The 72,089-nt window shown below is 39.0% G+C and overlaps 2 protein-coding genes across 3 annotated transcripts; one reads left to right on the plus strand and one right to left on the minus strand.

Annotated features, from left to right (window-relative positions):
- The first annotated feature begins 11,665 nt into the window (after window positions 1–11,665).
- Window positions 11,666–44,819, plus strand: LOC131225235 (cullin-1). 2 transcript variants are annotated; one of them, XM_058220717.1, is made up of 20 exons: window positions 11,666–11,812; window positions 12,107–12,272; window positions 12,930–13,029; window positions 25,625–25,810; window positions 26,000–26,047; window positions 26,129–26,332; window positions 26,423–26,500; window positions 26,721–26,810; window positions 26,929–27,009; window positions 27,124–27,186; window positions 37,218–37,253; window positions 37,334–37,420; window positions 37,518–37,667; window positions 37,782–37,837; window positions 37,977–38,097; window positions 38,283–38,444; window positions 38,535–38,678; window positions 38,776–38,994; window positions 39,103–39,270; window positions 44,246–44,819. In XM_058220717.1, the coding sequence occupies exons 2-20, from the start codon at window positions 12,130–12,132 to the stop codon at window positions 44,345–44,347; spliced, it is 2,238 nt and encodes a 745-aa protein (XP_058076700.1). In that variant the 5' UTR covers window positions 11,666–11,812; window positions 12,107–12,129; the 3' UTR covers window positions 44,348–44,819. The 2 variants fall into 2 exon arrangements, with proteins under 2 accessions (XP_058076700.1, XP_058076701.1); XM_058220718.1 differs by lacking the exons at window positions 37,218–37,253; window positions 37,334–37,420; window positions 37,518–37,667; ... (5 more) ...; window positions 39,103–39,270; window positions 44,246–44,819 and adding an exon at window positions 37,094–37,144.
- A 9,499-nt stretch (window positions 44,820–54,318) lies between these two features.
- LOC131225610 (protein SRG1) lies at window positions 54,319–56,146 on the minus strand. Its single transcript, XM_058221163.1, has 4 exons — window positions 55,683–56,146; window positions 55,335–55,582; window positions 54,922–55,246; window positions 54,319–54,811 (listed from the first exon to the last, which is right to left on the minus strand). Exons 1-4 carry the CDS (start codon window positions 55,938–55,940, stop codon window positions 54,551–54,553), a joined length of 1,092 nt encoding a protein of 363 aa, XP_058077146.1. The 5' UTR covers window positions 55,941–56,146; the 3' UTR covers window positions 54,319–54,550.
- Between the last annotated feature and the right edge of the window lie 15,943 nt (window positions 56,147–72,089).

Genomic DNA, 72,089 nt, shown 5'->3' on the forward strand with positions numbered 1-72,089 from the left:
TGATGCATGACTGGATTGTATGACTCATGCATCTCGCATTATGATTACTGTACACCCTAGCGACATCAGGGTCGTAGCCTCCACAGGCATATCGTGGATGGCCAAATGGAACACCGAAAATGTTTGGTTCTAGCATACGGGCGTCATAGATGTCCCTGGGTGAAAATTCCTAAACCTCCGTGGCCAGGAGACTCCCAATGTCGAGACCGAGTGGATACATGAGCGCCCGAGTGCTGAATACCAGGGGGCCGCGTCTCCCACTGTGTCGTGGTCGGTTGGGAGAGGGTGTGGCCTTACCCGCCCGAGGGTAGGGGGCAATACTAGGCTGAGTTTGACTAGCTCGTGAATGGGTCCACTATCGACGTGCCGGATAGGTATTGGCAGACTATTGGCCAGGCGGATAGTGAACGCTCACTTGGACTGTGCGGCTAGGAGAGCAGCAGTGTCATTTAAAGTGTACTAAACCCTAGTGATGATCCCAGAAATGAATTATACTGATATGTGGATTTAGTGAGTAGGAGTTGCATACTCATTCATACATTTATTCATTCATTATCCACTCGGGTTGGTTGTGCGCACCTATTTGTTACGTGTGCCTTCGCAATGGCCAGGATTTCGGTTGGGGCACGTGACTAACTTGAGATCAGGAGTTTACCACATTAAGTCTAACTATCCAAATTTAGGTATGGGACTAGTTTGGATAGAAGTCCCTTGTGATGAACCCCATAGCCTGCGATACTACGTGCTATCATCCCGACTTCACACTCCAGTATGGTCATTCCATTCGCACCACATATTGCATGACATTCGCGGCATATGGCATTTTAGGTTACTGCATTTCTGTATTTATATGGTCTAAATACGGCTGACGCTATTCGTGAACTCATCAGGAATTGTATATTGCATTGCATCCTCGGCATCTGATTTTTTTAGCTTTTTGTGACTCTTTATTTACATAGTTGTTCTATATTGCTTACTCTATTATCTTATGATTTACGATCTTGTTAGTATTTCTGCTTACTTTGATAATTCATGATCTTGTCAGTCTTTCTGCTTATTCCGATAATGTATGATTTATGGATTACCAGTATTTTCGGTATTTATGATGATGACATTGTATTGAATGCTTGGCACTTACCTTGCACACGCACTTACACCACCCTCTAAGCTTTCTATAAGCTTATCTACGATAGATGCGTGCAGATGATGATAGGTTGCAGCAGTGTTGAGCTTGGAGCGTGCGACGGCCTCCTGGAGCTTGATTTTCGATTTATATATTTTCCTTTCACGCATTGTACCCAAAAGTTTTTTATCATAGTGGATTTTGTGATGGTGTTTTGTGGTTATTGTTCATGGGTTTTGCTTGTAGTTATACTCGCTATGAATTAAATTGATATTAGAAATCCTCCTTGTAAGATCTCAGGATCAGAACCTGGTAAATGGGTGCCGGGAGCCGAGAATGGGGTTCTACGGAGGCTGTCGGCGCCGGATTCAGCGATCGAGAATTTTGTGAGCCCGGTTTCCGAGTTTGGGGCGTGACATTAGGGCCACCAAGGAGAACATTCAACCTCAACTGGGTCCCAAAAGATAGCCCGCCACTACTCGAATATGAAACAAGACCCAAGGCCTAAGGCAATCCATGACCTAGTGGGCTATACACCAAGCCCAACATATAGGCAATATGGTGGGCCCTCAAGCAAGGTTTGGGCCCAACCATAAAGGTCACAAATTCACATATTGTAGTGGGCCTAGTGGGCAACCCGGTAATCCAACCATGTGGGCAATTTCTATGCTTTATCCAAGTGAGTTGGGCCTCACAACTTGGCCTAAGTACAAGGCTATTTTGGTGGGCAGCCAAGGGCCCAATTATTTGCACATTACGGCCTACAAACCCATCACAGTAAGTAGTGAGATACAGGCCCAAAGGTCAAGGAACCCAACTAAAAGATTCCAAGATAAATGGGCCTACCAAGGCCAATCAAAACAATGAACATAGATCTAAAATAAATTCCAATGGAGGTGGGCCTCCAAGCATACATAAATGAAGCCCAAAAGACACCTCAAAAAATTGACAATCTTATGTACATAATTCACCCTTAATCTGGTGGGCCATGCTGCCCCATAATAGGCTACTAGGGGCAGTCATTTTGGGCTCATTGCTGAATTTCCAGCCCGCCTATATTTTGGGCCTACTAGGGCCCAGCAATAATTAATATAAATTAGGTATATGTTCCCTGGTGGCCCACACATATCTCTGCGGGTCCCACCAGATGGGAGAACTGGATTACACACGTAAAACAGGTGGACCATGCTGCTAGACTGGAAGTCCAGTAACAGTCCAATGGGCCTGGGCGTCCTAAGGTGAAGGGTCTTATGGGGCTAGGCAATTGGCCCAAAAATACATTAAATTAGGTCCCAAAAATGAAAAATTTTAGGGAGGTGGGCCACGTCCCACGTGGACCACAGATGGATGGACGGCGGGGTAACAAATACATCAAAATGGGCCCAAAGGGGGGGGGGGGGGTGGGGGGGGACGGCCCAGCCATGGCTGGACGTCCCAGCTTGGTGGGTCGGTCCAGCCCTGGCCACTAAATGCACAGGGGTCCATTGGCCCCAAAACTTGGTAGGTGGGTCCTACCATGGGTGGGCCACCTTTTTATAAAATTTAAATTTTTTTAGAATAGCAGAAGTATTTTAATTAATTTAAAGAATACAGATTATCCAAAAAAATTATTTAACATGGGCGTCCCAGCCTAGTGGGCCGGTCTACCCCTTGCCACGGTGTGCATAGAGGTTTGTTGGCCCCAAAAATTGGTAAGTGGGTCCTACCATGGGTGGGGCACCTTTTTGTGAAAATTTATGATTTTTGGATTAGCATAAGTATTTTAATTAATTTAAAGAATTCAAACCATTTAGAAAATCTGCTAATTGCAGAATTTTGATAGACCCTAATCTGAGCCTCCAATGGGGTGAATCAATGACCTCAAAAAAATTGGGAAAAATAAGTTTTAGGTCCCCTTATATATATACTACAAGGTGGGGTCCACAGATGTAGCCCACTAGTGAAAACTTATTTTATATTTATGGAATTCCGCACTGATATGTTGCTGGAAACAGTCCAGAAATCTAGACTGTCCACCTCACTTGGGCCACGCATTTGGGGCCTTAATCGGGGTCGAATAGGGCTGGAATTTGGGGGACATCTACTTGGGGTCCCCAACTTCAAGAGGCATATATCAAATGGGACCAAACACCCCGCCAATCATCCCAAAAACTGAGCTCAAGATAGCCCAAAAATCTGGACAACAACATAATACTGAAATAAAATAATTATAATCATTATAAAAAGAGGAAATCAGTCCATGAAAATTATGGTATGGACCACCCTAGTGGGCCCCACAAACATCCAGACCATTTTCATCAATAAATACCATTTGCATATACCCTTTTTTAGCTACATTTAGGGTCCCAACGTCTAAGAGTGGACTGTCAAGGACGTCCTCCCTCTTTAGACGGTCTAGATGGTTCTAGGCTGTAAGGTGGGCCACACACATCTTGATTTCAGAGATATAAAAAATGAAAATAAAAGAATCTGGCCACAAGGGAATGAGCTCTGTCACATTGAGGCCCTTCCCTTCATCACACAATCACAATCATCCACTATATCATGATTTACATGGTTCCACATGAGCATAACTCGTCCTACTCAAGATCTATGGTAGAGATGTCATCTCCACCAAGGATCAAGGGTCTAGATGACCCAAGGATCCTTGATCAAAGAAAAAAATCATGTGGGGGTCCATGGAGAATGACCCCTTGCATAGATCATGCATACACAAAGGATAGGCTATAAGCCACATTCATGAAGACATGGGGGCCACCACCATCATTTGATAGGCCCTACAAGCTTCAAAATGAAAGAAATAGAAAGAACATCTATGGAATCAAAAAAATCAAAAATTTCTATCTAAGGAACACCCACCTTAAGATCTATCTTCAATCCTACACCATGATCCTCTAGCTCCAAGGAAAAGCTTTATATGGTGGATATGAGTTGAGAATGGTTAGATTGGAGGAGATTAGAGAGAAGGAGGGCTGGAGAAAGGGAGAGGGTGGGGACGGTTTGGGCTCTAGTAAGGAGAAGAGAAGGAGAAAATGAGAGGGAAGTGGGATTGCTAGGGAGATGTAATTAAGAGAAATGATTAGTTTCTCTAAAAAAGGCTAGCAATGATGGTCTATAGAAGATAAAAAGTAATCATAGTCATGGGATAAGCAATTTATGCCTAGTCTAGGGAGGTTATAGGGTAGGCTATAGAGTAGCCTTTTTAGAAAGCTATGCATAGGATGATGTCATCAATCATGGAAAAATGTGCAATGCTAGGACGAGTCCCACCAAATCACACATCAACGGCCTACAATGAGTGCGGCCCACAACTCATGATCTACAACTCGGATTGCCGCACAAGATGCGGCGATGGAACCGCGACGACAATATGGTCGCTATGGCATTAAATTTGGGTCGATTCGGGTTGGATCTACGTGACTGGACTTGAGGATGACTGCAAACACTAATCGAAAGTCACGGGTCGCCGGAATTCCACCGGTTGGACCACGGGAACCAAAGAAACGAGATGCATACCTACACCTACACATGCACACACATGAACTTAGGTCTGGTCTTACATTTGGATAGGCCCAAAGTTCATAGTTCACCATAGATCGTTGATATTTACTAGGGGCCATCGATCTAACGAAGACGAACATAACTCCCTCGTTACATGACCGATTTGGGTGATCATGTAACATCCCGAATTTTCACATCCAGAGTATGTACTTGTGCCCGAGGAAACTGGATGTTAATATTGTAAAGTGAGAATGTTCCAAGGACTTACCCTGAGATTTTCTCCTATCGACGTCACATTCAATTACACTTTAGATGGAAACCAGCCATAAGAATGATATTAACTGTCTTCCTTATTCCAAAAGAAAATAATTAAATTGTCAAAGGCTCTCATAATGAGAGCATAACATAAATTCCTTGAATAGCAGAAACGTAAGTAAAACTAAATTCATATTCTCTACTTTATTCGTCGTGTTCTTCCTCGAGTTGGTGATACTTAGGTTCTTCCATCTGTTCGTCACCTGCATCATCTATACAGTTGGGAGAGAGTCAATGCCCTACTCATAGTGATAGTCATCTTTTAAGATTAACAATAATTCAAGAGATTCATAAAAAGTAACGTAATGATACATCTCGTACTCCACTAATACATGAGATATCAGTATGCACAATCCACCTACATGAGATGCATGCCTAGCATGGTGTGTGCGGCTTATCATACATAGTGATCGTCACAATGTGAAATATAATTCATAGGAAACCTGGCTCGACTCGCATCCCATAACTACGGATATTCGCCGGCATGGCCAACACTAACGTGGATTTATGCGAACATCTCAAGGCAACACAACACGCAGTTGGGGGATTTACGTAACACGATGTGTTCATAGAGCAACTATTTGCGACATCCAATCCTGAAAAGTTGATGTAACACGTATACCGATTTACATACATCGATTGTGCACCACGCCAGCTAACCCACGGAGTTACATGTCGACTAAGAGGGCCGCTACCCGTAATGCATTACGTCCATGATAAGATAATCGAATCACTAGTCGTGATATCTCCTAACACATCACTTGCACATTATAGAGAATATAGCTGAATCATCAAGAATAGAACTGAATCATGGAGGTTCTGGAATAACAGGACACATGCCCGTGCTTTTAAAGATAGACAACACAAGGACAATATAATAAAAGAAGAGTGACAATGGTCAACTCAACAAAAGAAGAGTGGCAGAGCCAACTCAACTAAAGAGATGAGTGACATGGCCAACTCAAATATAAAGAGGAGTGGCAGAGCCAACTCAAATATAGAGACGAGTGGCAGGGCCAACTCAATAATTGATGAGGTAGGGGCAAGGCTTACATCCATGGCCTCACATAAATTCAGAGAAATTCTCTTATATTTGACATCATGTCATAATCCCAAAGGGGCCAATAAATCATTTGATAGGATAATTCCTAGAGAACATATAAACATGACATTACAGGATAATTCATATCGTAAAAGGCACGAAAAAGGCCGATAATTGATGTGAAAACATATAATAGCATGGAAGATTCAAAGTGATATGTAAAGTCTATATGAGATACATGTAAAGACGAATTCAAATTCATGAAGACAGGAAAAGACAGAATTCAATTATCAACTTAAATTAGAGTATGCCTAAAGGATAGAACCCTCACTTTTGGTTATCTGTCTGCCTACTACCAAAGTTAGATGTTCAGAAGCGCACCTTAGGGTTAAATCTTGTCCTTACAGGCCCAAACGATTAAGATTAAGGCTTGATTCATAATACTATTGAATTCACTTTAGTTTGGTAAATTAAAATTTCAGCTTTATATCCTTCAATTTAAAAAATATATATATATATATATAGATACATTTTAGTTATACCAGTGTTATTCTACCTCTGTTGTTGGAACGAAAGGAAAATAAACAAAATCAGCAACTCACCTAGCCTTGCGTCAAACTCAGTGAGTCGACTCGACTTAACTCGGATCTCTCCCTTTCTTTCTCTTTTCTTTCTTTCCTTTCTTTCTTTCTTCTTCTCTTCTTTCTTCCCTGTTGGACGGCAGCAGCCTGGGTGGTTGGAGCTGCTGCTCGGCTGACGGATCTCTCTCTCTTTCTTTCTTTATTTCTTTCCGTATCTTCTTCGGCTACTGATATCCACGCTTATTTATAGGGTGGGTTGCATGTGCCAGATCCTTCCAACAAGACCTTTCGCAGGTCGGATTCGCCCCGCACTCTGTTTCTGCGCAGCGCACCATCTTGCGCTCGTCCCGCGTTTGGCGCGGATGGCCTGCCAATCCGACCGATCTGACTCCACAGGGACCGTAGAAACTCCCTTTCCCAACGTCTGGTCGGTCTGGATCATCACATTGGTTCCGGGTCTGATCCCATTTCTCGCCGGTTGATTCGGGTTACTCGGACGCACGTTCTAGTGCGCAAGAAGTGTTGCAGTGAGGCCCGTGGGGCCCACCACCTCCGGTTTTATCATAAATCCACTCCAGTCATCAGATTTCCCTTGGAATATTAGCCCAAGAGGTGCGGTAGGGATCGAATCTGCATTGGCCAACAGGATCTTTCTCTGGTGTCATCTATCTTACGCTCAAATTTGTGAGGCTGTCCTCGCTGCTGCCTTGTAATTTCTACCTCCAAGATTTGATCATACAGCCAGTTGGAGGCCAATGGACGGTCCGGATCGAGATCTTGGATCGGATTGGTGGCCCATCAACATCGTCCGCAAGTCCCTATTTCGCAACGGGACGTCCGCTGGGGAGAGGATTCTCTCTCTCTTCGTGAAACATCCGGGTCAGCCTTGCGCTGACCGACTTACAGTCTCAATACCTATCTGTGAACATGCACCAAGTGCGTGGGGTTCATGGTGAAGGTTCTGATAGATCTACACCGTCCATTAGCTTACTCATCTAATTTAAGGGGGTGAGCCCACATTCGAAGCATGTCTTGAGATCAGGAGGCCCTAGATTTTATTATTAAAGGTTGATCTGTCCATTGGGTCAATTTTACGATGAATCAAGGGCTATAATTTTATGTGTGCGGTTACATTATGGTATAAAGGCATGGTATAAATTTTCGTATCCAACTGATTGTGGGAACCATGTGATTCAAAATCACGGGTTTATTTTAACAGTGTTATTGTATTTATTGCTAGTTTAAGAGTTTTATGAATGGGAGTCACTTTCAATGGTTAGATTCACATCATGGTGTGGGTGTAAGGTAAGAATGGTGAGATTTGTATTGTACACATGCACAGATCATGCTACTCTTCTTAGTAACGCTCGAGGACTTTTCGATGCTCGAGCATCGAAAAGTTTGGGGCTTTACAGATCATGTGATTGTTGAAAAATGTATTTTGATAAAATTTTAAATGAATTTATAATCATCTCATTTAAACAACATTTTATTTTCAAAAAGTGCGCCTAAAGTTCATTAATCATTGTGGATCGTTGATATTCACTATAGGCCATCGATCTGACGAAAATGACCATAACTCTTTCATTGCATGTTCGATTTGGGTGATCTTGTGCTCGTTTAAAAGATAATTTGATGAGATTTTAAATGGATTTGGAATAATCACATTTGGACACCATTTTACTATTCAAAAGTGGGCTCAAAGATCATTCCTCACCGTGGATCGCTTTTATATTCACGTTGGGCCATCAATTTGACGAAAATGGCCATAACTGCTTTGTTACATGCTTGATTTAGGTTGCTTGTGCTTCTCAGAAAGGCTACTTGATGAAATTTCTAGTGGCTTTTGAATCATTTCAATTAGACACCATTTGATTGTCCAAAAGTGAAACCAAATTCTATCATTCACCATAGATCAAAAATGAACTTTGGGCCCGCATTTAAGAAGTTAAATGGTGTCAAAATGAGATGATTCTAAATCCATTTGAAAATTCATCAAATTAATTTTCTAACTAGCAAAAGATCACCCAAATCAGACATATAACGAGGGAGTTATGGCCATTCTCGTTGGATTAGTGGCCCACGGTGAATATTAGCGATACACAGTGAATAATAAATTCTAGATTCAATTTTGGGTAATCAAATAGTGTCCAAATGAGATAATTCTAAATTTATTTGAAATTTTATTAAGTTAGTTTTTCAATGAATATAAGATCACCCAAATTGGACATATAACGAGGGAGTTGCGGCCGTTTTCGTAAGATCGATGGCCCATGGTGAATATCAACGATCTGTGGTGAATAGTGAACTTTGGGCTTACTTTTATGAAATCAATGTTGTCTAAGTGAGATTGCTTTAAAGCAATTTGAAACTTCATTAACTTACCTTTTCAATGAGCATAAAATCGCCCAAGTCGGACTATAACGAGGGAGTTGCGACTATTTTCGTCAGATCGATGGCCAATAGTGAATATCAATAATTTACAACGAATGATGAAATTTGGGACTACTTTTGGACAATCAAACGATGTTCAAATTAGATGATCTTAAATTCATTTAAATATTCAGCAAATTTTCCTTTTAATGAGCACACGATCACCCAAATCGGACATATAATAAATGAGTTATGGTCATTTTCATCAAATTGATGCCTCACAGTGAATATTAGTGATCTACAGTGAATGATAATTTTTTTATTTCCATTTATAAGAAATTAAACGGTGTCCAAATGATATGATTTTAAATCCATTTAAAAGTTCATCAAATTACCTTTTTCAACGAGCACAGTATCACCCAAATTGAACATGTAACGAGAGTTATGGTCGTTTTTGTGGGATAGATGATCTATAGTAAATATCTGCAATCCACAATGGAAATATTAGTGGTCCACATTTAATATTAGTTGTCCACTCTTAATATTAATGATCCAAAATGAATATCATTGGTCCACTCTTAATATCAAAGATCCACAATGAATATTGACGCTTTGCACCTAATATCGGCGATCTATAGTGAAAATATCGATGATCCACAGTAAATAATGGTGATCCACCATACAACATTCATCCATTAAAACATGCTTTTATCTTAAAATTTTTCCATTAAAAAATTCATCAATTACAACTGTCATCAATTATAGTATTTATCCATTCCAATGTTCACCACATTCATCCATTACAAAATTTTGCATTACAACATTCTTTAATTACAAAATTCATCCATTACATCATTATTTCATTATAAAAATTCATCTATTACACTATTCTTCCATACCCTATTCCCTTTTACAAATTTCTACCAATCATAACAAAAAAATAAAATCCTAAAAAACAACTATGAAGAAATCAAGGAAGGAAGAATGAAAGGAGCTAAAAACACTATCCTCCCCTCATGTAAAAAAAAATAATCCATGAATGAACAATGAAACAGCCAAATGGCTCGGTGCAAAAGGACCCCGCATTTCGAACACATTCACATCTAATGTGGGGTCCATTGGGTTATCTTGAAGTAAATCTACCCCATTCACATGCAGGGAATTTTAATTTAATATTATTGTCCAAGTTAAAGGCCAAAACTCATTACAGATGGATCATATAGGAGAAAATAATTCAAAAATAACGCACAACATTAGTGTAATTATGGACCACATAGTGCTTCAAACATGGAATTGGAAAAAAATCATTCCGTTGATTCAAGATTGTCCGATTAAAATGAACGGATTAGATCACTCCATATGTGGGCCAAAATTCAATTTTAAATAGGGCCCATGCTCTTTTTAAATGAATATTTCACTTTCCGAGACAAGAACAACCGTATAAGCGCAACTATGATAGATGAACATTTTCATCTTAAAAAAAATAAAAAAATAGATTCAAGGTTACAAATTTTTAAATATAATTAGTATAGACTCCCACGACAACTATATAGTATGTGGTCATGTAAACTGAAAACTCCATAAATGCCAGTCCAAATTGGGGGGATTGTGTGGCTCATAAGAAAACAAGAATCATATGTACACATGTAAAAGCCCTATGGGCCTACGATGATGGGGTGCGGATTAGGTATTACCCCTACCTGTTCCTAGCTCAGGGACAGGCAGAGGCTCTGAGGGCCACCGAGGGGCCACCGTGATTTATGAGTTTTATCCACACCGTCCATTCATGTTTCCATATCATCTTAGATGGATAAAAAAATAAATAAGGCAGATGTAAGGCTCAAGTGAACCACACCACAGGATGCAGCGATACTAAGGATGCCCACCATTAAAACCTACTTAGGGTCCACTGTGTCAAATATTTTCCATCCAACTCTTCGATATAGCCATATACAATTGGATGAAGCCAAAAAACAAATACTATCTTGATCCAAAACTTTTGTGGTCTTTGAGAAATTTTCAACGGTAGGAATTTAATTCCTACTGTGTGGTCCATTTGGGCATTGGACATTCATTATTTTTGGCTTCGTAATCTAAAATGATATGTAAAAATGGATGAACGGTGTGGATAAATTTCATACATCACAGTGGCCCCTCAGTGGCCCTCAGAGCCTCTGCTTGTTCTAAGCTCGAAACGGGTGGGGTAGTACCTAATCCACGCCCATCTTATGTATGTGTTTTATCCACCCCGTCCATCTAAATTTTCAAATTATTTTAGAGCATCCATCCAAAAATGAGACAAATTCAAACCTCAAATGAACCACAACACAGGAATCTTTAGGCATTAAACGCCTATCATTTAAAAACTTAATAGGAGCGGAGAGAACTTTTAGATCATTTAGATCAAGCGGATACATGTATTTTCCCTCGTCCACTTCCATGTGACACAGTAAACTGGTTGAATGGAAACAAACGTCACGATGAACCTTTGGGATTCAACAGTAGGCGTCATTATCTTCCTGTAGCGTGTTCTACTCGAGCTTTTTATCTGACCCATTTTTTTGTATCATGCCCCAAAATGATCTGAAAAAATGGATGGATGGTGTGGATAAAAGACATACATCATGGTGGGACCACATAGCCTTTCCCCCTATTCACACTACCGAAGTCAGTGCTGTGTTCTACACGACGCACTCCGAGTCCGTCTAAAAGGAAGAGAGGGAAGTGGAACTGCCTCTCTCTCTCTCATCAATGCCCTTTATCGGGTCATTTCTTTTCTCCGTTCCGTATCTTTCTATCAAATCTCGTCCCTCTTCTCTCTACAAACTACTCCACCCTTTTCTAGGGTTTCGTTAATCGGGTTAGTGTTTCGATCAGGTAGTTTCCACTTCCCAATTTATTTCTGCATTATAGATGATTCTTTTCATCGATCCAATCCTCAATTCCGTGATTTCAACCCATCAAATCCATGATTTTCCATCTTTCTTCCGCAATTAGGGTTTAACACTCTCTGGTGATAGTCTCAGATTAGGGTTTCATTTTGATGGAGATAATTTCTGTACGGGCGTTGTTTGGACGAGAATATTGAATTTTAGGGTTTGGGAAAGGACAATAGATGTTCTGATGGTTGAATAGTACTTCTTGGATACTGATTGTTTGATCTTCCTTTAGGATTTTGATCCGGGCGTGGGAAGATGACGACTATGAACGAACGTAAGACGATTGATTTGGAGCAAGGATGGGAATTCATGCAGAAGGGTATTACAAAACTGAAGAACATTCTAGAAGGCCTCCCCGAGCCGCAATTCTGCTCTAATGATCATATTTCGCTGTATACGTATCCTTCTTGTTTTGACCTTGACATTGGAGTCTTTATTCATGTCGATTTAGGTTAAACTTGTTCTAAATTTTTTTTCTTTTTCTATCTTTTGGGTTATGTTTCGTTTTCTTGGAGCTCGGAATTGTGTTTAGATGAGTTGTTTTTGATTGAAGAGTTTCTTTGGTTTCAATGGGAAATGAGTTGTGTTTTTGATGGGTTTTGTTTCTTTTGTCTTCGGAAACTGAACTATCTATAAATTGTTGATTTTGATGGAAACATATATTGGTTTGATGGAAAAACGTGATGTGATTTTTTATGGGTTCTGTTCTCTTCACTTTAAGAACAGAACTGTTCGTGTTGCAATTGAAAAGTGCATTGGTTTTGATGGAGAAGTGTACAGAATTTTTGTATGCTTTTGTCCTTCGCATTAAGAAGAAAATTGGGTATGCAAGAAAAGAAATTTCAAAAAAGGGTAGAAAAGTTTTGGAATTGGCCTCAAAATTAATAACATTTGATTAAGAAATGTATTTGTTTAGATGAAATGATGCATTGCATTTTATGGGTTTTGCGGTCCTATCTTTAAGAAGGCAAGTAATGGTTCTGGAAAATATGCATTGGTGTAGATGAAAAAGGGGCAGCATTTTTGTGGTTTTGTTTCCTTTACTTCATGAACAGAACTATCTACAATATGTGTACTCAGAAACCCCCTCACGACTATTCGCAGCAGCTGTACGACAAATATCGGGAATCTTTTGAAGAGTACATTATTTCGACGGTGAGGGAGATGTGTTGCTATTTATGTAGAGAACTGATCACCTACAACAAGCTTTACACTCCCAGTCCACCTTTTTATGAACATTCTGAAGTTTTGTCTTCTCTTTTGTCCGTGATATCAAATATTTTGAGGAGCAAAATGCCTGGAAAAATAGGCCATATGTTAAATTACCCACAGCTGGTTGTAGGTGATCAGTTCTAATTTATATGTGTATATGCTTATTCTCCAAGTACATCGTAGCTGGTTGGTTCTGTAATACTATGGTTGCCTCCCCCTTTTGTGGGCATTCTTACCCACGTTGTTGATGGTGCAATAAATTCTTGCATGGTGATCAGTTGGTTATGTGGGCCAATTCTTTTGCTAACTCATTGTTTTTCGTATTTTGCATATAATTAATCATAACTCAGAATAGTCTTTTCAGTGCTACTCAGACTCTTCACTGGTTTCAATTATTTTCTGTGTTATGATTTTGTTCATTATCCTCTCATCCCAAATCAACATTGAACATATCTTCTAAAATTTCACATTAGCATGCTATGAAGGAACACCACCTGGTGGTATGTTGGGAATCAGTTTTGGAGATGTTAAATAATCATGGTGTTTGCAGGAGACCTTTGGCTGGTGCTTCGAGTATGAAAATGTTGTGATAAGCTACATGGGTTGTCAAAATAATGTAGACAAAGACAGAAGAGAGGGTTGTAGTAGAATAGGAAGTTTGAAGCGGAGAACATAAAGGGTAATGACGCAGGACAACTAACTGCTTGCTCTAAAAGCTCGAACCGATAGAGTGTGGCAAATCAATCCCTTTATCTCATAGCATAGGTCAGGCCCTTAGCCAAACCCCCCTCATGGTCCCCACCTTACATGGGCTCCGCCTCACATGAGCCATCCACCTTACACGGGCCGCTCACCCTTGAGTGTGCCCCCGCTCCACATAGGCTACGCCACTTGAGCCCGATGTGAAAGTGCCCTTGCATTAATCACCCTTGGTGAGGAGTCTCGAACATGAGACCCGCTCTGATACCACTTTTGACGCAGGACAACGAACCACTTGCTCTAAAAGCTTGAACCGATGGAGTGCAGCAAATCAATCCCTTTATCTCATAGCCTAGGTTAGGCCCTCGGCCGAACCTCCCTCTTGGGCCCCACTTTACATGGGTCCCACCTCACACGAGTCACCCGCCTCACACGGGTCACCCACCCCCAGTGTGTCTCGCTTCACATAGGCCACCCCACTCGAGCCCAATGTGAAGGATAATGTCTATTTTATTGCAAGGCTGCTTGACAAATAATACAAAAGAGATTACATCCCAAATGGTAACCCAAAATACAGCCCGAACATGGATGGAACATCAAAGACATTGTCATGCCTAACCCCAAATACCCATTCTTTGATGTCCTTCATAGATTTCCATGCTACTTCCTATGGACCCCGTTTGTTAAGGAAACATCGCCCATTGCAAGGGTGAGCGGTTACTTTACCTAGGAGTTACCACCTAGGCCCCGACAGTGTAAGGCATCTTGCGTGAGCTCAGCCCCACCCCCTACCTAGCCGGAGTCGCCACCTTACATTGTGTTCCACCCAAATATTCCAAAGCACCGCAACTATGACTAGTCTCTAAGTTGCTAACTTATCCTTAGCAAGTAAAACACTCAACTCGCGAACTTATCATTAGCAAGTAAAACACCATGCCACATCCATAACAATTTGACAACTGATTGTGGCATCAACCAGTTGACCCAAAAGGTCCTTAGGAAAGTGACCCACAATCGTCGCCCAAAGGAACAATGTATGAATTGATGATCTATTGTTTCTGCGTCGCTCATGCATACAAGACAAACATTGGAGAGAATTATAGACATTTTCTAAAGATTGTCGTTGTTTAGGATGCGCTTTGCCTAACCAACCAAACAAAAGATGCCACTTTAGGTTGAGCACCATAGGACCAAAAGGTGTGGAAAAAATCATGTCTTCTTGAACACCTTAGTGGCCAAGAGTTCGAGCGGAATCCTCCATAGTCGGTACGATGCTTCCACGTCTCCAACAAATGACTTCTCCCACCCGCGAACCTTCATTACTGGCTCATTGCTGAACAAGGTCATTGTGGCAATGATTTGATCTATGTTGGCATTTGTCTTGATGGATCCCCACAACTCTATCTCTCCCAGAGGTTTGTCGTCCTCCTGTAGCCAACAACAAGCTTTGAATCTGGACTTCCTTCAGAGAACTTGGATTCTTGCGAGGACAAACAAAGATGCCTCAATTGAGGTCGGGTCCTCTTCAAAACTCCTCGATTCCTCTTCTGTCCGGGCCCATACCCCCCGATCAACTCTACCCTATTAAACCCCGTAGCTTTGACCGCCATATCGGCACCGTCCTTTAAATTGCTGCCCGTGGATCTTGTCTATCCCTTGCTTCAGCTCCTCCATTTACATGAGCACAAAGTCAAAACTCCAAAAGGCTTGTCTTCTTGTCTTGAGGAATCACAACATTCATGACTCTCTCATAGCATCCACAGACATTGAAAAAGTGATCCTCAACCCAGTTGGATAGGAATTTCTCGACATTAGAGTGTCAGATAATCCCGCAATCAAGGGCCTTGATGCTCCTTTTTGGTCCTCTTCTTCACAAAAAACGTCCATCCGTCATCGTTCTACACTCCCGAGGAGCAAGGCTTCGGCGACTCCAATCCTCCCTTTGCCATTCTCTTCTTAACCCAACCTTCTCCCCTCTCTGTTCTTTGCCTTTGTTTCCTTCTCGGAACCTCGAGAATCCATCGTCCACCCACGGGAAGAAAATCTTCTCCCAAACTTGAAGATTCCTTCTAGGCATTCTTACCTTAAAAAAATGTTTCTAGAACAAGGCAATTGGAACAAATATATAGGATAATATAGAAATTGGCTACAAAGCTAAACAACATCCAGAGTAGACAATGATGAAAAAAATATGAAAAGGTGAAGAGCCCACCTAAAGAACTTAACAAACCCAAACTTCTTATTATATAACACTCATAACCAAACTTAAATTTGAACTCATATCTTTTAACCTATTGCAACCCTTAATGGAGTTTAAAATTGAAGTAGAACATTTCCACAAATAAGTTACTTCTAGATCTTTCTCAAGGCTAACTAGTCCTGATAAGAAAAATAAAACTATCTTTGATCAAGAAAACTTACTAATCGAGGACCCTAATGTAACTTGCTAACCAAGCTAACATAGTAATTAACCTTGGATAAATTACCCAACTTGAACTAATCTTGGGATTTTCTTGAGTAGAAACTTCTACATGTGATTACTCCCAACTATTTAGTACCATCAATTTCACAATCATAGCAGCAATTGTTATTATTAGACCCTTTATTCAGATAACTAGAAAGTTTACTCTGGAAAGAACTTCTTTTTGAAAGGTGATGATATTTAAGTAAAGCAATGAAAAAGGTGCGAAAAACACTAATTCCCAAATTACAGCACATCAGACTAGACATTTAGGGAATCTCAAGAACTATTAGCAATGAGCATGATCAATGACATCCAAGCCACAACAACTGATTTTCCCTCTTGAATGCCTCATCTGGAAGCATGTGCATGTTGTTAAATCACCTCTCATTCTGTTCTGACCAAATAAGACACATGCCTGCTAGAAGGGAAAGATTCTGCAGCTTCCTCCCTTTGCGACCCACTCCATTCCTATGCCATGCAAGGGGAAATGTTGGTCAACATGGGCATCACCCGACTACACTGGAAGAGGTCAAAGACGCTCTCTTACACTGCTCTCGTGAAAATGCAAGGCAAGAATAGATGATCCACTGAGTCATTGACTATCATCCCGTAGGCATAACATACACCCATTAAGGATTATCACGTGCCTTTTCTGTAAATTATCTACTGTTAGGATCTTATTGCTACTAGCCAGCTAAGGAAAAGCAATCACCTTGGGGGCCTCCTTATGATCAAATAAATGTTTTCTGTCTTGCTTGCCCTTGCCTTTGAGCATCAAATGACTGTATAAAGGACCAAATAAAAAACCTACCTTGTCCCACTTTCATATGCAGGAGGCCCTGTTCATGTTGACAGGATCCAAGTCTGAAGAAGGTTCAATAGATATACCATATCCGACTCTTCCTCATCCGATAAGTTACTCTGACATGGAGGAATCCAAACTGTTTGACCCCCCAAATTCTCATAGCAACAAAAAACAGTGATATCTGGACTCAAGGAGAGGCATGCTAGGAAATACGGAGCAAAAAGGACCATCTCCACACTGAACATTCTCGCAAAAATGAATTTGTGAACTATCACCCAAGGGAAATTGATACCTTCCTTGAAGCTACTCTCCACCCTCGTGAAGTCGTGATGGTTCCAATTGCCGAAGCACGATACAACGCATAATCTTTATTAAACCACCCACAACCCACCTTTCTCCACTCCATACTTTCTAACAATCACATGTTACCATAGACTTCCCTCTTACCTCAAGCCTCCATAGCCATTTACCTAAAAGAGCCAAGTTCGTAGATTTTAGCTCTCTGATGTTGGCACCACCTTCATTGACTAGTTTACACTCTTTGTCCCATTGCATGAGGTGAACTATAAGCATTCCTTCTGCTCCTTCCCTTGGAAATCATGCTTATTTTTTTTCCAGCCTATTTAATAGTGAGGATGGGCTGTGAAACAAGGACATAAGGTATACAGATATATTTTTCGATAAGATTAGATGGGGAAATCATGCTTAATAAGAGTAGAGAACTATCATTTTTCGATCTCAAAAAAAGTTTTCAACATTAAAATATACGGAATAATAATAATTGTTACCATTACTCTCACCAACTAAAAAAGTTTCATTGTAGATGAAACTCCAAATGTCCCGGAGACCTAAAAACTATAACTGAAACTATAGATCTTAATTATGAATGTTTTTATACGTAGGGCCTGTTTGGATTTTTTGAAATTGAAAAATGGAAATTGATTTTTTGGGAAAATAAAATTTCTGCTTTTTTCAAAATTTCCATGGAAAATCATTTTGTTTTCTTCCAAATTTCTAGTAACATTGCCCTTCCTAATTTCTATTGTAAGACCTTAGAAATTCAATTACATCTCTTGAGAGAAAAATAATGATTTCCCTTCTTCCCCATCTCAACCTTGCTTTCCTCCTTCACCCTTTAGATGATCTTAAGGATGTGTTCCGTCCTTAAGTCAATCCTAATCACTTGTATTTTCACATGGGGCCTATGGTGTGACGATCTTAACCATGTTGGGCCCATCGTTACTCGATCCTATCCATGTGTATCTCCATGTTGTGTACATTGTTATGTCATCTTAACCATGTGGGCCTATCGTTAGTCGGTCGTAACCGTGCATCCATGTCGGGCCATCATTAGATGATCTTAACCATGTGGAGCCCATGTTTAGTCAATCCTGTGTGTAGGGCATATCGTTAAAGGATCTTAACCATGTGGGCCGTTCATTAGTCGACCCTAAGCATGCCACATGGGGTCCCTGATAGATGATCTGAACCATGTGGGGCCCATTGCCAGTGAATGTGTCATTTCCACGTGGGGCTCCTCGTTTGGTGATCTTAACCATGTGGGAGACATTGTTAGTCGATCTTAACCATACCTATTCCGTGTAGGGCCTATCATTATTTGATTCCACCCATGTCCATTTCCACAAGGGGGCGCAATGTTAGGTGATCCCAACTATGTGATCAACAGTTAGTCTTTCCTAACCAAGTAAGCACATTTACAATGTCAGGAAGAGAGCCATTGGTTGCGGATATTTATATTGATATGAGGTGGCCTGCCAAACTGAAAAAGGAATTGAAAATAGACCAATTTTCCCTTGGAACATATGGGAGAAAACAAACAATGGAAATCTTGTTTCATTTCCACCAAAATTTCTAGAAATATCATTTTTTGAGGAAATCAAAATTTTCATCTTTCTAATTTCAATGAATCCAAACAGGTCTGCACCAAACTCCAATCCATTATCAATTATGGAGACCCTTCCTAGTATTGGTTTGACATTGTTACCATTACCATCCCTAACTTAAAAAAAATTCATCATAGATTTCCAAATGTCTCTGACACCTAAAAAATGATCAACATTATTGTTTGCACTTCAACTGCAGCTATCGCTTTAAGTATAAATGTTTTTATTTGTATCAAACTTCAATCATAATCCATTATGGAATCCTTCCAACCAAATGGCTAGCTCGAATTGGGCTAACATATTTACGTGTGGGCCCACTGGCTAATGCATTGCCCTTGAGTGAATTGTGTTTCTTTTTAGGCCCTATGGCTAAAGAAGCTTTATCATGTGGCCAACTTGGGCTACAGGAGCAGGTGATAACTAGGGTACCAGGCCTATGGTGAAGTACATATGACAAAAGATATAAAAGGAAAAATTTCAGACATTCACCTATGTTTATATTATAATTACCCTAATTCATTTGTTAATAATGTAATTAACAATATACACAATTTAAACATAATACTTTTATACACTTAGTCAAAGAGTCAACCAAATATAAAGTTTGACTAAAATACCCTTATATTAAGAAACAAATTTATCTTTTATTTCTAAACTTTTCTCTCAACCTCACCCCACTTTCCTTTCACACACTGTATGTGTGAAGGTATAGCACTAGCTGGTTTTGATAGAATTTGGGGCCCAAAAATGACAGCTAGCATGCTGGGCTGGTTTCCACCATGTGGTATAGCACAATCTATTAGAGTTCCAGGCCATTCATAAGGTAGGGTACACTCTGAACATGCTGCAGACCAAAAATAATGTTTGGTCAGGTGATCAGGCAAACCACACTTCTATGAGAAATGGGCAATTATGAAAGAAGTCCAACAGTTCCTATTCAAATGTACTTCTGTGGTTCACTAGATGCTTACAACCGTTTACTTTTGCTACATGGCATGTTCAGTGTGCACTGCACTGCCTAATGAATGGTGATGATCTCTAGTGTGTGTGCCAACTGATGTGGGCACCATGCCCCGAGTTTCATGTTCACATCCTTCTGTTAAGCATCCTATAACTCTTTGCATTCAGTTGTGGACCGATATTTTCTGGCGGGAATTAGATATGGCACACATCTTTCTCATGGTTACATTTTAGATTATACTGTGGGGTCTAAAGGCTTGGTAATCTTGACCACTGATCCATTTCTTCTACCATGTGTGGACTGTCTCAAAAATCTTCTTGATGGGTAGATTTGAGCCTTTCTATTTGTAGCCTAAAGATAGACGGTTAAGAAGAAGAATATAACAATGGTGGACATTCGACTGAAGAAAGGTCATTTGGTGTCTCGGATCCTCAGTTTGAGAGATTTTTGGGACATACACCATCTACGGTGAGATTCAACAAATGAAGTCTGGATTAATGAATCGTTTGCCCCACTTGTTAGAATTCAGAACAACTGTATACTGTGTAAATAAGTGGACCATATAAGGTCTATCTTTTCTAGTTGCCAAAGGCCCAAAACATCAATGCAAGTTAGTTTAGTTAACATAGTGTGTAATTTAATCATAAACAAAATATGTTTGGTTTGGTACTCTTTGAATAGGCACACAGAAGCATGTTGAAATTTTTGGTGTATATCTTTAATAAGAAGATTATCGTTTGGAATGAAGGAAGAATAAAATTTGAATAAGGTCAAAGTGTTATCTGGTTTGTATATCTTTGATAAGAAATGTGATACTATGAATATTCTGTGTTTTATCCTTTTGGAGGCCATTGAGGTTGTAGATTCACTGGTTAATGACAGGATCAAGATTGATTCTCTTAGACTTGTCATTCCATACCACTCTTGTAGCTGTCTAGTGCATTGGTCATGCCATACCACTCTTGTAGTTGTCTAGTACATTGGTCATTCTATACCACTCTGGTTAATGATGGGATTGGATTGATTCTCTTAGATTGATTTTTGAAGCCTGCTCATTCAGGATCCTTGAGCCATTTGGCTTTACTGGTTTTTCTTTCTTCCTTTTTTGGTGGTCTGGAGTTTGGGCCTTACTGACTTTTCATGACAATGAAGGTAAGGTGGTGAAGTTATATTTGTGCATTGGTGAAAAGGATCGTAAGTGAACCAATGCCTGATCATTTCTCATGGGATTGAAGTTTTTAGCGCTTTCATGTCAGGGGCCTTTCATTCTAGAACAGAATCTTTGAAATGTGTGGAGTCGCTGGCTTTGTCAAATTTATTCATAACCATGAAGGTAAGGTGGTGAAGGTTTATTTGGGGCACACGGGTGAAAAATGATTCCTAGTGAAGCACTGGGATTCAATGTTTTGCATCTTCATGTGATGGACCTTTGGTTGTGGAAGGGAGTTTGTAAATGTGCTTCGTTAGGATAGTAGGATGGATTACTTTCCCAAGGAGGTTGGCAGATGTAGTAGAGGAAATGTATAAATTACTTTGGAATCTCGTTATTTCTTTCAACGATATTAATTTAGAAGAAAATGGGATGCAAATACTTCAGTAGAAGGGATTTCTTGGGATTCTTTGGTAATTGGGAACTCATAGTTGTAGGCTTTTTGTTGGCTCTTTGATGGAGCCAGTACTATAATTTCTCTCTAAGTAAGCTTTCTATTGCAAGCCATTGTGAGATTTTCAAAATCTTGGTAGTATTTAATTTTTTGCAACTTTATCTCGCGAGTATCACAATTTTAACATAATAAATATTTAAAAATTTTAAACTAAGTAATTTCTACCAATAATTTAAGTTTTTAAAACTATTTATTAATTTCATAATAAATATTTTTAAATACTTTGTTTTTAGGGAGTTTTCCTGGTAATATCTTGACGAAAATGTGAAATCTTAAAATCTCTTGAGAAAAACCTATTCCAAGAAATTGTGGAGAACAAGATTTGTCATTATGACACACAAATTAAAAAGAAAGCAAGACACAGTGTTGATGAACCATTGACCTACTATTTTTATTTATTATTATTATTTTTTTAATCCTCCGCTAAAAAGATCCTTTGAGGACCTCAATTTTTTTGGCCCTATTTTAGAGAAGTAAAATGCTGCATCCTTTCATGTTTTAATGTTTTCTCATGATGAAAATAACTTAAACCTGTTCCGAGAAATTGCGGAGAATGAGATTTGTCACTATGATACACATAAATTCAAAAGAAAGCAAGACACAATGTTGATAAACCCATTGACCTAATATCTCCCTGCTATTTTTTTTTTTTTTTTGATCCTCTATTGAAAAGATCCTTTGAGGACCTCAATTTTTTTCAGCCCTGTTTTGGAGAAGTAAAATGCTCCATCCTTTCATGTTTTAATGTTTTCTCATGATGAAAATAACTTAAAAACGTATTCCGAGAAATTGCGGAGAACGAGATTTGTCGCTATGATACATGAGTTAAAAATAAAGCAAGACACAATGTTGATGAACCCATTGACCTAATATCTCTCTGCTATTTTTATTTATTTATTTATTTGATCCTCCGCTGAAAAGATCCTTTGAGGACCTCAATCTTTTCAGCCTTGTTTTAGAGAAGTAAAATGCTTCATCCTTTCATGTTTTAATGTTTTCTCAAGAATTTCCAAGAAAGATAAGATTTGTGAAGCAATTGTCCAATATTATTCTGGTCTTCTTTCGGGAGATAATTGGAATCAGCCAAGATTGCAAGATATTGATTTTGCTCAGCTTTCGGCGGATGATGTTTCTGCTTTAGAAGCGCCTTTTTTGGAGGAAAGAGGTTCACGTGACTTTGGGGTCTATGTGTGGAGATAAAGCGCTGGGCCCATATGGTTTCCCTTTCTTATTTTATAAGAAGTTTTGGCATATATGATGTTATGGATTTTTTGTCGGAGTTCTTCCGTCGTAGCCATTTGTCTACAGGCCTTGGGGCCGCATTTATTGTTTTGATTCCTAAAGTTGAAGGAGCAGCTCAACTTAAAGACTTTAGACCGATCAGTCTCGTAAGTGGTCCTTACAAACTTTTAGCTAAAGTTCTTGCTCTTCGTTTCAAAAATGTTCTTGCTAAAGTGATTTCAGACTCTTAGGGTGCTTTTGTAGTTAGTAGACAAATTTTGGATAGTGCGCTTTTTTAGCTTATGAATGTATCGACTCTAGATACAACAAGAAGGTTGGCGGGTTAGCTTACAAGTTGGATGTGGAAAAGGCTTACAACCATGTAGACTGGGGTTTCCTAGACTATATGCTCGGGAGATTGGGTTGTGGTTCCAAGTGGAGAAGCTGGATGAAGGCTTGTGTTCAGATTGCTTCTTTCTTTGTGATAGTTAACGGCTTGCCGAAATGTTTTTTCAAGGCTTCTTCGAGAGGTCTTAGGCAATGGACCCCTTTCTCCTTATTTATTTGTGGTGATTGGGGAGGCTTTTAACAACATGCTTTTCAGAGGTCTTAGGCAAGGGGACCCCCCTTTTCCAATATGCCAGTTTATTTTATGTTCTTGTTCAAATGTCCTGAGGTTTTGGAGAGGTTGGATAGGATGAGGAGGAATTTTCTTTGGAATGGGGCGTCAGATGGTACGGAGTTTCATCTTCTCAAATGGTCCGAAGTGTGTAAGCCGATAAGAGGAGGGGCAAGGATTAGAGGGTTGGGTGACATGAATCTGGCTCTTCTTGGCAAATGGGTTTGGTGGTTCGCAACTGAGGGGGGAAGATTATGGAGGGAAACTATCGCTTCTAAGGGCTTGTTTGATTTTCCAGTGCACTGGTAAATACCAGGTAAAAGAGTAATAATTATTTCCTCATGCATTTACAACATTTTCGTCCGTACCTAATATGACTACTTACTTTTTTGACACGAAAACCGAGAACATTAACAAATATCTGTGGGTCCCACTATGATGCATTTCGCTTATCCACACCGTTCATCCATTATGCCAGTTGAATTTATAGCATGAGCAAAAAAATAAGGCATATCCAAAACTCAAGTGGACCACGCCATACGAAAAAGGGAATCGAATACTTACTGTTAAAAACTTTGCGAGGCCACTGTTTCTTTTGGTGTGGGCCACTTGAGTGTTGGATCTGCTTCATTTTTTGTCTCATACTTCTAAATATTGTAGTAAAACAGATGGATGGAAAGGATATATCATATACATTACCGTACGGTTCAAAAATTAAAATTATCTCTTTTGAACCGGTTTCAAAAGCACAGATTCCTATGAATTTTCAAACACGGTGAAACGTAATAATTACCTATTTACAGTGTAAATACACTGGCTTTGAAAAAACAAACAGGCCCTAAATATGGGGTTCAAAAGGGCGGTTGGTTGGTGAAGGGGTCTTCACTTTATAAGGCTTCTTACGTTTGGAAAGTGGTTGCTGCGACAGAGCATCTCATGTTTCAAAGGATTGCTTTCTCTTTGGGTGATGGTTGTCGCATTCGTTTCTGGGTTGATAGATGGCATGGAGATTGTGCTCTTCAAGATTTATTTCCTAGATTTGTAAGACTAGCTCTTACGCATGTAAAGTGTGGGCTCATTTTTTCTGTTTTCTTTAGGTGGATTGGGTTATGCCAAGGTCGGTGGAAGACTTCATGTGGGGGAGTGGGAAAATCAGTGAAAGCTAAGTGCCTGTTGATTTCGATGTGGGTTTTTTGGGCTATTTGGGGGCCTAGGAATGGCCGTTGTTTTCAAAAAGAGAAGGTGGGGGTTGATGCTCTCATTTGTAGGATTGTAGGGCTAGTGTCCAGTTGGGCGGCTTCAGTTTAGGCTGGTGGTCCGGTGTGTTTTGTAGTGTGGCGTGGCTTTTCTTTCTTTGTATTCTTTTCCCGCTTTGCGGGGCTGTTTATAGCAATTTATATTATCTATCAAAAAAAAAAGTAGTCTAATGTGGTGTAAAATATCATGACATTTCAAGATATTTGGTGCAACCATGCTCACCCGAAAGAAACGCTCAGAAACCAAGAAACAAAAAAGGAAAATGCACGAAAGAAAAAGTCCGGATTATATGACATCATCCGAACACTATGATCAACAGATTACCCTCTGGAGCAAGCAAGTCCTGGGTCTCGCTCACTTGGGAAAGGTTCCAAATGGGCTGCTAATCTTTGTGATGTATTTCTCATTGATTAGTTGACCTCCATCCATGTGTACAATATCATTGGCCATATTAGGATGATTGCTTATGAGTGCTTGGAGTCTAATTTTGGTAGATATACATTTCTATCACCAGCTGGATGCAAAATTTCCAAATATGAGTGATTATGCTTGTATGCTTTCTGTATAGCATCCTTTCTTGTTAACCCTTATGTCTTTCGCTGTTCTGTCTTATAGCATGCCACGTTTTGGAAGGTATTATGAATTTAATGTTGATCTCTCATGTGAGATTGTAATTGCTCAGGTTTTATGGAAACATAAACTGAAAACTATGCTCTCAATCTGTTTGGTGATTCTTTTACATAACTCTTGATCTTTATTTTGGACTACTTGCCTGCTGTAGAGGTTCATTTGTAATTTTCAGTTTTCGTTACTAAAAGTGTGCAATCTGTTCATATCTTCTTCTCACTAACATAAAAAATTGTATGTGTTTCACATTAACATTGATAGCTTAGTGATCCTTAAAAAAAAAATAAAAAAAATTGATAGCTTTGTTTCCTACTCAGGTATTGCCATCTTTAAGGGAGAAGCACGATGAATTTATGCTAAGAGAACTTGTGAAAAGGTGGGCGAATCATAAAGTTATGGTCAGATGGCTTTCACGCTTCTTTTTTTATCTTGACCGTTACTTCATTGCTCGGAGGTCACTTCCTGCACTGAATGAAGTTGGTCTCACATGCTTCCGGGATCTGGTATTTAAACATTTTATGCTCCTACATTTCATTTTAAAAAATAAAATTTGGCCCTTTATTTTAGAGTGTTTGCCTTTTGAGTTGAGTGTTTCCATATTGATTATGGTATTACCTATCTGACCCGCCTCTTTTCCTGCCTAGCTTTATTGATGCTATCAAATGAATTGATTTTTTGTTTTCTAACTTCAGGTCTACAAGGAGATTAACGTAAAAGTTAGAGATGCTGTTATCTCTTTGGTACATTGACCCAATTGTTTGGTTATATAAATTAAGTACATTTCCTGTTCAAGGTAAATTAGCTGAATGTTTGTGCACCAGATTGATCAAGAACGTGAGGGGGAGCAAATTGATCGGGCCTTGTTAAAAAATGTCCTAGATATTTTTGTTGAAATTGGGATGGGTAGTATGCAGTACTATGAAAATGACTTTGAAGCAACCATGCTTAAAGATACCGCTGCTTATTATTCTCGGAAGGCTTCATACTGGATTTTGGAGGATTCCTGTCCAGATTACATGTTAAAGGTAATTCTTGCTGAAGGTTTTATGCTGTTCGTTAAATTGCGTGTGTTACCAGTCAGGATGATATTCAATGGGTTTCGTGGCAACTCTCAGGCCGAGGAATGCTTAAAACGGGAGAAGGATAGGGTTTCTCATTACTTGCATTCCAGTAGTGAGCAGAAGTTATTGGAGGTTTGTTGCTGTTTATTTGAGTCCATTTGGCATGTTTGTGTCTCGATTCTTGTTAGCTAGGCTTGGGAAAGGAATATCATTAAATAAAAGGAAGATAGGGGGCACATGTTAACTCATTTAGTTTATTTTATTTTTATTTTTTTTTGCTATAATGAGCTCATCTTCGAGGAAGGAATCTAACTTTTTCCAATTCTTTTGTTATTCATTTCTCTTTTGGTAGAAAGTGCAACATGAGTTACTGTTTGTATATGCAAGCCAACTGCTTGAAAAAGAACATTCTGGATGTCATGCCTTGCTTAGAGATGACAAGGTATGACTTGAGATGCATATTGTTTTGTTCACTGCTGGTCACATTGCTTCGGTAGCTTGAGGCTTGAGCATTGCTTTGGAATCTAGTTAACAATGATATTCTTCATTTTCTGTGCTAGGTGGATGACCTCTCAAGGATGTATAGGCTCTTTTGCAGAATACCTCGAGGTCTAGATCCCGTTTCTCAAATATTTAAACGGGTGAGTGTTTTTACTTGAACCGATGGTATAGTTTTATGACTCCAAAGTATCTGCTAGGTTATGCATCCTGCATTTTATGGTTTCTGAGTTTTTTTTTTTTTATTATTCATGCAGCACGTTACTGCCGAAGGTACAGCCCTGGTCAAACAAGCAGAAGATGCAGCAAGCAACAAGAAGGTGAGTCATTTTAATTGCTTCTCTGAACTCATCCATAAATTATTTGAATCCATCTCTTGTCAAGCGCATTCCTGTTTGGCACTTTGATATGATTTTGTGGTTTTTTCAATCAAAAAGTGCTTTAGTCCCCTGGTGCTAAAACATTTTGATAGGTTACTGGTCTAAGATTAAGTGTATCTGTTGATACTTAATAGTACTCGGTATGATAGTCAATCTTAATGCACCTGGGACAATTAAATTTTCGTTACTTTTTGGAAATGCAGTGGAGCTGAGATGTGCATTATCTGACATGTGTGGGACATATGAGATTTGTGTTCAGTGGGTTGCACCTGATTACCTGGCCTGCAATCATTCTTGTCCAATTGTCAGGCAAGCCACATCAACAACTTATTTTGGACCACTGGCAAAATTTAAATCATCCATTGTTATTGCAATTTAACTTTGACTTGAAGTAATGAGCCAGGTGCCAAAATCTAGTTAAAGGGAGCGTTTTAGTCAGGCAGGCAGTTGGTCATAGAACCTCCAAGCACTTACACGAATTCCTTGCTGACCCGAAATAGTTGGGACAATGATATGATGATGAGGACAACAGTGATGACAATGGGTTACCATGTTTGAAAACAATATATCGCCATTATCGTAGCTGTTGTCCTTCTCACATCTGAGTCTATCCCCATGATGGGTAGTGCCTGTTAGAAAAGCAATGATGTCTTGGTGCTTTAACATGATTGGAGATCAGATAGCTCATAGCTGCTGTCATGGGCATTCCAAAGGAACATCCATGGCTTCTGCATGTGTGCAAGGAGATTAGACAACATGGAGGTGTGGATTGAGCTCGACTTGGAAGAGGAAGTAGAAAGGATGTTGGGGGGGAGACTATGATGACCCAATAAAATGCTTGGATTGTCAATCAGGAATGCTGGAACAAAATGGGGTCTAGATGAAGCTGTATGGGGTTGCCTCTCGATGTTTGGATTGAAGATGCTCTTCACACAATTCCCTCGTGATAAGGGCTAGTGGGATGAAATTGACAAGAGAACTCCGAACTGAGAAATGGTCCTTTTCGTGAGAATGAAGATTTGTAGGAGCAACAGAACCCCACCGAAATTATGCTGTGGGTTGAGGACTCACGCACGAATATTAGGATGGTTTGGGAGGAGGAAATGAGTGGGGCAAGTGTCATAGGATGAACATTAATGGGGGACAACATGGAGATCATGAATGACATTGAGTATGGAGCATCGTGTTTGATGATCCATGGATCACTGGTCCCTGTTGATAGCGACAGATGGGAGCGCATGCAAGGAGGAGAGTGATAAAAGGGTATGGACGTTAGATCCTAGCAGGAAATTTACAGTCAGGTTAGACAGAAGGCATCCAAGAGCAGCATATCGTTGGTGGTTTTGGCTTCTTCAGCGGATTGGGCTGGAAGACTCCCAATGAAAGTAAACGTCTTGCATTGGGAAGCATGCAGACAGCATTCTACCCATTGATAAACTGTGGAGAAGAGGGATTCAAATGCTTAATAGATGTCCAGTGTGCCGAGAAGCAGAGGAGAGCTGCTCACATGTTACTCTGCCAATATTCAGAAACTATGGGGTGAATTGAGCCAATACAATGACAGTTGGGGAGCTCTTTTCAGGGTTGAAAGGAATCAAGTGGAAGCCAGTGGGAAGGATGATTGGTTGTATGCGCTTCAAGCGACAGTATGGTTCCTATGGAAGGAGAAGTGATCATATTTTCAAAGGGAAAAAGAGTGTTCTTCAGTGACAGTGTCGAACGGAATTTTCAGGCTGATTGTGGATTGGACCACATTAGATAGTCAGTCAAGGGGAATCCAGCAGAACCAGTTTTACATGAGCTGGGATGTGATATTGTGGGAAAGCGAAGGGAATTGGCACGGGAAAGGATTGCAAGGCTAAGTTGGGATAGCATGAATTTTTGTACCATGCTAACGCCATTTGCCAATTTTTTGGCTTCTCCTTTTGTCATGCCTCTGTGCTGTCCATTGTATACTTTTCTTGGTTTTGTTAATGTTTATTGTCTTGTTTGATTAATAAAATCACCCATTCATTAAAAAAAAGGAAAGAAAAACAAAAAACAAAAGGGGGGTGGAATCTCCATTGATCAGGCTTGGCTTTTTCAAATTAAAATGTCTGCGTCAGCACGTGAAATATATAGCTTTCCAGCAGATGGATTGACAATGCGAATGGGAAATGAACTTAACCTTTGGGGAAATGATATCGAGAAGGGAAATTCCATAATTTCACATGATAGAGGGGTTTCCGGAAACCTCCCAAGTCCCATATAGAAGCATCAGATCTGATATGCAGAATAAGTTTAGTTTATTCCTGCAGGAAATATCATAAACTATATTTGCACGAAGTGTGAAGCAAAGCAGCATCAGATTTGGGTGCAGGAGCCGAGAAGTGTCTCTTTCAAAATGTCAACAAGTATAAATAATTAGGAAGCGGGAGTGGGAGCGGGAGCGAGAGACTGAAATGGGGATTTGAAGCAGGAGCAGTACCTAGTTAGAAGGGTGATCAGAGATTTTGAGAAGCAATGTGAAATTTTATGCAGACTTGGTGACAAAAGCAGGTTAGGCCAAAGCTTGATAATCTTTTAACCAAACCTCCAAGTAGTAGGTGGACTGGTTGGAGCTCTCAAATGGGGAGGACGAGGTAAAGGTGGTAGTGTCAGAGTAGGGAAGATAAAGTGCCTTGCCCAGATGGTTTCCATGTTTTTTAGTGTTTTGGTATGAGGTAAATGATGGAATCATGAGTTTTGTTTCCAACTTTACTAGAAGGAAAAGTTATCTGTGGGCATCTTATTTGTTGCCTTGATCTCTAAGAAAGAAGGTTGAAAGAATTTTTCCTCAAAAAAATCTTGGTGATAAGAAGATCCCTCCCCTTCTTCTACGATGTTAGAGGAACCCATCTTCAACTCCTCTCAGCAGTCTCTCAAAGCAGATGGAGAAGATGTTTCGGTTGGCACCCTTTCTATTGATCAAGTCAAGTTCGAGAAAAACACAGCAGAACTGGCCAATTCCGCAGTCATCATCATGAAGGAGGGAGCATCTATTCCCATCGTCAGGGACTGGATCAAAGAAAAAACAGGCTTTCAATGCGGGAATTCCGATCTTAAACCCATCGACTCTAATGCTCTTTGGGTTAAAGTTTGTCTAGGCCTTACCCCGATTTTCTTTCGACAGTGGGGAATATTCACAAATCTGGTCCGATTGCTAATATCATGCCGTGGGAGGAATTCTCCATTTTTGGTAAAGAAAATATATGGGTTCTCATATGGGATGTTCCGTTGGAATTTTGGTACGACGAATTCCTTATATCAGCAGCATCCACTCTAGGTTTTATTCTGGAAATGGATTCAAAAACTCAACTAGGGGTAGAGCTCAGTGTAATTAGAGCTCGAGTCCGAAGGAAGAAAGGAACCCCCCTTCCCGACCACATTCGTGTTAAGGCGGATAATCGGATAGTTTTACTTCCGGTTCAAAAGGAAGATCCTCATTCTAATCATCTCAGGTGGGGTGATGTTAGAAGTGCCAGAGACATTGGCTGTTTCTCACCGGAGCAATTCCAGGATCTCAACAGAGAAGATGGAGCACTATCTCCATGCATCGGCGGAGTACCGAAGCATGGTGCTTTCAAATCGCCTGCTACCGCAGTCTGTCACGATAGATTGATGTCGTCCTCCTAGCCACGTGGCAGCTCCCCGAGACCTCCCTCTTTTCGTATTGCTGACGCTTCTCCTTCCGTGAGAGAGAAGTTTCGGCGCCTTCCGGAGTTAGCGACACGTGGATCGAAATCTACGACCCTCCTGCGTTTGGAGGATCCTGCGAAGGAGAGGCAGCCACACAACTTGCCGCCATTCCACTTCCCGAAAAGCATTCATGATGACAACTCTTCGATCTCCTCCGGGCATCACGTGTCCTCTGCTATTTCTGAAGATTGCATCAGATCCGTACACGTGGATGCCCACATAGCTTCTCCGAGGCTCACCTCCCTAAACGAAATCGGGTCAGTGGCTCCAGGTCTGTTTTCGACCCGAATCCATCTTCCTCACAGCAAATGGCCCACTCTCACAGTAGCCGAATTAGTTCCTCGCAACCCGAGTCCTTCGCCTATCGTATCCCAATCCTCGATACCACCTCATACCCTCACTAAAAACCCATCTCGATACTTACCCCTTTCTTCTCATCATATCCATCCGACGCCTATGGAAGACAGTCAATCCCGTGGGGATTTTTCGGAGAATCTTATTTCAGAATCTCAAGGCGCTTCGTCCTGCCCTTCCTCTCCCTCCACTTCAGCATCCAAGAGACAGGATTGGGCAGACATGGGACCTCTGACTCTGTTGCAAGAGGAGTGTCCTAGTGAGCTCATTATCGCTGAACCACTCCAGATGAGAACAGAACCCTCCCATCAACAGACTGACAACACGGTGTCCATGAAGGGCAAAAGCCGTGAGGAAATTTTTGATAAAATGCAAAACAAGAGGTGGATCAGGGATGTTGTCGGCCATGTCGGTCGATCTCTGGGCTTATCTTTTGGCGACAGGACAAAAGATTATTTCGGCCTGTTCCAATACATTAAAGACAGAGGAAGACCTCTTGCTCCGACCAAGAATCCGATAAAACAACAGAATCGTTCCTTCTCCAATAGGGAGCTCTTCAATTTGCAATCTCAGTAAGTGACATCTCCCGCGCCTACCTCTAGACGTGGAAGAAAGGGTGCTCGGGGCAGAGTGGTTTCTCAATGAAAATCTTCTCCTTCGTGGGGTGGACTCCAAGCAGAAGCGGGGGCCTCATCAAGGAATCCATCAGGCGTAAGAACCCGGACATCTTATGCCTTTAGGAAACTAAAGTCCCTATTTTCTCTGATAGACTCCTGGCTACTTTATGGCATGCCAACGACGCCAAATTCGTCACTCGGGACGCTGATGGCTCTTCAGGAGGCATTCTTGTTGCCTGGAAATCATCTCAGTGGGACTTGCAACATTTGGTCACGGGCGTTTATTCGGCAACAATCATCCTCCAAGATAAGTCATCCAATTTCTGTTGTCTTATCATTGTTGTTTATGGTCCTAATGATGATTCTGCGAGGCAGAACTTTTGGGATGAGTTGACAGCTACCAAACAATCATTTTCAGGTCCCTGCTGTTTTGTGGGAGACTTCAATGTGATCCGATTATCGAAGGAACATTCCCGAAAGAGGAGAGCGAACCCGGCCATGCTTGCCTTCTCGGATTAGATCCAACAACAGCAGCTGGTCGACCTCCCTCTCTCTGGCGCCAAATTCACATGGACTGATGGGCGTTGAACTTCGATTCAATCCAGGCTTGATAGGTTCCTCCTATCCACGGAATGGATCGATGTGTTTCCATCTATTTGCCAGATTGCTCTCCCCAGATTGACTTCTGACCACTGTCCGATTCTTCTTTCGTGGGACGGCGATAATTGGGGCCTGAAACTGTTTAAATTCAATTCTGCCTGGCTTGCGATCGATGGCTTTAAACAGAGAATTGAGGAGTGGTGGTCGTCCTTTCAAGTTGCCGGTTTTGCTGGTCACAGTCTGCTGTGCAAGCTTAGACTTTTGAAGATAAAAATAAAACTCTGGAAGGAAGATGAGCTTCGAAAGAGAGATCAAGAAAGCGATGCTCTCTTTTCGGAATTGCAGCTAATAGACTCTAATATCGACGGCACCGAAATTCCTCTTCATATCCTATCCAGGCGCATCCAAATTATCCAGGACATCCTCCAGGGTTCTTGAAGACGAAATTTCTTAGAAACTGAAAGCGAGGGCGACAGAAACACAAGGTATTTTCACAGCATTGCTAGTATGAAAGCTCTGGCTAAAGCCATCTACAGTATTTCAGTTGATGGAAGACAAATCGATGATAAGGATGAAATCGCCACTTGCGCAGTAGCTCACTTCAGATCCATCTATACTGCGGAGGGTTGGAATAGACCTCAACTTGATGGTATTCCTTTCCACTCCCTTCAAGTTGCTGAAGCGGATCTGTTGGAAATTCCTTTCTCCGAGGAAGAAACCTTAGCGGCTATCAGTGCGATGGGTGGAGACAAATCAATCCCCAGGCCCCGATGGATACCCCATGAGCTTCTTCCAAACCTTTTAGGACACAATTCGTTGCGATGTTATGAATTTTTTACATGAATTCTACTCCAGGAGCAAGTTGTCTAAAGGTTTAGGTGCTTCCTTTATTGCCCTCCTGCCCAAAGTGACCGACGCTTCCTTGTTTACCGATTTTAGGCCCATCAGCCTCATTGGCAGCCCCTATAAAATCTTGGCTAAAATCCTATCCTCTAGACTATCGTCAGTCATGGACAAACTCATTTCCAAATATCAGAATGCATTTATCAAGGGAAGACAAATCATCGACGACGCTCTCATTGCTAACGAAGTCCTTCATTCTTGGCACAGGTCGGGGAACAAATATATTTCCCTCAAATTGGATATTGAAAAGGCGTATGATCATTTTGATTGGGACTTTTTATACTATATGCTTGATCAGATGGGTTTCAGTGATAAGTGGAAACGGTGGATCAAAGCATGCGTCGAATCGGCCCATTTTTTGATCCTTCTTAACGGCACTCCCAAAGGTTTTTTCCGAAGCTCTAGAGGGCTTCGCCAAGGCGATCCCCTCTATCCGCTTTTATTCCTCATGATTGGAGAAGCCTTGTCCTAGATGCTCATTAAAGGTGAATGTACCGGTCTCTTCAAAGGTGTATCGATTCTAGGCGTAAATTCGTCAATCTCGCACATACAATTCGCTGACGATACCCTGATCATGATGGAGGCAGACTCAGTTTCTTTGGAAAATCTGCAGACCACCTTAAGGTGCTTCGAGGTGGTCTCGGGTTTAAGAATCAATATGGCCAAATCCAGAGTCTTCGACGTCAATTGCTTTGATGACGACCTATCCTCTTATGCAAACATCTTCGGCTGCTCTCCCGCTTCCTTCCCAACTATGTTCTTAGGCCTCCTGCTTGCGTTAGGCCCCGCTCCCAAGCCCATGTGGGACAGAGTGGTAGAGAAATTCCACAAAATGGTCGCCTCATGGAAGGGCCACTATCTGTCTATTGGGGGAAGGATCACTCTTATCAAGGCAGCGCTGTCCAATATCCCCATCTATTTTATGTCCTTGTTTAAGTGTCCTTCTCATGTTCTGGATAAAATAGACAATCTGAGAAGAGACTTCCTTTGGAGTGGCAAGGAGAACCAGAAAAAAATCCATCTGGTGGATTGGAAAGAAGTTTGCTCCCACTTCAAGGATGGTGGAGCAAGCATTAGGAGCCTAAAGGTGATCAACCGTGCCCTCCTTGGCAAATGGACTTGGAGGTTGGGAATAGAGACGGACGCCTTATGGAACTTGGTGATTAAAGGAAAATATGGGTCGTCTCCTGGGGGCTGGTGGACGAAAGATTCTTCGCGTTACAGAGCCTCCTCTATCTGGAAAGGAATATTGCATGCAAAAAAGTCAGTGGTGCAGAATATCGGGTAGCAGCTCGGGAACGGAGCAACTATTAGATTTTGGGAGGATCACTGGCTCGGCGAAACGGCTCTTAAAAATAGATTCCATAACATCTATCGCGTTGCTGTTATTAAAGATAGCCCGGTCCACTGTTTCTTCTCTCAGACCGATTCCGGCTTAGTATGGGAAATAAGTTGCACTAGGAATCTAAACGATTGGGAGGTGGGGGAATACGTCGATCTTCTCAATTGCCTCTCCATGGCGTCGCTGATCCGGAATGAGCTAGACAAATTATTGTGGAAGGGGGATAAATCCAACCTTTTCTTGGTGAGGTCGCTTTACTCTCTTCTTTCTCCCTCCACAACTCCAGCTCCATCGGCGCACCCTTTTATTTGGAAGTACCAGGCTCACCCCAAGTTTATCTGTTTCGGCTGGCTAGTGGCTAGGAATCGAATTCTCATGGTTGCCAACCTGAAGAAGAGAGGCATGCAACTTCCTAATATCTGCCTTTGTTGCATGAATGATGAAGAGACGGCCGATCATTTGTTGGTCCACTGTGCGTTCATTTCTCACATTCTGCTGGATTTTTTCAAAAGATTTGATGTCTGCAGGTGTATTCCTTAGACCGCCTCTTCCTTAATATCGTATTGGCATGGGTTTAAATTAGGGAAGACCAAATCGCATATTTGGAGAATGGGGATCCTCGCTATTTGGTGGGCTGTTTGGACGGTCGTGTTTGGACGGAAAGAAATGACCGATGATTCAACAACTCTCAATCTACGGCTCAAGCAGTGGGATCTCGGGCTAAAAAACTTCTTATCGAATGGGTGGCCAATGTTTCTAGTCTTAAGGGCTGTAATCTTTTGTTTTTAGGCTTGTAATCCTCGTTCTGCCATCTCAACAGAACTTCTTTGTCTGTTTTTTCTCTTTTAATAAACCGTTACTTTTGGAAAAAAAATAATTTATTTATTAAAAAAAAAAATCTTGGTGATAATTCTTGCAACTGGGCTGTGAAGGGTCTTGGGGGCTATGATCTTAAGTCCACAAGGGGCATTGGTCCACGGAGGAAAATTTCTAGATAGGGTGCTCATTACTCATGAATTCATAGACAATAGACAGGGAGGGTAGACCAAGAGTTCTTTACAAGCTTGAGATGGAAAAGGCGTATGTGATCATGTGGATTGGGATTTCCTTTACTACATTTGCGGAGAATTTCTTTTGGAGTGAAGTGGAGGAAGTGGATGCGAAAATGCATACGATCAGCGTTCTTCTCTGCATTGATTAATGGTTCTCCCAAGGGATTCTTTTGAGGATGAAGGGGTCTCCGTTAGGCAGACTCTCTGTCTCTATCTTTATTTGTAGTAGTAGAAGCTCTTAGTAGGATGATGGCTAAACTGTGTGAGGAAGGATTAGTTGATGGGTCCAAAGTTTGAATCAAAGCTCGAATTGAAGTGAAAACTGAACTTTCAGAAAACTCTTTAGTTTGAATATCTACTAGATGTTGTGCAATTTTGTCAAAATTGATACCGTATCCCAAATCGTAATAGGGGTTGGGTTGTATTGAATCACAAAGCGTATTGTAAATTGTAAAAGGTTTTATGATTTTCTTAAAAATATGAAAATATAAATAAATCAGAAAAATTAAAAACTCTGCAATCAACCTTTTGCCATCAATATGTATTAAGTAATACCATGTCATGATAGTGTTTAAGGATTTTTTCTTTCTTTTCTTTTTGTTCTTTTTTTTTTCCCTGTCAAGAATTTTTCCTTAAAAACATACAAGGATCCTTTAATAATTTATGTTCTTGTTACCTTTCTTGAATGCGTAATCACACTGGAAAAGCGGCATTTGATTATGTGGACTGACGACATAAGCTATTTTGATTTCCAACCATCATAAATCATAACACTACATATTCGTCAACAAGATCTTTCCCATCCATAAAAACATTCCAAATAAGTCATACATCAATTTGGTGTTTTGACCAGTTAAGAAGTAAGATATCATAAAAAAAAAAGCTCTACGATTTAACATTGAAGAAAAAAAAATATAATTTAATCTCTTATTACAAAAAAAAATAAAAATAAATAAAATAAAATAAAATAAAATAATTTTCCTTTTGTAAACGAATCTTTTTTTTTTTTTTTTTCCTAAATGATTCTTAAAGCCCCCCCACGAATTTAAAAACATAAAAATGAAGCCAAGCAAAGCTTAAAATAGAAGAAAACAAGTATACTTTGAATCGTAAGTCGGGATTTGAATGGTTAATCGTAGGATTGAAATCATAAAATCACAGGATTCATATAAAAAGAGATTCAAAGGTGGGATTCAGATCATAAATCGTAGGATTTTGACAACACTGATGCTGTGGTGTTTACTGATTTTTTTTCTTCTTAGTTTCAATTCTGTGTGGCACATGATCATGTGCCATGATACATATATATCAGTGGGCCATATATCAGCTAGATGTACGACTTTCGTGATTGGAAAGAAGTATTGCTGACTATTATATTCTTCACAGGCTGAGAAAAAGGATATCGTTGGCTTGCAAGAACAGGTAATTCTTATAACTGTCATGCTGTATCATGATTGAATTAGTTGGCATTGCTGGAATTTGAAATGTTTGCCGGTCTCCAGGTTTTTGTTAGGAAAGTTATTGAGCTGCATGACAAGTACTTGGTGTATGTGAATGACTGTTTCATGAACCACTCACTTTTCCACAAGGTATTTATTGCAGTTGTTCTGGTTGAACGGATGACATTGATTATCTGGTTCTGATTATCTAATTATTAAAAAAAAAGTTGTTGTTTGCTTCCAACAGGCATTAAAAGAGGCTTTTGAGGTATTCTGCAATAAGGGCGTTGCAGGCAGCTCCAGTGCAGAATTGCTGGCTACTTTTTGTGATAATATCCTGAAAAAGGGTGGGAGCGAGAAATTAAGTGATGAAGCCATTGAGGAGACACTTGAAAAAGTAACCCCTCTTTCATTTTTATTTTTATTTTTTATTTTTCATGGTTGGCATTTGTTAATGTTTTATTTCTTCTGATGCTTGCCTTTTTCGTGCTGAATTCTTTATTTTCTGTAGGTAGTAAAACTGCTTGCATATATTAGCGATAAAGACCTTTTCGCGGAATTCTATAGGTAAGGTTCCCTTTTGCTGAGCATGGCGTGATTCTACTTTCATTCTATCTTTGTGAATCCTGCCAATTGTACCATATGCTGCCTTTAAAATTATATATATATTGTCTGTTGGTGATATCATCATCCAACTAATTTGCAGGAAGAAGCTTGCACGCCGTCTCCTATTTGACAAAAGTGCCAATGATGACCATGAGAGGAGTATTTTAACGAAGCTGAAGCAACAGTGTGGTGGGCAGTTCACCTCAAAGATGGAGGGAATGGTCTGTTTTCTGAGTTATCGTGATTGAAACAGAACTCTTGTGTGCGATTCAAAAAGGGATAAAAAAAGAACTCTTTTTAATTTTAATTTTAATTTTTTAATTTTAATTTTTTAATTTTTAATTTTTTAATTTTAAATTGTAAATATAATCTGAGCATTAACTGGTATTCATGCCACTTCATTCAGGTCACGGATTTGACATTAGCCAGGGAAAACCAAGCCAGTTTTGAGGAATACCTTAACAGTAACCCGCAAGCAAATCCCGGAATCGACTTGACAGTCACTGTCCTAACTACTGGATTCTGGCCAAGTTACAAATCATTTGATCTCAATCTCCCTGCAGAGATGGTAATCATTTACCTTTGTGTTTCTCGAGTATTCAACCTTTAGTGACTTTAGTTTCTATAGCAAGAAGGTTACTCTGCAATTTCATTTCAGGTTAAATGCGTAGAAGTTTTCAAGGAGTTTTATCAAACCAAAACAAAACATAGAAAACTTACGTGGATATACTCTTTGGGTACTTGTAACATCAATGGCAAGTTTGAACCCAAAACTATGGAGTTGATAGTGACAACTTATCAGGTAAGTGCTTGGCCATGCTTGTATCAAATGGATGAGCTGTTTGGTTGGATTCATGGGCTGTAAGTATATTATTGAGCTTTTATGTTCTTGTTTTCAGGCCTCTGCACTGCTACTGTTCAATGCTTCAGATAGATTGAGTTATTCAGAGATCATGACTCAGTTAAACTTGACAGATGATGACATAGTTAGATTGCTCCATTCTTTGTCATGCGCGAAATACAAGATTCTTACGAAGGAGCCAAATACAAAAACAATCTCTCCGACTGACTATTTCGAGTTCAATTCCAAGTTCACTGATAAGATGAGGAGGATAAAGGTCTGGGCTTGTTTCAAAATACTTTGGATGTTGTCATTTCTCTGCACGTTTGCTATTTGATCGATCGAATTTGACTCTAGAGATAAAATGATCCATTTCAAAATGCAGATTCCTCTCCCGCCAGTGGATGAGAAGAAAAAAGTTATTGAAGATGTTGATAAGGACAGGCGATATGCCATTGATGCCTCAATTGTGCGAATCATGAAGAGTCGGAAGGTTTTGGGTCATCAGCAGTTGGTAATGGAATGTGTCGAGCAGCTTGGACGCATGTTCAAGGTATTTAGCACATTCACTTCTCTCTCTCTCAAAAAAAAAAAAAAAACTGTAGTGATTGTTCTCTTAAGCAACCTGTACAGTGTGAGCTGTCTTTAGATGGAAAATTCAACTGCCTTAGGGGTGTCAATGGCCGGATCTAGGCCGGACCAAGCTCTGTCCGAGCCTGGCCTGCATTGTCCAACATAGGCCCAAGTCCATCTCGGAAAGGCCGAGTGTTTCGTAGGTGGACTACCAGCTACAAAACAGCTTGAAAGAGGGTTTCCACAGAGAGGATTACTCTTCACAATGCTTGTTTGAGTGGTTGATTCCTACTGTGAAGGTCAAGAATCAGGCTGGTCCGTGCATTGGACATGGTATTAAGTAAAAGCCGTTACATAAAGGAAAGGGTCACCCCATTACATGATAGTGGGGGTGAATTAGTCTGTTATGAAGTAATGGGCCATATAGGCCCGTATCAGCCATTACGGACAGATACAACGCCCTGTATCGGCATTTTTAATGGGGACAATACGCCATTATAGGGCAACACGACCTTTTAAGGGTCTATTTTGAAAATTTTAATTTTTCATTCTTTTCCTACATTTATGTAAAAAATGAAGGAGGCTTAGAAACTATGTTTAAACTAGATGTAAGATTATTTTGAGGATTGGATGTGATGCAGGACATGGAAAATTAAATATGATATGCAAGATTTCAGGCTTAGATCCTACCAATTCAGAAACAATCACACAAATTCCACGTCCCACATGAAAATCCAAACATAAAATTAAAAAGGGGAATCTATGCGGGTCCAAGCCTACACAGGCTAGGACTGGACCAATAAAAATTATAAACCAAATGATGTCAAATGGAAATAAAATCAACTACTTATGCATAAAAATCAGTCCCTAATCCAAGGGATTCCCTAATGTCAATTCAAGGAACCTTAAGGTGATAAAAGGGGGCAAATCAATTAGGGATCATGTAATCTAGGGTTAGGATTTATGAAAAACAGCTATGAGAGGATAAAAGAGGATAAAAACTTGAGCCAAAAGATGATCCCGCGTGTGGACAGCAACAATGGCCCAGACAGACGTGCGTATGATCCCGGCCGCACGTGTGTGGGGCCTACTATTCAGAAAAAGGCCACCTTGGCCCTGGTCGGCCAGGGATGGACTCCAAAACCCCCAAATCTCAGCTCGATCCGATGTATGGTTTGTGCGCGGTGCTCCGCCGAAGTTTTAGCTCGCCTGTGGGCCGAAATCTGGAAACCTGCTGTAATGAAGAAATCTGATGCAACAAAAGGATAAATTCGAAGTACGGATGATGGGGGAAGATGAAAAAAAAGATGGTGAATTGAGATCGATGTGGCTTCGCACCACGGTAGTTAGCCGTTCGAAAAGGGAGGGTTTCGCACCCACTTTTGAATTCTTCCACAACTCACGAAGAGAGCAGAAAAATAAAACATGAATTTTTTTATTAACTTCAATGAATCAAAAGAACTACAAGGGGTGCCTATTTATAGGGAAAATCCTATACCCCAAAACTCGCACCATGTGCGTAATCTATTACTTAGCGATGAAGTAAACTAAAATAAAAAACCAAATAGAGAAATCTAAAGCGTTCACATTGTTCTAAATAATAACAATAAGCAAAACCTAAAATATGAAATCAATCCAACGAATGGGCCACAATCATGATATCCCATGATGGGCTTTTCTTGACTATCGGGCCCACTTTTCTGAACCAAAACTTATCTTTTAGCTAGGAGGCCCTCCCTGGACGTCGTCATCGAGCCAGATCGATGGTGGGGTCCTCCTTCTGTGTACGTACGTGCGTAGGGGTGGTGGTGTGCGGGCGTGCGTGTGCACGATGTCCTCATCAGGAAGATTCAAAACACAATTGAGTGATTTGATGAACTGAACCAGAATGAATCATATTGGGGTCCCAAAGCAAGTAACAATTCTCACATTATGGTGTAAAAGGGCATGCTTATATATAAATATAGTTATTTTTTGTAGCCTTGGCAATCACTTTAATACACATCCTATGTATTCCTTTAAAATTAAATCTATACAATGTGCTGTGCATAGTGTCCAAAATAAACAAAGTCACTTTTTCAAAAAAAAAAATGCCACAAATGGCTAGGTAGGAGGTTGTGTTGTCTATGATAATTTGGACTATATATTCTTTTCCTATTCCCCAACTACACCATCTAATAATTCAAACAGATATTCAGTCCTGTGTGAATGGGCCGATACATCCACGGACTTTAAAACATAGTCCTAGTCAGACAATTCACGGGAAAGTTATTTAATGTCTAACTGGATTTATCGATCAATTCATCAACAATTAGAGTACATCCATAAGTTTTCCATGCCTATTTCAAGGTATTCTGTAACGGTAACAGTGACCGGTATACCACCACTGTTATCGTTATGCTACGGGTTATAACGACAATTACGACCTCTCTCTCTCTAATTCTTTTGAAGAAAACCTGTATCGGCCCCATGACGGACCGTTACAGCTTCTATGAGTCATTTTTTCTGTTATGGCCATTACTTCCCTGTAATGCGTGACAGTTGTTGCCATTATGACGATAAAATTTCTAGTGAACTCGGCCTATGTTTTCAAGCAGGTTTCCCTTCATGATACAAATTTGGTTTGAGGCTAGGTCCAAATTCACCTATTGCTTTAACCATTTCTTTGAAGCTTTTTTAATTTAATGGTATTGAAAGCAACACTAGCTTGTTATAACAATTTAGCAATACATTGAATATTTGTTTTCCTATCTTTATTTTCATAACGATTTTCTAATGTTGTTTGAGTGGGTCCTTTACCCCTTGGATAATGATGCCCTTGGGATGTGGTCTACGCTATCTAATGGATCATGCCCACAAGGTCTTGGCCGGTGGGACATTATGCATCACATACTAAGTATGTGATGACATCTGTATAATAATGGCTTATGTAGTCACAGACTTCTTTGTACAACTGGATAAAGCCCTATGGACAACAAACCACATATCATCGCTATGGCATGTGCAGTCCATGCTCTCCAAGTAGCATATGTGATAGCATGACAACACTGGTTGTACTTACATGTAACGGGCCCTAATCCACTAAATCATGCTGGACCTGCGTTCGGATCCTAAATAGTGCTTACATAATGGACCTATAATTGTGTCATCAACTCATCATTACTAATTCGTAGACACTATCTTTATTGTACATTGTTGTCAAATGCGATCGCATATGCGCATATGTGATCGCATATCCACATACTGTGGATTGAATCGCATATACTATGATGGCATATGATCGAATCACATATGCCATGATGGCATATGCGATCCTGGCAAGTATGCCATGGCATACTTTTATATGCGAGTATGCAATTGTATATTTCCTAATAGCCAGAGTGGAGGCAAATTTTATTTTATTTTTTTTTAAATTTTTTATTTTTTCAATTTGGAGAACTTTTGCCTATAAATAGGCACTCATATCCCCTCCATTTTCACTATTTTTTTACTCCAAAGCTCTAAATTTCTTACTCTTTCTCTCTTTCTCTAATCTCTCTACAATTATTTCAAGTATGTTTATTTTTTGTATTTTATAAGTTGTGCTTACTTTTTGTAAATTAAGTTGTTAGTTATAACTTGTAAGTTGTTTCAAGTTATCCATTTATCAGTAAAATTTCTTTGTTCGAAATTTATAATAATTTGTTCTCTTTTAATGTAGCTTGATTGTTTTGTTAAAATTTATATAGTATAATATAAGTAATTAAATACATAACTTAATGAAACACTCAAACTATAATGAAATAAGGAAAATAACCCATTCCAATCATGTGTCCTAATTAGGCAAAATTCCCTCTTTATTTATTTATTTTTAATTTTTTCATTTAATTTAATTTTTTTGCATTTTTATTATTTTATAAAAAAATATGCCATGGCATATGTGACCAGCATATGCTGATCGCATACAATTGCATATGCGATTTGACAACATTGTTGTTGTATATTGATATTAGATGCGTAGAGCTTAAATAAGTAATGCATTGGCATTTTCACACTGGGCTCAAGTGGGGTTGCCTGTGGGATACAGGGGCACACTCGGGGTGGGTGGCCCGTGTGAGGCGGGTGGCTCGTGTGAAGCAGAACCCATGTGAAGTGGGGCCCACGAGGGGGGGTTTGGCCAAGGTCTTAACCCATGCGATGTGGGGCCTGGGCTATGAGAGAAAAGGGATTAATTCGCCATGCTCAATCAGTTCGAGCTTTTAGAGCAAGTGGTTAGTTGTCCTGCATTAATATGGGAGATTTGCTGTTTTAGATTCAATCTCAGGTTAATATTATCAAGCAGCCCTAGACAACATTCTTACAAAGAATGGCCCCTAACACAATCAAATACATGTTCAAGTCAGAAAAGAATACATATTTTGTATCCTTACATTTTCAGATTATTTTTTTTTCCATGATCTTTTTACCTTTTACCTTTTAATTTTTTTTTTTTACCATACAGGGTTGTATCTACCATTATGGCCCATATTGTAATGGTCACACGACTGGCTGTTACCGTTACTGAGTACCTTGGACCTGATGGGGTCACACATGTATGTTCAGTGCACGCCAGTGTCCTGTTCAAAATGTCCATTTACAAATTGCATGTGTTGACCCGATGAATGGACTGGATCTCACATGTGTATGACACATGCTTCTGCTGCCAGGAATATAAGTCTTCTTTGGCCGAGTATCCTTAGCAGCACTCTTATAGTCAGTGGAATCTAATAAGAGAACTCTTTTGACTGTACTAAAGAACAGTTGTTGCAAATGCACTCTTGAGCTTATCATGTTCCAGATGATTCTCTTCATACCTTCTTTTGTTGACAGCATTACTTATGACAGGTCCATGTTTAAGACTGTAGGACAGCACATATTTATTCTTTCCTGATGTCCGACAGTTCTCCATTACTAAGCGTGAAGCATTGTATGTGCAGCCTGATTTTAAAGCAATCAAGAAGCGGATAGAAGATCTAATCACTAGGGATTATCTGGAGAGGGATAAGGATAACCCGAACATGTTCAGGTACTTGGCCTGATTCAACCTATTGATGGTCAATGAAAGATATGCTGTACAGAGCATGCTATGCTTAAAGGGGGAGATGCTGGCAATGTTTCAAAAGAAGTTTACAAGTCTATTAAAGAAATGCTCAATGACCTGCCTCTAGTACTGTTGCTATTACAGAGTTGATAGTATCACTTGGAACCTGGAAAATTCTACCTTGTACATTCATCTGCAAGCTGGGTTCGAGTAACTACCCCCATCACCCGTTTTCTCTGGAGAATGAAACTTAGTAACAATGTAACGTGTTGAAGTGCAGTTTCATGTTTGCTGCCGCATCTTGCTCTCATGTTACTCCTGGACCATGCTTCTCATTCCCCTCTTTTCACTCCTCGTCCTATTGTAATCAATTCAAAGCACCCTTATTGTTTTCTATTGTCGTTTTCATATTTGAGCAGCTATAAACCTAAGTTTTCATTCTCAAATGAGAACTTCAATGTTCTGGTCTTCATTTGGTGTTATCATGTTTTTAGTTGATGAAATTACTATTGCTTACCGAACTGCTATTCCCTTGCAGCTTCGTTATCGATGAAGCTTCAATCCTAAATCCAAGTCATTAAAAAGCTGAATCTGGTCTTTAGCTCAGATCATTTTTATGCCAAAAGTTCAGGAAGAGGTTAGAGATCTCCAAACACCAGCATTCTTACATAAGAATTAGGTCTTTTCACAAGATGGGTAATTTCATGGAGGATAAGTTAATAAAGGTTCAATTCCTAGAAGGGAAAAAAAGTTAGGAAAAGAAGTATATCGAGTGCTATGATACTGTGCATAAATACTTCTAAAGTTGGAGAATGATCCATGTATTCTTTTCAATTGGTACAGTTCATTAATATGGCCATCCAGTTGGCAATGGTCCAAAAATTGCCGTGACCAACCATCCTAAATCGGTGCTTTTTCTTTATTCATTTTTTTTTTTTTTTTGAAATTGATGATTATTTTAATGAAACTCCAAATGATTATACATCATGAGAGATGCAAAGTGGCCCCTGTAGAAGAATGATTAACATGCAACTCCTTTGGTTAGTCGAGCATATTAGATAGCTTCCTGGCTTTCCTAAAAATTGACAGAACTGTCACCTTCCTAAAAAAAATTGACACAATTATTCAATTTAGAAATGTAATCACAAATTTCTTTGATAATAAAGGGTAATCTTCTTAGCTTCCTGCTTGCTTATGTCTATGAAACACGAGTCTGCCCACTAGGGCTGTACATGAGCTAAGCTAGCTCTAAAAGCTCGCTTGGCTCCGCTCAATCTAGCTTGGCTTGAACGACGACTCGAGGCGAGCCAAGCTTCATATAACCTTGCTCGCTTTGAAAATGAGCCGAGTTCGATCATAGTGGATCTTGACTCGACTCGAACTCGGCTTGCCTCAAGCTCCAGTCAAGATCCACTCGAATATATATTAGATTATATATATATTATATTTAAAAATAAAAAAAGTTAAAACTTAAACCCTGATCTACCCATCTGTTCCTTTCTTATCCTTTCCATTCCTTTCCTAACTCTCCACACCCGAGCTCCACAGTCTCTCTCTCTCTCAACACCAGCAACAAGGTTTTATATATATATATATTAATGGTATATATTAATGGTCTCCCGCGAACCATACTGGGATTCAACTACATTGAGAGAGGGAGAGTTAAAAAAAAAAAACCCTCTCTTACACTCATGGAGACACTCTTGGAATTATAAGCAGATTTCGTGCATAAGCTTTTCCTGCAAGGATTCTGTGTGGGGCCCACTATGATGTTTGTGATAAATCCAACCTGTCCATCCATTTTTCGAAATCATTTTAGAACATGCGACCAAAAATGAGGAAGATCCAAAAATTAAATGGGCCACATGAGAGGAAACAGTGGGGATTTAGTGACCATCGTTGAAACATTTATATGGCTACAAAAGTTTTGAATCCGTTAATGCTCTTGGTGTTTTCATTTCATCTAAGTGAAAATGACATTATAAACAGTTTGGATGGAATATAAACATTAAGGTGGAGCCTACGAAGGTTTCAACGGTAAACATTCTTTTCCCCACTGTTTCATCTCATATGGCCCATTTGAATTTTGGATCCTCCTCATTTTTGGTATAATGTTTTGAAATAATATCTAAAAACAAATAGATGGGTTGAATTTCACACAAAGATTACAGTGGGCCCCACACAGAATCCTTACGGGGATATTGGTGGGAAAGGCTTTAGCAGGAAATACACGTCCTGAGTTTGGGGGACGGACTGGCTACTCCGGACGCGGATTAACTAGCGATAGGTTGAGCAGCGAGACTGGCTAATGAAGTGATGTCACCAAGTTATGTGAGCCCCACCAGGATGTATGTTTTGTATCCAAACCATCCATCCATTTGGAGAGATCATTTTAAGGCATGATCCAAAGAGTGATTCAGATCCAAATCTCCAGTGGACCCCACCACAGAAAACAGTGGAGAGATTCATGCCCACCATTGAAACCTTCTGAAGGTCTCCTGTTTATTTGAGATCCAACCTGTTCACATGTTAAAGCAGACATAAAAGAAGGGAAAACACAAATATCAGCTTGATCGAAAACTTTTGTGGCCCTTAGAACTTTTTAATGGTGGGTCACTCTCCCCACTGTTTTTTGTGGTGGGGTCCACTAGAGCTTTGGATCTAACTCATTCTTTGGATTATGCCCTAATATGATATCTCCAAATGGATGGACAATATAAAACATACATCATGGTGGGGCCACATAACTTGGTGACGTCACTTCAGTAGCGAGTCTCGCTGCTCAACCTGTCAGTATATAATCCGCGTCCGGCTACTCCTCTGCCACCGGCCAATGGGGGTGGTCGGTGTTATGTGGGCCCCACCATGATGTATGTGTTTCATCTATGCCGTCCATCCATTTTTCCATCTAATTTAAGGGGTTGAGCCCAAAATTGAAGCATATCCAAAGATCAAGTGGATCATACCAGGGAGAAAGTGAGGATAATGATTTCCACAGTTAATCTTTGTCAGGCCCTATAGTGATGTTTACTCGTCATCCAACCTGTTCGTAAGATCATACAGATATGGATGAATGGAAAACAAAAATATAAACTTGATCCAAAACTTATGTGGCCCCCGAGAATTTTCAACAGTAGAAGTTCAATTCAACTGTTTCATGTGGTGTGGTCTGTTTGAACAGTGTATATACTTTATTTTTGGAAGCAAGCCATAAAATTATCTGGGAAAATGGATGGACAGAGAAGATAAAATACATAAATCAGAGTGGACCTCACACAGTTTACTCAGTAAGCTAAGCAATCCCCTTCCTTAAAGCGGATTGGCTGGTGTACCACACATCAGCTATATAGCTAGTGTAGATACGTGTGGCGCAAAGACAAGCGCTGACTCTCCTCGGCCGAGTTGTACTAACGGTTTAAGGAGATCAAAGTTACATGGCCCCACAATGATTTATTTATTATATCCACACCGTTTATCCATTTTTCGAGATCAATTTAGACCATTAAACAAAAAATGAACCATATCCGAAGCTCAAATGGATCACACTAAAAATAGCAGCGATGACAATGATTTTCAGTGTTACAAAATTCGTAGGGCCTACCATAATGTTTATTTTTCATCCAATCTATTAATATGTTCACAAATACATAGATAAAGAGGAAAAACAAATTTCATATTGATCAGAAACTTCTATAACCCCCAAAACCGTTTCAACGGTAGACGTTCAATTCCCAAATGCTTTTTGCAATGTGGTCCACTTGATCTTTATATCCGTCTTATCTTCCAGCTAAGACAAGCTTGCCAAATGGATGGACATTTTGGATATAACACATACCTCACGATGGACTCACAGAAGTTGTTGACGTTAATACACGAGATATATAGCTGGTGTGTGGTACACCAGCCAATCCGCTTCTGTCTCCCGTCTCGGAGTGGGACGGGGATTACCTGATGAGAGGAGTGACGTCACCAAGTTCTGTGGGTTCCACCATGATGTATGTATTATATCCACACTGTCCATCCATTTTGAGAGATCATATTATGGCAATATGCAAAGAATGAGGCGGATCAAAAGCTCTAGTGGACCCCACCACAGAAAAAAGTGGGGAGAGTGATGCCCATGGTTAAAATCATCCTAAGGCCCACTGTACTGTTTACTTGACATCCAATCTGTTGATTAGGTCATACAGACCCATATGAAGGGAAAAAACAAAGATCAGCTTGATCCAAAACTTTTATGGCCCCCAAATTTTTTTTAATGGTTGACGTCCATTCAACACTGTTTCTTGTAATATGATCCGCTTGAGATTGGGATATGCCCCATTTTTGGTCTCATACCATAAAATGATCTAGAAAAATAGATAGACAGCATAGATGAAATACATACATCATGGAGGAGCCCACATAGCACCGACCACCCGCCAAACCCAGGGGACACGGATTTCCTGCTAAAGCCTTTCTACTAAAGATCCTTTCCAATAAAGATCCTGCAGAAGGTTGTGCGTGGGCCCACTGTGATCTTGTGTGAAATCTAACCCGTCCATTCATTTTTATATATCATTTTAAGACATTATACTAAAAATGAGGAGGATCCAAAATTCAAGTGGGCCATACGAGATGAAACAGTGGGGAAAAGAATGCTTACTATTGAAACCTTCGTATGCTCCACCTTGGTGTTTATATTCCATCCAAACCGTTTATAAGGTCATTTTCACTTATGGCCTGTTTGACTTTTTATGATACATGTAAATAATGGTAAATAAGTAATTATGATTTTTTCACCTTGTTTGAAAACATGAGAGTAATTCTACCTTGAAAATGGATATAAAAGTGTTGACTTAAATCTGTGGACTCCACCGTAATGTATATGATATATCCACACCGTCTATCTATTTTATTTGAACATTTTAAGGCATGAGCTGAAAAATGAGGTAGATCCAATGGTCAAATGACCCACATGAAAGGAAATAGTGGCCTTAATTCATCCATCATTGAAAGTTGTTTCCTTAACTGGACCCACATTAAGGTTTTTTTTTATCATCTAATCCGTTCATAGGGTCACACAGACATGGATAAGGGTAGAACACAAATATCAACTTGATCCAAAATTTCAAAGGCCTTAACAAGTTTTTAATGGTAGGCATTCGATTCCCACTGTTTCCTTTGGTGTGGTACACTTGCGATTTGGATCTGCCTCATTTTTTTTTGCTCATGTGTTAAATTCAGCTGACATAACAAATGAGCGGTGTGGATAAGTCACATACATCACGATAGGCCCTACATTGATTTCATAAAATTCTCGATTTAAGTGTTAAAAAAGTAAATTGTCAGTATTGGGAAAGATGCGGTAATTCCTGCGTAAATAATTATTACCTATTTACATGGTAATTACAATTGAGTTGAAAAATAAAACAAGCTCTTAAATGAAATGAAAACACCAGGAACATAAACCGATACAAAACTTTTGTAGTCGTATGAATGGTTTAACGGTGGTCACTAAATTGCCACCGTTTCCTCTCATATGGCCCATTTAATTTTTGGATCCTCCTCATTTTTGGTCGCATGTCCTAAAATGATTTCGAAAAACTGATGGACGGGTTGGATTTATCACAAACATCATAGTGGCCCCACACGGAATCCTTGCAAAAGATCTTCCAATGAAAGGCTTCTGAGTAAAATCAATTCCAAGAGTGTCCTGTGAGTGTAGGAGAGAGTCTTTTTTTTCAACTCTCCCTCTCTCAATGCAGTTGAATCCCAACTGTCATAAAGGCTCGCATATAAATTCCTTGCAGTATGGTTCATAGGAGACCTTTAAACTTGAAGCCTACCCCAATACATCCGGCTTCACCCTTCCCACCAAACTGTAGCCGGCAATCTACTATTCCTTAACCATCAATTGTTCCTCGCACCATAAATGGCTCACAGTTAAACATTTGCAGTTATTAATGTTTATAAAAATCGAGAGAAAGAAAAGCAAAAAGAAAGTTATTATTATTATTTTTCTTCTCTTTTGTCTTAGTTGCTTTACTTCTGCAAAAGCAATTATTTAAGCAAAAGTTATTTTATGTTTTAAAGTGCCTTCGCTTCATCTTTCTTTAATATGAAAATCTAGTTAAGAAGTTTATGGTGAGAGTAGTCTATGTTCAGGTGTTTAAATGGTTGGATTCAACAAGATTCAGCTGGCAGAAGAATCCTGATGTGCTGCCCAGGAATCCGTATGCATGTTGGTGGCTTTTGCCAGAATGCAATACAAATCTTACTTAGAAGAATGCATGTGACATTGATTTATACAAGATCATCACTGGGACCTCTTTAGCTTGTGTTGTTGGGAGCATGCTTAAATCTTATTCATCCATTGCCCTTTCGCTATAGAAGTGTAGCAGAGATATTTCAACCTCTTCACTGTGTCTTGGGTGATGCCGGGGACCATAGGGGACTTGCTTCTTGCGTGGCATGGGGGCAGGCTTGGAAGGAAAGGAAGGGTGAGTGGAGGTTAGCTTTGTTGGTTGGCTTTTAGGTTCTTTTGGGAGAACGTAATAACTGATGTTTTTGGAACCATAGTGGGTCAGTAGGTTTTCATGCTTAGAGGCATTTGACGGATGTATTTCTTTCTTGATTGGGTTTCTGCCTTTTTAGTGCTTTCTAGCATTTTGGGCATTCTTTTTCCTAATAAAATCTCATTTACCTTTCAAAAATAAATAAAAATCTTCAGCTTCAAAGAGGCAATGGCATTTTAGAATTTGATCTGAGAATGAAGATTTTTGTTAATTGAATCAGATAGAACTACAATTAGTGGTGGCTGCTCCTAAACAAACCATAGTGGAAAGATTAGGCAGAAATCTCAAATTTCAAGGATTTGAGAAGTCACATCATGGTTTTGCAAGCCCATAGGATAGTGGGTTCTCTCATCATTAATTTGAGAAACCAATGAAGGAAGCCATTCATTTAGTCGCTTAAACTCCCTCAATTGCTATAGAACGCTACAACTGAAAGATAACTGAACCAGATTCCATAAAGCTAGATCAGTTTCACACGAAATCTCTGGTAACAGTTGGTCAACATTCCTTAAGGCTGGAATGTCAATCTCACACGAAATCTTTCTGAGGAATTTTGATCCCACAAGAAATCTTTGTCAAGGTAGTCAATCCAACCCAGTTGCACTAATGACGCCTGAAACCTTGCCTCTGGAACTGACAAAGGCAAAAATAACTCCCAATCTCCACCTTGAATTTGTGGATGGTGGTGCCATCTTTTAGTGGTATTTTGTTCATATTCAAACCACAAGGTTGATTCCTGATTTGCATTGAAGCAACCATAACAGTAGTGTAAGCATGGATCTATTGAATATATCATTGAATCTGTGTCAGTAGAAGATTCATTGAATTAGTAGGGAATTTGAGTTGAACATCTCTGGGTTGCTTGTGCATATGTTGATGATGACCCTATGACAGGTCTCTCCACAACCATCTTACTTCAGATTCATTGGGGGAAGGGGGCGCTTGGCGAATTCTCTTTTCTTTTCCTTTTCTCAGTCTCCTGGCCCCCCTTCCACTTTTCCGTCTTATTTTAATGTATCATTGAGCCATTTATTGGCTTTGCTCTCTTTTTCTTCACCATTCTCTCTCCACCTTCGGTCCGTGGCCCACTTGCTGCTAATATATCACCGTTCAGTTAGGTAGGTGTTGAGGTCATGTTTGTGGGCAATGCCCAGTTAGTGATGGTAATAGCATCCTAACTAAACTGACTTGCTTTTTTTTTTTCCTTAGTGGGTGTCATAGTCAAGATGTTTTTAATTATTAAATGTTTTAGTGTTTCACCTGGGATCATGATTTCATACTCACAAACCCAATTTGGGTTCCTATGTCAGGCTTTTTTCTGTTTTGTATGGGTTGGTTTTTGTCCACTATAAAGGTGATTGGTGCTTTAGAGTCATGAACATGAATATTACTGTTTCTGTTTGGGTGATTTCGTTGTGAAATGACTGTTTTGTACTAACTGCTGTAAGTGAATTTTCAATTAATTCAGATATTTTCTTGAATGTTGATTATGTTAGGCAAACCCCATGTTGGAGTTCACGAAAGATTCATGGTTTTTTTTTTAAATAATTATCTTTGGTTTATGCCATTTTAGTTTATTTTTTACTTCCCCTAACTTAAGACTGATCAAATGATAGGAAAAAAAGAGTCATATTTTCCTAGAGGAATGAAGATATGATGATGATGATGTCTCACACGCAACTGGTTGCGTGTTAATTGATAAAGCTTTTCTCCAACTAGCATGTAATTAGTAATGGGTCACATGTCCATAACATCCAACCCAAACTGAAAATATGGTTCACCACGAACACCTAATGCAAAAATCAGGCCGGACCACCCATCAGGTCAGCCACACGGTAGAAAACAATGTTCACCAATCTTATTCCCATACACTTTGTGGCCCACCTGATGTGTGGAATGGCTGACTTCTGAGCTAGGTGATCTTCATGGTGGGGCCAACCTTTTGCACAGGTCAGAGGTCATTCACATGTCTCACAGTGCTAATGTGGACCTCAATAACAGGAGCAGTAGTATTGCGGCCAACAACAAATAATAATAATAAGAAGAGGAAAATCAACAACAACAACAGCGCAACATTCTCTTATTGCTGGTTGGTCAAGACACGGTTATGGGAGAATTTCTCCTTGCTTGTATTGACTTTTAAGAGGTGGGATCAGACCAGGGCCTGCTTTCCATTAACGTCTTATCTTATAGAGTGTACAGTGACAAAGTTCATCAACAGTGAAACTTTGAGTACTGGGTCATACAATATAATATTTCCCTTGGCTAAATGTAATACAGATTTAGAAGAATTTCAACATTTTTTTGGTTGTGTTCAGATGGTAGCAAACTAAAATGCAGATATGGAATAGTAACCTCAAATCTTCAGGAAATGGAAAACCATGTATTCCAAATCTTCCTTCTGTTGTATGTTTCAGAACCCAGTTTTCAGATAAGATTGCAGGATCACCTTGGGCGGTCACCTTGTCTCCTCTGCCTTAGAAATTGATTTTAACACCTTTGAGTGAAATGATGCCTGCAGTTTCTGAGGAAAAGCTATGAACCAGCTCCATATTATTAGAGGTATCTGAGTGCTTTACCTGATGCATGTGGTTTTCGGGTGATTGCGTGCATCCCCAGAGAATAGTCTCGCCTTCAAAAGGGACAGGGACATACTGTCGTCATAAAAAAATAAAATATTAGAGGTCTCTGATTCTAGAGAGAGGGATGGCCCTCCCATTGGATTATAACAGCGTGGCCAGCAGCATTACGTTTGTTGTTTGTCGACATGAGCGGGCCACTCCGCACAACAATTTTCTTCTTCTTTTTTTATCACCATTTTGCATAATTAGATGGCTCTAATGATATTGCTCCCTCAGTCTCCAAACCTGTGGGTCTGTGCTACTGAGATGCTTTGCTGTCTTCAGTTTCTCTTCAAATCTGATGTCACAAGTGCAGCACTGGTAATGAAAAACAACAGTACAATGACAAACCCCATTTATTTGCTGATTGTCTTTTCAGTTATAGCATCATCAAAGTCCCAACAAGTTGCATTGCTAGTGCTGCTTTCATCACCAATTAGTTTGGCTCCTTGTGCATATAGGATCCCTGGGCCCTGCTGTCCACTTGCAAAAGCTCCCCCATAAACTAATGGGCGTGGCAGTTCCCGACTCGATGATTGTGTCCATTTTTTGTTGGTTTTTAGAGCCGTTGAATGGTTAGTGGTGCAAATGGGTTCTGCCCTATGATTGTGTGCGTCATGCCATTTCAGGAATCTCAATGACATGAAATAGGAAAAGTGATGTATTTGAGTTTGATTCTCTCTCTCTCTCTCTCTCTCTCTCTCTCTCTCTCTCTCTTAAAATCTTCTTAGATTCAATTAGAGACTTAAAAGAGTATTATTATTTCTCATCAATATTCCACCATTCCAAAGTGACATGGGAAGAGTTCTTCAATAATCAGTAAACCCCAGAAACATACATTGATTAGGTATCTTACAACAAGTCCCAGACAATAGTAGGAGAAGAGTCCATGAACAGTAGCCCCAACAAACAAACATCACTGTTAGAAGCACTTTATTCCAATCACATGACTGAGGAACTAAGCACTTTAGATATTTGTGTACATATAAGAGTGGAATTCCATAGTTCAAGCATTCGTCGGATCTAAGATGAGACTTTGGTGGGTATCTTGGCAAAATCTAGTGATTTCTTCCCTTGTAGCTTGTTGGTCGTGTAGTGCTGGCTGTACTCTCCATGGTTGTACCTTCCATACATGCATGGGCGGTTTTCGTCGATGAATTCAGGCAGTGGTCCAAGCTCAATTTCATAGCTAGGAGCATAGAATGTGACAACTGAAAGCCGACTCTTGTCCTTGTTCGTCACTGCTCTGTGCTCCACGCTCTGGTATTTTCCATTTGTAAGAACCTGTATCCATGATTTTGAGTTTCCCATTAGCCAATTTTCTTAAGAGAGTAGAACAAAAGCACTAATAAAAAAATGTTACTGATGATGATGATATATGGGAGCTGTCTTACTTCTATTGTGTCTCCGATATTGACGACGAGCGCATTGGGGATGGGGTGGACTGGCACCCATGTTCCATCCTTTAGTATTTGTAGGCCTACTGAACCATTGTCCTGCTGCAACACTGTTAGAGCACTTCCATCTGAGTGGGGGCTCAGGCCCAAAACGAGGTCGGGTCTCGAGCATGGGGGGTAGTAATTCATCCTCGCTGCCTGCACAGCCGCCCCGAACATCTTGTTGAATGTGCCCTGTTTCAAGCCAAGGGACTTGGCAATGTATCTCAGAAGTTCCTGGCATAGGTTCCTTATCTTCATTGAATACCTCTCCAAAGTCTCACTGAAACCAAATACAAAACCCAACAATGTAATTCAATTAATATCCAATATGGTAATACATTCATAATGAGATATATACATCAACATACCTGAACTTAGCAGGCTTTGTTGGCCAGAGCTTGGGGTTTCTTATGAAGGGAGGCTCTACTCCTAGAGCCAGCATGTTGCACCAATCTAGCTTCTGGTCCTCTGAAAAGATGAAGGCATGCCCATATCCCTGGATGGTCCCTGGCGCCATAGGATACTTGTCTTTCTCTTCCAAGGGCAACATAAAGAACTCCATAGCCACCTTCTCTATACTCTCTAGCATCTGTGTTTCTATCCCATGGTTGACAACCTATGATGAAAAAAAATAATAAAAAAATTCAATCTTCAAGAACATGAACCATGATGATGGTGCTAACAGATCATTGATGAGCTACAAAAGTAGCATTTACCTGAAAGAAGCCCCATTCCTCACAAGCTGCCGCCAGCTTCGAGATTTCTCTCTGTGATTGCTCTTGGGTGCCATGGGCTAGCTTCCACATGTCGATTACTGGTATTTGCATTGAAGTTGGACCTGTAGCCAGTGTTGGCCTCTCCCCCATGTCCCTGACATACCTGTCTGGGACCATCGTTGGCTGAGCTTTTCTCAGCTCTTGAACGTCGTCGAGGTGGGTGAAGGTGGGAGTAGCAAGGCATGGAACAGGAGCCATGGAAATGGGAACACAGACAAAACTAATTGAGTCTTTTAAGTTCTTCCTTATGCCAGATATAGTTTGAAAGTGGTCTATATATAGACAATGGATTTATGCACATGGGACTATATGTAAGTGTATGTGTGTGAAGAAATGATAATGAATCTGAGGCTATGCATTCATACATGTAAGCAATATGTGCATATACATATACATTGAGATGCATGCATTGGATCAATGTATATATGTATGTAGATATGTCTGATGTACTGTAAAAGGTAAAATAATGGTGCAATTCACAGAGTGGGAATCTAAAGGGAAGGGAGTGGAGTGGAAGTACCACAGCGGTTGTCTTTTGTGCATTCAAGTGCTTGTGTAGGGGCCATGCCAAATTGCAAACATCTGTCCCCTCATTTTCAGACAAATCTGGTGGTGGGGGTTAAACTATTAATATAGCTGAAGCCCTTTTCCATTTCTTGTAGAACACCAACTTGGGCGTTTTTTTCAAGATGCCAGATTCCTCCATCTGGTGAGACCATTCAAGGCCCCCCCCACCCTCCTTTTTTTTTAAAAAAATTTGGAGTGTTTTGGGTGTGTGTTTCAGAGGGGCTAATACTCCATTGTTAGTTCTACATCACTTCAAAATAGTGGTGACTCTTCAATCTTGTATATATCATAGTTGTAATCCAACTTGCTGACCCAACCATGGATGGAGCTTTACTAGAAAATTGCATTTAGAAAATAATATTAACCATATGATTTTTAATAATAATTGGAATTGAAATGTGGAATTAGTTAAAATTGCTGAATAGAAAATAGTCCAAAATGACCATTTCAATATCTCGAGTTGATAATTTACAAGATATGGAGAGAGGTGTTGCTTATAAAACTAGAGTGATGAAGTGGAGAAGTACCTCTGGAGTTTTATATGATTACCACACCAATTTAGTTTATTCTGTAAGATGATAAAATCAGAAATGAATGTAATAGAGAACTTATGACTAAGCGCTGTTAGCTAATAAGTTGTTGGGGAATAGATTGAGATAGTTTGGTCATGTACAACAAAGATTTAGAAAAAAAAAAACAAAAAACAAAAAACCTCAGCAATTGAGTTGATTAAGTTGAAGGCGCTAAAAGGGATACGGAAAGATCCAGAGGGACATTGAATGGAAGGAGGAAAAGATTTAAACTATGGTTTAACTGTAGATATGGCCCTTGATACAATGAATTTTAAGAATATAATTATGTGGCCAACCCAACTAGATAGGATAGGAAGCGGATTGCGTGGCGTGCCAACACTAACCCGGGTGGTGTGTTGATGTCACCAAGTTCTATAGCCCCACCATGATGCATGTGTTATATTCATCCATCTATTTTGCGAGATCATTTTAGGGCATGAGCCCAAAAAATGAGTCTAATCCAAAGCTCAAGTGTGCCTCACCACATAAAGTGGTGGGGACAATGGCTCCCACAGTTGAAACCTTTTTAAGGCCCACCATCCAACCTGCTATGGCCACACAGACCTAGATGAAGGGAAAACACAAATATCAGCTTGATCTAAAACTTTCGTGGCTCCCAAGAAGTTTTCAATGGTAGGCATTCAATTCCCACTACTTTCTTGGTATAGTCCACTTAAGCTTTTAATCTGCCTCAATTTTAGGCTATGCCCTAAAATAATCTCGGGAAATGGATGGAGGCAGGCATATAATACACAAATCATGGTGGGCCCCACAGAACTTGGTGACATCGACATGCCACCAACGTCGATGGTGCGCGTCACACCAGGCAATCGGCATCCGATGGGATAAGTCTTAGCTGATGATGATATTATTTTATTTTTAACCATCCATTTCTTATCATTAATTAGATGGTTAGGAATGAATGATCGTAGTAATTTTGAAGATATTCACAAACCCAAAAGTTCGGATGGTATGGTAAAAATGTACATCCGATCCACATGAAAAGGGAAGTGAGTCACACCACCTTTTCAAAGTAGTGAAAAAGTAAGAAGAAAGTAGCCTGCTTTAAAGAAGGGGATTGATATCTGTGCCCTCCCTAATTGAGAGGGGCACCGTTTCTTTTGTACTTAGGAAAAGTACATCAGTTCACTTTAAATTATGGCTCTTTTCAGCACTGACCAAATTGGCTCTGCAGACTATCTTCTCATAATTCGTGACTCACATGAGTCAAACCGGCCTGGTCATTTACTGGGTTATCAAGCTACGGGGTCTTACCTAGGGCCGAAAGTCTGGCGGGTTGGGTCGGGTTGGTGCTCTACCCTAGCCCAACCAAAGGTTCCTATACCTCAATCCTAACCCAATTCAACCCAACATTGGTCAGGAATTCTCAACCCAAGCCCAACCTAAGCGACACCCTGGTCCATAGCTCAAGTGGCAGACTGAGTGAAAGATACCTCGTTTCAACACTGAGGACTTGGTATCGATTCCCTAGTGGGGGGTGGCTGATAGTGAAGTGTGAACTGACAATGGGTGTACTAACAAGCTAACCAAAAAAAAAAAAGCCCAACCCAAGCGGGCTCGGTGGGGTTGGTCGGGTTGATACATGCTAATATTTTCGTTATTATATTTTCAATACACGTCTTTTTTTTTTTTTTTTTTGTACCTATGATTTTATTTATTATATTTGTAGTTATTTATCATAAATAACTTCATTTTTTCTAAACAAACAAGCTAAAAGATAGGACAACTACTCCTTTAAAAGTTGTATTGTGCAGCATGCAATCTATCGGGAGAGAGAGATCTGTCAAGTCTTGTTAGCTTGAGTCATCGGAAATAGCGTGGACCAATGAAACCAGATGACACATGGAATTTGTTGTGCCTTCAACATAGACGGTCCACACTCAATTATAACTTATAAGTAACTTACATATCAATGGTTTCGGTTGGGTCAGGCAACCCGAGACCTCACCCCGAGCCCGACCCAAGTTTTATCGGATTAGTGTTTGTATAGCCTAAGCCAGAGACCGAACCCAATACATCTTGCCTAAGCCCAACCAAATGTCGGGTCGGTCATGGGTCGGTCGGGTTGAACCTGCTTGACTTTCAGCCCTAGTCTTACACCTCATCTCTGACTATGAATGGGGTCCTACCTATAAAGAGAAAAAATAAATTACCCTTGATACCCTTTGTTTTGATGGTTGGATCACCATGAATAGGGGCACCCGATTGTGTATTAAGTAAACTCTATGGGGCCCACTGTGATGTTTGTGCTTTATCTACGCTGTATATATGTTTTATCAGTTCATTTTAGGGCATGACCCCAAAATTGAATCATATCCGAGGCTTAAGTGGACCACACCACAAGAAACAGTGGGGATAATGATGTCCAATGTTGAAACCTTCCTAGGGCCCACAGTAATGTTTATTTGTCATCCAACCTATTCATAAGGTCACACAAACGTGGATGAAGGGCAAACACGAATATTAGCTTGATCCAAAACTTTTGTGGCCGCCAGGAAGTTTTCAATGGTAGGCATTCAATTCCCACTGTTTCCTATGGTGTGGTCCACTTGAGCTTTGGATATGCTTCAATTTTGGGATCATGCCCTAAAATGAGTGGGAAAAAAGGATGGATGGTGTGGATAAGACACATGCATCTCGATGGGCTGCACAAAGTTACTCGGTACTTTATAAAACTGATAATATCATGTACTATAAAAAAAAAATATTTTCTTGAGCCACCGAATCAACCCATTGAGTCCAAGGTCCACCCTACTCAATGACTAACCGAGTAGTGGTCCCGTTCCTAGTTTAGGATTTCTTACCGTTGGTTACATGTACATGGTTAGGATTTTATAGAATTTGTTATGTAACGGCTATAAAATGATTGGTTAACAACTCCGTCGATGGGATCGAAAAGCCCTTCAATGGGATTGAAGGTCCTTCGATAGAATTAAATTATCATTCGTTCTTATTAAGAAAATTAAGGAATTTTCTATGTGGTTGCTAGACTGTTTCTTCGATCAGATTGGGTGGTTTTTCGATGACATAGAGACTCATCGACAAATTGTCGATGGGATCAATGACCACTCGAAAGTTGCTATTTTGGGCAATGTGTTTTACATAAGCTTAGTACATATTTTAGCCTAACATATTATGTTCCAATTAGAATCCTAAAGTTATGTGATGATCAAACAAGGTTTATCAATAATGGTTAGGATTATCTTGAGATTAATGTTATTTTGGGTCTAAGGTTAGGGCCACCAAAGTACCTCATTTACCTGTGCTTCACTACTTGATGCTTCATGTCCTCTTGTGTATTCGATTTTCAGCTTCTAAGGACTTAACCGACTATATGACATACAAACTCATGTGATTATCAAAACAAGTGCATAAATAAGTGTACTAATAATCTCCTCCTTTGTCAATTATGTAATAAAAATCTAACTTAGACTATATCATGGTCCATACCAATGACAAACCATAACAATAAAAATATTATATGTTTAATATTACAATGATTTATAGATTAAAATATAAGACTCAATACATGTAAACTCTTATATTTCTCTCCCATAATTGCTCTCATATCTTCATTAATTCCCTATAACAACAAACTTTTGGTGGGTCTTGATGTTTCTCTTTCTTTTTATCAATATTTGACAAAGAGATAATTCCATACATATATCAATTAAGCATAGAAAATGAAAAATTAAATAAATCATGGATTTTTCAATACATATATACTGACAAGGGAATGTAAGGGCACATATTACATTAAAAGCAAGGAGTATGCTTATTATGATCATTAAGAAATATATACAATTTTGAATAACAATGACTAATAATAGTCTAACAATAAACATATGATATTTAAATCAAGCAACTTCAAAGCTAAACTATCAAAAATAAAATGAGGTTATATATCCTCGAATTTACCTATCAAACACAAATGAGACTAAATTTATCTAATTTACCTATAGGGCTCACTTAATGAGGCTAAGCTCTTTAGATATGACTATTAAGCCCATAGGGACCTTCTAAAGTTACATATCTGAGGTGTTGTGGTCTCTCAAGTCTCTAGGGAGGGACACCATGGTGGAGGCTGCCAGAACATGTTAGTGTTCAAGGTCTTCATTACTAAAAGAGTCTCCTGAATATGATTCGAACTCCTCCGTATCATCCCATGTTGTTGTTATAGCTATGCATTTAGATCTTACTTTGTAAGTGCATACATATGCATCATGTTTATGACCCCTCACAGTTGGAACATTGAGTTACACTCGATTTTTTTTAAAAATTATCTCTACACATTGGTTCAACCAATTTACCCTTTGTGTCACAACTTTTCCCACTACTAAACTTGAAGAATTTTTAATTTTTTTAAAACAATTCTTCTTTCCCATCCTCATCATCACTATCACTTATAGATTCAATAATCTTATACTTAAGTGAATGCCTATATGAAGTTTTAAGGATGATTAATTTCTTCTTGCTATAGGGGGTCTTAAAGTGTAGTTCATATGTTTGTAGGGAACCTAAGAGTTCTTCTACTTTCATCTCATCAATGTTTTTACACTCTTCTATTGAAGTTACTTTAGGAGTGAATATATTTAGAATGGATCTAAGTATTTTCCTATATATACATCATTCTAGGAGTTTCTCACCTAAACCCCACATGGAGGTGCAAATATCATTCAATTTACTATAAAATTCTTTGAAAGTTTCATTCTTTCATTTTTATATTTTCAAATTGGGTCATTAAGAATTGAAGCTTCGACCTTTTTACCATGCTAGTTCCCTTATGGGTGGTTTCCAATGTGTCAAACACTTCATTACCTATTTTATAAATACAAATTCGTTTAAATTCGTCAGAGAAAACCGCATAATAAATAACATTGAGAGCTTTTGCATCATAAGTATACCAAGCTCTCTCATCCGCACTCTATTTGGATTGGTCCTTGGGAGTGCTAATGGTTCCATCGTTAACCACGACCTATTTTATGGGCACAGTCTATCCTTATTCGACAATTACACAAACCATGGGGTTAAGGGATTTCAAGAAAACCTTCATTTTAGTCTTCTAATAGGCATAGTTAGACCTATCAAAATTAGGTGGTTTTGTAACGGCAGATTCCTCTTAAGTAGACATAATTTTAAAGCCCTTTATCGGATCTTACTCTGGATGGTTAAGTTCTTAAAGAGCAATCCACTTTCATACCAATTGAAATTATATGGGTTGCCTACCACAACGCGTGTGAAAGTTTGACAGAGCTATATAATTATGGCTAAGTCCTAGAAGGGGGGAGGGGGTGATTAGGAATTAAAATCTATTTGCTTACTTCACAATTTACCAATTGAAACTAAGAAGGTGAATTAATACTAAAGCTTCCAAGCCAAAGTAGGTCTAATCACATAAATTATAAAAGATATATCAATCAAGCAACTAGTTTATAGGGTGATAGTGAACTTGTGTGTGTTAGTGTACTGAATTATGCACCTTATTTATCAATCATGTGCGTCTATGTCAAGAAATCGGTTGAGCCCTTGGAAGTTGAAGACTGAAGACATATGAAGATTGGAGCATCGAGGAAGTGAAGAACAAGTAGATGAATGCCTTGGTGACCATGGCCTTGACCCAAAATAACCCTTAAACCTTTAAATATCTCAACCTTAATAGGTATACCTTGTTGATCATCCAAAAGCCTTAGGAGCCTTAATTGAACAAGATAAGATATGCTATAGAGGTCCCGAGTTGCTGAAAATCAAACTGCTTAAAACTACCAGCCTTAGTAATGTACTCAAGTGAAGGTTGATCGATCGAGTCAATCGACAGAATAAGACAAAAAAAAGTCCAACAAGAGAGTTAAGGTGTGCAATATGAATTTTTGTGAGTTACATCTATGGAAAGCAGTGCAGGGTAATGTTTAAGACTGCTATATATACTAGTAGCGGGGTGCTCGATTATATATATTCTGATGTTTGGGGGACAGTGACAATACTGTCTAGAGGAAGAGCACGATACTTCATGAGCTTCATGGACGATTACTCGAGGAAGGTTTTCTTTTACTTCTTAAAGTACAAGTCTGAGGTATTCACCAATTCAAGGAATGGAAGGCGGAAGTAGAAAAGCAAATTGCGAGGTAGATTAAGTGTCTCAAGTCAGATAATGGTACAGAGTACAAAGAGGCAGAATTCATGCGAAGTTACCTAAAATAGGGCATCACAAGGCACTTTTCAACTCTAGTGACCCCAAAATAGAATGTGGTCGTAGAGAGGATGAACATAACTCTATTGGAGAGGGCGAGAATACAGTTGCATGCGGAGTTACCTAAAAGCTTATGGGCAGAAGTGGTTAACATTATATGCTATATTGTAAATTAATCACTATTTACAACACTAGACACCAAGGTTACAGAGAAAGTCTGGATAAACAAGGATACTGATTACTCAGGATTGGGGATATTCAGGTGTAACGCCTTGAAAATTGGCACCCGAGCACATAGACTCTGATCCCGAGTTTTCGGGTGTTAATTAAATGAAAATGCATGTGTGACTTGTTTAGATTCACATTTATTCAACACACGAATAATAAGAGTTGCGCAATTTAATTTAACAGAACCAAAGTGAGGTAAAGATAATAAAAATCAATAAATATATTGCAAACAGTCAAAGTACAATTAAAAAGTGGTGTCTACCCAAATGAAAATTATACAAGCCACAATATACATACCCAAGATGGTGAAAGTGTAGAGTTTTCAGTTTATATCAAATCCTCCAAAACATAAAGATGGTGGCACAAGACGATCTAAGCCTATTCGTCTAAGGTCTCACTAGTACTTGTATTAATGATATGCCTGGTTGGTATTTTAAAACACCATCCCAGATGGGAGTGAGTAGCTAACTCAGTAGTTCCATTAGTTCTAAGTCACACATGTTATCGACTTAATTAATGTAGTTAATGATAAAATAAGAAATCAAGAACTTTCTAAATACTCTTGTAAAATGTATGATGGAGATTATGAAATGATGCAAGCACCTCACAATCCAACACTCCCTCATAAGCGACTTCAACGCTTATTTCACAAATGCCAACACTCCCTTATCACGCAACTCTAACGCCAAATCGACACATCCTATCTATTGCAATAAGATTAATGTGTATGTTAGCTGATTAATTATTGAGTTCATTTATCCAGCATATTGACGAAGATAGGATACCGATATTATATCACGAGTCCGCACATAATGACTCCTCACTAGTGTCCATTGATCCAAATTTAGGTATCACCCGTTTATCTCATAAAGTAACGATTTCAAAGGTATAACATGATGTCCAAAGATATGAAGATAAACTCGGTATAGGTCGTCACCCAAATACCGAGTATGATCACTCAGTTCTGAAGCGCGGGCTTATCACATAAAACAAAATCACTAAAAAAGAAAAGGGCTCGTCTCCCAATTCCATTCGTGTCTGGGTCGTTCAAACGGTACTCTGTCACGGAACCATCAGTCGGGTAATTTGATGGGGGCCGTTCGAATAATGATCTATCACCTCCATTAGTGCTCATTGGTAACTATGGGGAGGCTCGTCACCCCAGCTTAGGCTGGTAGCTCAGACACGGTGTCCTATACTACTATGTCCGGCTTATGAGTCTTAGTAGGATCATATCACACTAACGGTTATGAATGGATATATCCATTAGGAATGAGGTATCCTAGATTTTATTAGGTCATGTCACATATTTTGAACATACATGATCAATCAACTAGTAGACTAATTCGATTGATATGGGAGAACCCCAGCGTAACCGACATTGGGTGCAAGAATCTCGTGTAGTCTAGTTACTGTCGGTCGTCCGTGTTTAACCCGGGTCGATCGAACAAGCCTAGGGTGGCCGCCCTAACTTAGGCCACCCATTTTGTTCGACCGGTTAGCCAATTGACCCAACATTGTAGCAATCCTAATATTGTTAAGGACTAAACACTACATCACATAATTATAGTATAAGTTCTACTACAAAATCACTTAGAGATTTCATCGAACATATAAGTATCCATAGGGTACTATGTTAACTAAGGTATTAAATCAAACATATGAGCATGCATAAAGCAATATAATCACTTAAGCATTAAATCAAGCACATGAGTATCGACAAAGCAACACATTCCACCATTCAGGCATTTCATCAAACATGTGAGAATCCATATCCAACAAATAACATATATTATAGTAAAATCAAAATGTTAACATATTAGCATACACAAATTTATCTACAAGCAACTAATCATTAACCAAGACTCTCAAGGGTTGATAAAAGATAACTTAGAGATAATGGTCCACACATTTGCAATGATTCGCCCGACTCAAAGTGTTTTTAGGATTGAGGATTTGGAGAAAATGATTCCTATCCCAATTTTGAAGCAATTAGGTAAGATTTATGCAATTTAATTTACAAAAATATATGTTGGAAAGTAGGATTCGTTTCTTACCTTTCGATCGTGAGTGTGATGGATTCGGTGAAGGAAAACGGTCTAGGCTAAGGCTTGATCGAAGGAACTCACCAAGAAAACTCTAAGATCTCCCTCCTCTTTCTCTCTTTCTCTCTAGGGTAAATTCGTATGTAGAGAGTGGATATAATATGAAATGGTATTTATAATGCCAGATGTTGCACAAATGGCCTCAATGACCCTTTACTCATTATACTAACCATGGAGGGGGTTGTTTCCAACTAATGGGACACACTGGGAGGTGTACAAGTCAATCTAAGCCATGAGATAAGTGCCACAATAGGCAATCTATATTTAGACACAACCATCTGATGATCGGAAGTGTCGATTAATTGGGAAGGCCCTAACTTAGATCGACGATCACCGATGATCAATCGAGACCATGGTTATACGGATATGTGTGGAGAAATATCTTTAGTCGGTACCCTGAATTTAGTTATGAATTGACTGTCTAAAAGTTACAACTTCGCGAAAGAACAATGGGCTAATTTCACTTAAATTTCAGGTTTTTATTTAAGGCATTCACATATCCCATACACTTGGCTTGCGGTCTAAGTTGAGCAATTCGAGACGTGATCTCGGTTCGATGTCCCGCGATGGACGTTTAAGCCCACTAAGACGAAATATTTCTATAGCCTCAAGTTTAATGGTCCACTAACAAGCGGTCTAGAGCTTTTTTGGATAATCAGGGCATTTCTAGAATGAATTGGGTATGTAGATTTCTTATGCGCAATGATTAGAGTTTGGATTAGCTAAGTTCATAGTGTGGCGTATTCGTAACTAGCAAAAATGACGATTCATTCATAATCACCCTAAACCACCGGTTCTTATGCTAGACAAGTAACTGAGTCAATTTAGTTTATTAATTAAGATCTGATCTCTAATCGTCTCAGCTTTTGGTATATCTTTATTTAGTTATAGTTGTCTTGATTAGTTAATGATAGGTCAGTTAGATTTTAACTCTCTGTAAATAAATCACGTGACTAAATTCGATGTTTAAGTGATCGGGTGGATTCAATGTTTAAGTGATCGGGTTGGCTTCCTACAGTTAATTAATCGGATTTGTGGGGTTCTTTACCGGTACCACCCATGTATAGGCTTACCTCGAGCATTAAGGGTCAGTCAGTGACAACGTGAGCTATTTATATCGAAAATTTTCAAGGATTTTTGAAAATTCAAAATGCTACATCAGGTGTCCAATATACGTCTAAGTGTAGAGTGGACAAATGATGAAGTTGGATCCCAAATATAAAAAAGTACATCTTTGTTGGGTATGAGAAACGTATCAAGGGTTACAAGCTTTGGGATATAAGTTCTCGGAAGGTGGTTATTAGCAGAGATGTAACTTCGATGAGGCATTAATGTTCAAGGTCAATAAGGACGCTGCAGAGAAGTTATAAATACATGGTGATGTAGTGAGATTGTCGGTGCAAGTAGAGTCAGTTGAGCTAGTTACTAAAGGTGAAATTCAATAAGAGTAAGAAACAGACCAAAACAATCACTAAGATACCCAAGAGAGTATAACCATGAACATGGAGAGAAGAACCATTAGAGCCCCTATACGATGTGGGTTCGAGTACATGGTTTCTTTCATATTGTTCACAGGGAGTGGAGATCCCTCCACCTTTCAAGAGGGTAAGTTTGGAAAGGATGACGACATGTGGATGCCAGCCATGACGAAGGAGATGAAGTAATATCCAAGGCAGTGGTACAAGCAGTTCTATTGATGCTATACGTTGATGATATGCTGATCGCTGCGAAGCAAAAGAATGGGATATTCATGCTTAAGTCTCTGTTAAATAAGGAGTTTGACATAAAGGATCTGAATGTTACGAAGAAGATCTTAGGTATAAAAATTCACAGAGATAGAAATTATAAAAAGTTGTATCTATCTCAGAAGGGTTATATGTAGAAGATGCAAGAAAGGTTCTATATGGAAAGTGCTAAGCCAATCAGCTGCCTCTAGTAGGTCACTTTAAATTATCAGCCAAGTTATGTCCACATACAAAAGAGGGGATTTCAGACGTGTCATAGGTGTCGTACGTGAGTGTAATGGGGAGTCTCATGTATGCGATGGTTTGTACGAGGTAGGATTCTCATAGGCAATTAGTGTGGTAAGCAGATAGATATATGACGAATTTAAGAAAAGAGCATTGGAATATAGTTAAGTGGATTCTCAAGTATCTCAGGGGCACAATTTACATTGAGATCATGTTTAGGAGACATGGAGCTTTAGGTGGAGTTGTAGGATATATAGATTCAGATTATGCAGGAGATGTGGAAAAAACTAGAAGACCTATACATGGCAAAGTCCCTCACTAAGAAGTATTTTGTGAAGAAATAATTTTTTGGGCTACGGATGAAGGATTCGATCTCCTTGAGCACATGAACTCATTTACAAAGCCATGTAGTGAGTTGTTAAGGTTAGGAGTAATGATTGAGGACGAAAATAAAGTGTTGTTACTTTTAGTATTACTTCTCAAATTATATGATCATCTCGTTACTACTCTATTGTATGAAAAGAATATAATGAAGCTGAAAGAAATCATCGTGTATCTTGTTTTTAATGAGATGAGAAAGAAGTTAAGCAACGAAGACTCTTTAGCAGAAGGGTTAGTTGCGAAAGGTCTACATCAAAATGAAATACTAAGGATGGATGCTTCTACTATGGCATAAATGGGTACTTCAAGAGAGACTGCCAGAAATGAAAATATGACATAGAAAGTAAAGGTAAAAGCAACACGAGGTAATCAGCTAGCGTAAAGGAAGATAGCTCAAAAGGAGATCTCCTCTCAATGTTCTCAGGTATGAGTCATCTTTTAGATACTTGGATACTCGATTCAAGATGTTCGTATCATATGTGATTGGATATGACTTGATTCGATTCTTATAAATCATTCACATAACACCCGTGACTAAGTAATTGAGTTGAGAATGCTCAAGTGTCAAATTTCGGAGTGTGACAAGTTCCATATCTAATTTAATCAAACTAAGCCTGAGGTTTCTATGTCAATCTTTCGACTTAAATAATCTCTTAGAGAAACAACCGAACGGTTTATTATTTGCTTTAAAAAGGCAAAGAACCGATACTCGATGGCTCTACTTGAGTCCGAATTTATTAAATTAGCCCAAGAAGGTATAAACATTGAATTTTAAAAGAAGTTTAATGGCATGGACTTCAAAAATCTCTTCGAAATCTTTACCCGTGTCACTTGCTATGAATGAATTATCTATGAGGAGAACCAAATAATGAATGCAATATAAGGGACCTACTATTAGGAATTAAATTATGAGTTAGCCGCCACTAAGGTGGTGACCAAATGGTCTTATGAATGTTTGGTTTTGACTAGATCAAAAGTACAAACCCTTATGAAAATGAACTCCAAAAAGAATACTTTTGAGTCTAGCAAGTAATATATTTTCAACATAACCGAAATCGATGAAATTTTTATCACCTTCGGAAAGCTAAATTTATTAAAATCTCATATTATTCAGAAAATCTCATCGATCGAGAAACTCAAGAAAGAAAAATTATGTAAGTGGCATGAAACTAAAACTCGTTCATCAACAATCATGTCATTTTCAGGAACATGGGGATTGACAGAGATCTATTCCCCAAGATGACTGAAGTCAATGCCTCCCGGAAAGAAAACAACGTCAGCACCTTAATATGCTAAGAAGCCATCCCTACCGGTTAGGAAACTGACTAATCCGCCTTTGAAAAAAATCCCAATGACCTTGGGATAAGAGGCAGGGTCACAATAGAATAATAAGATGAAGACCCAAGGTATATAGTATCGGCCGATACGTAACGATAATGGCTAACAGTAACGGTCAGGGCGTAACGGGCATATAACGGCTAGTTTTTTCTTTTTTTCTTTTTAAGATCCGATTTTTTATTTTTTTATACTTCTTTCTTCCAAACTCTTTCTAAATCATTTTATTATAATTTTTGGCCACTCTTAGCTTGAAATTATGGATAAAAATAACTTATATTAAGGATTTTCTTAATTCGAAACTCTGTGGGCCATATAACAGCTAGTTTTTTTTCTTTTTAAGATCCGATTTTTCATTTTTTTTTATACTTTTTTCTTCCAAACTCTTTCTAAATCATTTTATTACAATTTTCGGCCACTCTTAGCTTGAAATTACGGATAAAAATAACTTATATTAAGGATTATCTTAATTCGAAACTCTGTGGGCCATTTTCCAGAAATTCCTTTAAAATAGGTATTTATACTTTTAATTCAATGTGTTGTTGTTTTAATGGTAGAATATTATGTGTTAATCATAATAGAACATATTAATGTCCATTTAACGGATTGTTGTTGTGATTTTATTTTATTTTTTATATTTTTTTCTATTTACGCACTATTTTCGGCCCTTTTTTTTAAAATTCAAAAAATCAATTTTTATTCAATGTGTTGATGTTTTAATGGTAGAATATAATGTATTAATCATAGTAAAAGATATTAATATCTATTTAACAGATTGTTGTTGTGATTTTATAATTATTCTTATTTACACACTACTTTCGCCCTTTTTTAAAAAAAAATTCAAAAAATTAAATTTTTATTTAACGAGTTACTCTTTTAATGGTAGAATATGATATATTAATCATATTAGAACATATTAGTGTCCATTTAATAGATTATTGTTGTGACTTTATTTTTTATAATTTTTTTCTATTTACGCACTATTTTCGGCCCCCATTTTTTTAAAAAAATTTGAAAAATCATTTTTTATTTAATGTACTACTATTTTAATAGTAGAATATGATGTATTAATCATAGTAGAATATTTTAATGTCTATTTAATAGATTATTGTTATGATTTTATAATTTTTAATAATTTTTTTCTATTTACGCACTATTTTCGGCCCTTTTTTTTTAAATTTGAAAAATCATTTTTATTTAATGTGTTGCCATTTTAATAATAGAATATGATGTGTTAATCATATTAGAATATATTAATATCTATCTAATAGATTATTGTTGTAATTTTATATTTTTTTTATAATTTGTTTCTATTTACGCACTATTTTCGGCCTTTTTAAAAAAAAAATTAAAAATCAATTTTTATTTAATATGTTGATATTTTAATGATAAAATATGATGTTTTAATCATATTAAAACGTATTAATATCTTTTTAATAGATTATTGTTGTGATTTTATATTTTTTAATAATTTTTTTCTATTTACGCACTATTTTCAGCCTTTTTTTAAAATTCAAAAAATCATTTTTTATTTAATGTGTTATTGTTTTAATAATAGAATATAATGTGTTAATCATAGTATAACATATTAATATCTATTTAATAGATTAATGTTGTGATTTTATATTTTTATTTATGCACTATTTTCGGCCTTTTAAAAAAAAAAATTGAAAAATCAATTTTTATTTAATACATTGCTGTTTTAATGATAGAATATGATGTGTTAACTGTTAATCATAATAAAACATATTAATGTTCATTTAACAGATTATCGTTGTGATTTTATATTTTTTTAAGTTTTTTTCCATTTTCGAATTAGTGACTTTATGTTTATATTTTCTTATATTAGACAGGTTTTGGAGCTTCTTAGAGTTTGGAATATAAAATCATCTTTATTAATTATATTCTGAAGTTCAAACTTTCTATTATTAATTTATTTACATTATGTACATAACATAAAAGTAAAAACTATATATAAATTTAAAATAACAAGTAGACTCACAATCTTACATGGACATAAGTCATATCTAATTTACCTAAGATGTATGGGTCTGACCAATAAGTAAGTGAGGATATTGAATGACAACATTGTCAGAGGGTTGGTGGTAATATACACCAAATGAAGTGCAACTATTATGATAGACTAGTAACAGGTAGAATTACGCGTTTAAAATAATATTTGGTACATCGAAAGGGTCAAGTTGCAGGATGTACTAGAGTACTGAAAGAGATAATGATTTTAATGTAAGCCAGTCTAGATGAGTGGAAGGGTAAACGTGCTGCTAGACAAAAGAAAAAAGATGAGATTTTGGATGCAGCCTGACATGAGGTGTTTGGTCTTGAATATACGGGCGTTCGTGATGAAAATATTATTGATTCTGACGAAGAATTGGATTGAGAATTAACTATAGTTAAGAGAGAGAGCTTGCATCTATCTCATGAAGAGGAAGAACGTCACCACATGTTTGCCACGAGTGAGTCAATACATGATATAGAGGGGGGGGGGGGAGTGGGAGTGTAGTTGGGAGTGCGACTGCTTTTACAGGTGGGGGTGGGGCTAGATTTAGTGGGTTACGACGTATGTTTAGGAGCCGATAAGAGACATCTTCACGTGATGCTCTTATACATTTAGATGAAGAAGTAAATGAACGTAGGAGACCCTCTATTAATCCAATCTTATTTAGGAAATAATCAAATAAACAAAAGAAAATAAAACAAATGTAGAGTAGAACTTCCGTTGAGAAGCTAGGTAAGGTAACAACAAAGTTATTTATACATGCCAACGTACCTCATAATGTGACCAATTCTCCATATTGGGAGGTGGTAATTGATGCAGCAGCAGAAGCAGGTGAATGAATTAAAGCTCTCGCGGCTAGGGATATTAGGGAGAGATGGACAGATGCAGAGTATTTGGATGTGAAAGTATACGTGACTACTTTTAAACCTGTATGGTAGACTAGAGGATGCATGATCATGTGTGA

This window comes from Magnolia sinica, chromosome 14, assembly GCF_029962835.1.
Source record: "Magnolia sinica isolate HGM2019 chromosome 14, MsV1, whole genome shotgun sequence".
Classification (NCBI taxonomy): Eukaryota; Viridiplantae; Streptophyta; class Magnoliopsida; order Magnoliales; family Magnoliaceae; genus Magnolia; species Magnolia sinica.

Excerpts from the sequence above, each read along its gene's own strand:
- LOC131225610 (XM_058221163.1), bottom strand. The coding sequence starts at position 55,940 with ATGGCTCCTGTTCCATGCCTTGCTACTCCCACCTTCACCCACCTCGAC. Across the intron at positions 55,583-55,682 it reads AGGAATGGGGCTTCTTTCAG|GTTGTCAACCATGGGATAGA; the intron begins GTAAATGCTACT and ends TTTTCATCATAG. Across the intron at positions 54,812-54,921 it reads ATATCGGAGACACAATAGAA|GTTCTTACAAATGGAAAATA; the intron begins GTAAGACAGCTC and ends TCATGGATACAG.
- LOC131225235 (XM_058220717.1), top strand. The coding sequence starts at position 12,130 with ATGACGACTATGAACGAACGTAAGACGATTGATTTGGAGCAAGGATGG. Across the intron at positions 26,048-26,128 it reads GAGATGCTGTTATCTCTTTG|ATTGATCAAGAACGTGAGGG; the intron begins GTACATTGACCC and ends TTTGTGCACCAG. Across the intron at positions 27,187-37,217 it reads ATGCAGCAAGCAACAAGAAG|GCTGAGAAAAAGGATATCGT; the intron begins GTGAGTCATTTT and ends TATTCTTCACAG.